The 72,089-nt window shown below is 35.7% G+C and overlaps 2 protein-coding genes across 2 annotated transcripts; both read left to right on the plus strand.

Moving 5' to 3' along the window:
* The first annotated feature begins 5,051 nt into the window (after positions 1–5,051).
* LOC133792905 (protein ALTERED PHOSPHATE STARVATION RESPONSE 1) lies at positions 5,052–10,765 on the plus strand. The gene is made up of 4 exons (XM_062230760.1): positions 5,052–6,676; positions 6,949–7,151; positions 8,019–8,242; positions 9,145–10,765. Exons 1-4 carry the CDS (start codon positions 5,419–5,421, stop codon positions 9,881–9,883), a joined length of 2,424 nt encoding a protein of 807 aa, XP_062086744.1. The 5' UTR covers positions 5,052–5,418; the 3' UTR covers positions 9,884–10,765.
* A 1,628-nt stretch (positions 10,766–12,393) lies between these two features.
* On the plus strand, positions 12,394–16,499 carry LOC133792921 (serine/threonine-protein kinase BSK1-like). Its single transcript, XM_062230761.1, has 9 exons — positions 12,394–13,054; positions 13,200–13,335; positions 13,757–13,890; positions 13,983–14,088; positions 14,494–14,579; positions 14,802–14,990; positions 15,562–15,726; positions 15,806–15,919; positions 16,019–16,499. The coding sequence occupies exons 1-9, from the start codon at positions 12,746–12,748 to the stop codon at positions 16,271–16,273; spliced, it is 1,494 nt and encodes a 497-aa protein (XP_062086745.1). The 5' UTR covers positions 12,394–12,745; the 3' UTR covers positions 16,274–16,499.
* The last annotated feature ends 55,590 nt before the right edge of the window (positions 16,500–72,089 follow it).

Below are 72,089 nucleotides of genomic sequence, written 5' to 3' on the forward strand. Positions count from 1 at the left end.
TACTCATTTTTTTTTTCTAATACGCGTGCAAGAACAATTTTAAACTCTAATTTTCTGTATTGTAAAATATTTAGATTTGTTTTAAAAACTGATAAAATACCTCCTATAACTATAATATATATTATCATATAAAAATATTTAGGGTATAAATTCTTAGGGAACTTTCTTATACGGGCTTCACTTTAAGCCCTATTGGTAGGGCTCTTAGTATTTACAACTCGTGAACAGTTTTTGGTACGATTTTTTTATGACGGTGTATATTGTAGCTATTTAGAGCATCCTGCAAATTTTCAGAAAATTCCAAATAGTTTACAGTACCGAAAACTAGGTTCAATCATGACTAATTTTTTTTATGCGCGTGGAAAACAACATGTTTGAACCTAGTTTTTGGTACTGTAAACTATTCGAAATTTTCTGAAAATTTGCAGCATGTTCTAAATAGCTACAATATACACGGTCATAAAAAAAAGTCGCGCTGAAAACTATTCACGGGTCAAAAAATACTGAGAGCCCTACCAATAGAACTTAAAATGAAGCCCCTATAAAAAAATTGTACATAAATTCTTTACATACCAAAAAAAAAAAAAATGTCCCTGCAGTTAAAGAGTTAGAGGCTAAACTCACACCTGATATATAATTTCTTTGTATTTTTATATAGGTTTTAGATCATTTTACCAAGTCTATAGTCTATAATAGAACCAGTAAAAGTAGTCAATGCCTGATTGCGACTTTTGAAATGTTAACACATCACAATCCCATAACTCTTCTTACCAAATTAATATAGGATATATTTTATCTAAAAGTATATGCTTAGAAAAATCTCTTCTTATTATTCATTAATTAACTAATATAATATAAAAAAATTTGATTTGGCAAAAATGCCATGTGATTCCCAATATATATGTTAAAATACTTTTGTCTCGACTTTTTGGGGTGGTGGTGGTGAGTCTATGGAACTGTCTTCTTTTGACTAGAGAATCATAATGGTCTCATATCATCTAGCACCCAAGTTGTTGACCTATTTGGTATAAAATCCTATCACTTCTTTTTTACCTCTGGTAGTCCATTAGGTACAACTGAAAGCTGTAACATTGGTCACTTTTTCTTAGACTCACTGTAAATTCACATATTTTAGATTTGCAAAAATAAGATTTTTATTTTGGTATTCAAATGATATACCAGCTAGATGTGTTATAAGAGTTGTAAGAATTATAGTTTTATTACTTAGTATAATATAAGGAAGAATAAATAATATTTTTTTCTCTTGAACTTTGACATTATCAGATTGAGTCATCTAAAATATATGATATGTTAAATTTTTTCCTAAACTATTAATACTAACTTGTGCCTCATATTTCAATTTGCATATAATAATTAATATTTTTACTCCAAAACTTTGACAATTACTAAATTATGCCCCTTTTAATTATAAAAATTTAAAAATTTATTTTTTTATTAGTTCTTAAAAAAATTATTAAAAAATTCAATAAAAGACTAAAATTATTTAAAATTCCTTTTAAATACATTTAAGTTTAAAAATATTTAAAAAAAAACTAAATTGTTACAATTAAAAAAAATATATTCCCTTCTTCTTTATTTGTTTTATTAATTTTTCTAATTACTTTTTACTCTTTCATTTTTGCCCCTAAAATCATTTAAAAAATTAAATATATATAAAATATTATAAATTTAAATGTACTAATTTAAAAAATATATATAAAACTTAATTAATTAAAAATATTGGGAAAAAAATGAAAGAATATAAAGTAATTGGAAAAATATATTAAGAAAGAATAAAAAAAGAAGGGAATATGTATTTTTTTCATTTGTAACAATTTAGATTTAAAAAAAATATATATTTCAAACTTAAATGTATTTAAATGAATTTGAAATAATTTTAGTCTTTCATTGATATTTTTTTTAAAAATTAATAGAAAAATAGATTTTAAAATTTTATAATTAAATGAGGCATAATTTGGTAGTTGTCAAAGTTCAGGAGCAAAAATGCTAATTATTCAATTCAAATCATAATAGGGGGCATGATCTAATAGTATCAATAGTTCAGGGAAAATTTTAACTGACCATATATTTTAAGGAGCATAATCTAGTAGTTTCAAAAATTTAAGAGCAAAAATATTATTTATTCTATAAAGAATTATGTCAATTTTGTAGAAAAAAATAAAACAATTAGTTGATTAAAATGTGTTTGAACAAAAAAAAAAAAGCGACATCATAAAAAAATTGACATTCTTAATTATATATATGATAAGGGTAATATTTTAAATATTTTAGTTACTTTTATATTTTTTTCATAATTTAAAATCCTTCTTAGGAATTTTAACTCTTTTGATATGGTCCCCTATTCTTTTAACTTTTTCTACTTTTCTTACATAGGCTGCCTTATGCTAAGATGCTAGTATCCTTTAAATTTAATATATCTTTTATATTTACAGTTGGAAAATGTAATGCCATGACTTGATATCATATATTATAATTCTTCTAGATATATTACTTTCCATATGAGGAAGAAGTGCTTGCATGAGTAAATGGACAAATTTCAGATGGTCTGTGTAAAATTCTTTATTGGCATATTTGACAATATTGATAAAATTAATTAAATGAGTATTTTCGAGATGGGCAGTTTACTGTTTTGTAATATTGAGTGGTAAATTTCGAAAATGAGTACTTTCCTGTTTTGTTGAAATGTGTTTTTCTATAATTAGATTATTATATATATGTTAATAAAATAAATATATAATTTTCTATAAAAGAATATATTTTCTTGAAATGGAAATTATTGGTATTTATTTTATTTTTTGATCTGATTTATTTGTCCAGAAATCGTGTACAGCTTGCAGTAATAATGTATATATTGTTTCTTTATTTATTTAAGGAAACTGGGTTTAACAGGTTCAATGAATCTGTTTGAACGGATTGCCAGTCTGTTTGAACAGATTCTGACTTTCCTGTTTTGGAAGATTTTCCTTTTATTGGCTGATTGATTTCTGATTTGTTTTCCACGACCTAAATGGATTCTAAAAAGTATATAATCATCCTTAGGTCGTTGGTTTTGATTATCTCTCTTGGTGTATTATTTTCCAAATATTTTCAAGTTTTAGAGAGACTTTTTATTATGTGAAGAACTTGAATCCAGCAAGTTCTTAGTGGTTTATTACAGTGTACTTCTGTATTGTTTTTCTTTGTGTTAATTGTGCAGGTTGAACACACTTGGACATTGGTCATCAAGCTTCGGGAGAAGTCTTGTTCGTGAGTCACTTTTCGGGAGGAAAAGTGCAAGTGTTATGATTTGAAGGGAGTTCAAGATCTTAGCACTTCAGAAATTTGATTAGGAGTTTAGATTACAACAGTTGCGACAAATTCAAGAGGGAGTCTTTATTTGTACAAGTCAATTTGGTTTTGTAATCGTTTAGATATTTTTCTAATAAATTTCATTCTTTGGGCGTTGCCTCGTGGACTAGTAGCAATCTGCAAAGATTGCTGATACCACGTAAAAATTCGTGTGTTCTTTATTTTATGTTCGTTTTTATTTTCTGGTCACAAATTGTTTAAACATATCTGGTTTCTGTTCAAACAGTCTTTGTATTTGTTTAAACATTTCTGTAACAGTTCAACAATTAATTATTTAATTTGAATAATTAAGTTGTTAATCATAAAAAACAGAATTTCAGTTTGTTTGTTATGAAGAATAATAAATGGAAATATTAAAACAAAAGCAAAAACAAAAAATATGATGAGAAGGATGTCTAACAAGAATTGGTCATTATATATTTCGCCAAACCGTTTCATCATGTGAAAAGAATGGCCTTTAGAATATGTTATTTTAAGACACATAGTCGTTTTAAATTAATTCACATGAATTAAGTTGGTTGAATTCTCATTTCTAACCCACCAATGTATTTTTTTAGTAAGTGTCATTGGTATTAATTTTTAAAATGTATGTACATGTATCCAACAACATCATTTATCATCTTATAAAATGAAATTATTTATGGGAGTTACGGATTTGAAAGTATATCATATTATCATGAAATTTTGTTATTGTTATTGTTATTATTTTTGTCAGATAAATTTTGTTATCTTATTATTATTTACACAAAACACATTCAACTATTAAAAACTTTTAAAACTTCATGAACGTTTTCTATTTTAAATTTTTTTAAATTGCTTCAAATTTTTAATTGGTAAATAGTGTTAAGCAAATATAACTGAAATATAATTTCGACTATAAAATGCAAAAATTTGAAAGAAAAAAACATAAATGACAAAAACTTGATAGAGAAACTTCAAATACATTGGACATTTGAAAACTAGAATACCAAGTTGAGACTTTATAGCTTAACACACGCTCTTTCATAAAATAAATTAAAAAAATGAAAAATTTGTGAAAAATGAAATTACATTTTTGGGCATATAATATCTGTGATAAGTCGGTCCACAACAAAATTTCCAAGAACAAGAGGCAATAGAACTAAAAACTTTCCACAGAAGAAGTTAGAACCAACCGAGAAAATAAGAGGAAGAAAATGTCTGTGAAATTAATACAAGGGTATAATTGGAAATTCATAATAAACTAAACTATTTAACAGGAAAGTTATATGGCGGCAACAGGGTCAACTTTCCGTCAAACCATATAAACACCTCTCTCTCTCAAATTCAATTTAGCCATCCCCATGAAGTAACCCTATGATAAACCTAATATAATAATGCAAATAAAATGACCAGAATATTAGGTCCCACCAATATATTGATTTATATATATTTTTTTACTAACTAACCAAATCGTCCAAATCAGTCCTCCTCCATCTCTCAACTCTCATTTCTCTACCTTCGTTTGTTAACCATTTTATTTTAAAAAATAATAAATAGGAAATCAATACAAGAGATTTTCTCAAAAAGTACATAAAATAAATAAGCCGTTTTTTTATTAAAAATAATTTAAAAAATAAACATACACCGACGTGTACAGAAAAATACAATACTCTCTCTCTCTCTCTCTCTCTCTCTCTCTCTCTCTCACACTACCCTCTGGTACTGTTCACTTTCTCTCTCTTGTTTCCCTCTCTTGTTTCTCTCTCCTATAGTTTCTGCTTCTACTGCTACTACAATACAAGCCGACGACAAAGCTCCGCGCTGGCAAAGATTCCCTCTTCACCCTCCCACACACTCTCTCTCTCTTTCTTTCTCTTTTTCTCTTTATCTTCTTTTGTTCTAACCCTAAAATTTTTCCCGAGAAGCAAACGCTGCCCCACTACCTCCATCGCTATCTCAATCATGGCCGTGGTTTACTTGATCTACCCATCATAACTCACCGTCCTCTCTCTTTTCAACCGCTTCATAATAATAATAATAATAATAAATAATATTTATTCTTGTTAGCTTAAAGAAAAATAAACTAAAATGGGCTGCGCCAGCTCCAAGGTCGACGATCTCCCGGCGGTGGCGCTCTGCCGAGAGCGTTGTGCCTACCTTGACGAAGCTATTCAACAGCGCTTTGCCTTCGCTGAGTCTCACGTGGCTTACATTCTCTCTCTTAAAGGTATTGGTAACTCATTGCAAACTTTTGTTCAGCAGGAATTGGCTAATTCTTCTGGGTCTCCTCCTTCTCCCAAGCTTAATCTCCCTCCTCATCGAAAAGGCGATCCTGATGTTAGTAGTACTATCAAAGCTTCGAAATCGCCCCACCATCACGACAATTCCGATGCTCATCTACAATTCCATTCCGATTCCGACTCTGATGATTCTGGTTCGCTTCACCATTCGGATCATTCATCGCCCTTGCACAGTCCCGGGGGTCATTATGATTATATGGAAACGGATCAAGGAGGATTGGGCTCGTATGGAGGAGGGTTTTTGAATATGAATTATATGAAGAATAAAGCTACGCCTTCTGTGGTCTACGAGCAGAGACCCGGCAGTCCCGAGACCGTACATCACATGGGTGACGCTTCTTCTTCTTATTACCCTTATCCTATGAGCAATAATCAGACTCAATATCCGTATTATGGGTATGCCAATTCTGGTAGTGGGATGGGTGGGTATTATGGTAGTTCTTCGCCTGCTCCTTATGGGGCTATGTCGGCTGGAGCTCCCCAGGCTGTTGCGTCTTCGTCTAAGCCACCGCCTCCTCCGCCTTCACCACCAAGGGCTTCGCCTTGGGATTTCTTGAACCCGTTTCAGGGTGAGGACAAGTACTATTGGCAGCACACCCCGAGCCGAGACTCAAGGGAGGTGAGGGAAGAGGAGGGAATTCCTGACTTGGAAGATGAGGATTATCAGCACGAGGTTGTGAAGGAAGTTCACGGTGATCAGAGGTATGCTGCAGCTGATGGTGGTAAGCATGCCAAGGCGGCCGCCGCGGCAGTTGATGACAAGGTTAATGAACCAGAGGTCTCACATTATCAGACTAGGCCGCGCGATTCGATGGAGAATGAAGGGATGGAATATGAGGTTCACGTCGTGGAAAAGAAAGTTGTTGATGAAGAGGAGAGGTCGAAGGACCGCGGCGGCGGGGCTGCATTCAAGGGTCGAGGTGGTTACCGGGATGTTTTTGAAGCGGTCAGGGAAATTGAGACCCAGTTTCAACGAGCGTCAGAGTCTGGGAATGAAATTGCTCAGATGCTCGAGGTGGGAAAGCTTCCGTATAACCGTAAACATGGTATGTAAATTCATTTTTATTATTATAGTTATATATATTTTTTTAAATACAATTCAGTCTATTCCGGTTTTGCTAGCTTGATCTTGGGATGAAGTCCGTGCCTTTCTACTTTTGGGGCTTAATTATGTAACATTACAATGGTTCATGGGGTCCTATGACTACGGCAAACCAAGGCACTCTGCATTTTTCGAAAAACAAAATAGAAGTATTAACTTTGGGGAATTGGAATTGCATTTAGCTGCTGTTTAACTTTCAACTATATTTTCAAGCAGCTTCCAAGATGTTACATGTGGTTACTCCATCTCTGTCGGTAGTGTCCTCACAGCCGTCTACATCTGCGCCCTCTTCCTCTTCCTCTGCGGCTGCTCCTGCCCAGTTGGACTTTGAAGAAGAGTTGCGGACAACGTCAAAAAATCTTTCTTCTACGTTACACAAACTGTATCTTTGGGAGAAGAAACTCTATAATGAAGTTAAGGTATGCTGTTTCTTGTTCAGAGTAAAACTATATTGACGTTATTTTATCATTTGCCATTGAACCCTAGTATCTTACTTATATACAATTAGACTACGCTCATTTTGTTCTCGGACAAGAACTTTTGTCATCGTGCTTTCATTCATATCATTCTTTAAGGCCTCGTTCTAGATTGAATGTGATATCATTGGATCTGATTAATAAATTTTTAGGGAAAAAAAATAAAGAAGAATGATAGGAGTAATGATAGGAGTTATCATTTGCAGCCAGAAAATAATACATTTTGAGGGGGAAAAAAGATAGATACAGAATTGTATTTTTTTTTTGTCTAATTATATATACGTAGGAATTTTTCAGAAAAAAAAATTATATATACAGAGGAAGAGATTTATTTGGGTAGAATAGCATTATCCAAATTTCTCATGTTAGGTGGGTCAATTAAGGTGCTTGGATTTTTCTTTTCAATTGGTTCTCTAATTACATGACTAAAACACATTATTCAGACTATTCAATGCAGTCAGTTTATAACGTTACTTATTTCCAAACATGACCTTAATTAATAATTTATGAGTGTCTTGTGGTGATAACAGAGGGAACTTTTCAAAAGTCTGACTAGTGTTTATGATACTAGGAAAGGTTCTTGGTTTATGTTTGTGAGTTTTCATCAAGTCATAAACTAGCTGTCAAATGGGTTGTCCATGATCCTAGGTTCTGACTTAAGCAATTTCTATGTGACATGTTGGATCAGGTCTTTAAACTACTTTCCTCTTTCTAGGTTATTATCTGGGTTGTAAGCTTTTGATGCATTTGCATGTCACGTACTTTTATTGTTGATGTGGAGCTAAATGGTACATGTGAATATATGTGCAGGCTGAGGAAAAGATGCGGGTAATCCATGACAGGAAGTGCCGTAAGCTGAAGCGATTAGATGAAAAGGGTGCCGAGGCACACAAAGTTGAGGCAACTAGAACTTTTATAAAGGGTCTCTCCACAAAGATTAGAATTGCAATTCAAGTTGTTGATAAGATTTCTGTGACAATTAACAAGATCAGAGATGAAGAATTATGGCCACAATTAAACAAATTAATACAAGGGTATGTGAAATTACTAGTTCTCTAATTGATCTTTGCGGGGTCTTAGTCTGTTTGTGGTAAATGTTTTTTCAAACTATGACATAACATTTGCTCCTAATCTGATGCATCTAGATAATGTTTCTCTAGAAATTTCAGATTGGATTTTGTGGTTATAAGAGTTCTTTTGCACATACATTTATAGTTACTCTTACTGCAGGAATGTAATATGTATTTCTTGTGAGCGTTTGAAATTCTATAGGTTCTGTTGGAGATATCTGACTTTGGGCAGATTGAAATCTTTTTATTGAGAGCCTTTTGTAATGTGTGGTTGCCCTCAATCCTCAGCATAAAGTAGAACACTTCTTTGTAGCTTTTAGGAACTTTTTAGAGTATGAAATAGCATTGATGACAAATTAAAATGAGCAGAACGGAATTTTTTTTCCCTCTTAACTCTTATCTGCCTTATCTTTAACTGTGATTGTCCATTATATGGGACTTCCATTACTAATTATCATAAAATTTGTAATGTATTGGCATAACTCTTAGAATATGAAGATCCCAATCTTGATGAAAGAAACTGTAAACGTACTTTTGGGAGGTTTATCAAACTGCTATCAAGAAACTCCTAGAATATCATGGTTTGATCATTTTCTCGTTCTGGGCTAGAGACAATAGCATTTTTTTTTTGTCAAAACATTTTCCTTCCGAAAGATGTCTTGTCCTCTTCATAATGCCTATATGTTAAATTGACACTTAGCTTTCTGAAATCAATCCTCTAATTTTTCTCATACATCCTGATTATTGCTACGTCAGAATTTTGTGAATTGTAGAAGATGCAAAATTATTGCTTTTTTGGAATGTCCTGCTAGATTTAGTGCTTATGCTTTTGATTCTTATGGGTAGTTGATTTGGCATGTCTTCAGGTTAACCAGGATGTGGAAATGTATGCTTGAATGTCACAGCATACAATGTGAAGCCATTAGAGAAGCTAGAGCTCTGGGTTCTATTGGATCTGGTAAAAAGCTTGGTGATGCTCATCTTGAAGCAACTTTGCAGTTTGGGCGTGAGCTTATTAACTGGACTTTCAGATTCTCTACTTGGATAAGTGCCCAGAAGGGTTATGTGAGGGCCCTAAATAATTGGCTCGTCAAATGTCTTTTGTACGAGCCTGAAGAAACACCTGATGGAATAGTTCCTTTCTCACCTGGTAGGATGGGTGCGCCTCCTGTTTTTGTAATCTGTCATCAATGGTCACAAGCTATGGATAACATATCTGAAAAGGAAGTGGTTGATTCTATGCGTGTATTTGCCTCAAGTGTGCTTCAGATTTGGGAACAAGATAAGCATGAACTGCGTCAACGGATGATGGCAAACAAGGATCTAGAGAGAAAAGTTAGGAACATGGATAAAGAGGATCAGAGGATGCAGAAGGAGATTCAGGCATTTGACAAGAAAATGGTGATGGTCACAGGGGAAAATAACAATCTATCTGTAAGTGGACACATTGTATATCAAAGTGACACTAGTAATGCTAGTCTTCAGGCTAGCCTGCAACGTATCTTTGAGGCCATGGAAAAGTTCACTGCTAACTCAATGAAAGCTTATGAGGAGCTTCTGCAGCGCAGTGAAGAAGAAACCCATTCAAGAGAGCAAGAGTCATAGGGCCGTGTTGTGAAATGTGATGTGTTCTGAGATGGAGTTTTGCATCGATTTAAGTTATTGGAAACTCAACTTTGACAGATTAAATTGAGTTGAATGGGTTCATCCCTTGTCAGGAGTCTTGTACTCTGTTTAAGTGTTTGACTGCAATTGCTGGTTCATGTTGGCTATGAGAACCAAGATAATAAGTCGAAGCCCGAATGATATGTATACATGACTCAGCATCAGTCTGGAGTCATCTGGTAGATATATCATATTTGGAAGCACCGTCATTCAGTTTAATATAAAAACTGCAACTTTGTACTGCCAGGGTGAAAAGGAAGAGGCAGACTAAAAGTCCAAGCTATTTGGAATACTGCTGTTGAATTTGCTATGAAAGTGCATTCCGGAATCAGGTGCTGATTTTGGTTCGAGTTGCTCGAGCAATAAGGCAAACACGAGATTGTTTCCTGAACTTTCCCAAGGGGTGAAAGTGAAATAAATGCCATCTTCTAAAATCAGGGCTCTGAAGTCCTGAAATTAATCTTAATGCAATTTGACAGTGTTATGGGCATTGTACTGAAAGAATCCAGGAGTTGCCTTCCGAATGAAGAGGCATGAACAAGTGGGGCAACTGCATGATTTCAGTATGCGAAAATCCTTTCAATTTTGCCTGATGATGACATTCAGTGTAGGTATATTTGATGGCTGCCTTGAGTGTGATGCAAGTCCCTTAATGCCCCATTAATTATAAAATCTTGTACCATATATAGATCCCTTTTCCTAGCTTAGCTTATTTTATTTAATATTAAATTAAATTATTGTACAGAAGACTTTGTTTTTTGGACATTTTAGCCGAGTGAGAACACTTTTAATAATAAAGCGGGGTTTGAAATTAACCAAGTATATCGCTTGCTTTTTTTGTTTTGTTAAAGATGATAGTGTCGTTATCCATGTTAAACTTTCTCGTCAATGATTGAAGGTTGAACCTGGAAAGTTTCTTTTGAATTAGAGCTCTTAGGATGTATTCAAATAAATTTGTGATTCTATTCAACAAACGACATCATACAAATATGTGGCTCAATGCACAAGAAAACCGGGCATATATCTCATGATATGTTTACCAAAAATCACAATTTCTTCGCTGTATTATGATGTTTACTTAAAATTCGGGAAATTAAAAGTCAATTATAAAAGATTACCAAATTTTATTAAATTTGCTTGCAAGATAAAGAATATATATTTTTTTGATAAACCAAAGAAAAAATCACATTTTTTTTAATAATGTATTGAGGTACCTCAGTGCACTGACTTTTATGATTCTTTTTTTTATAATTTTCAAAAAGAGAAGAATGATCAAGCCAAAAATTAGTGCGAGTAGAACAGCACTTTCCAATTTCAGAATTTTAACGAAAATCATAACCCCAAATGATTCTCATTCCCGATTAGTAAACATCCCATTGCCATAAATCTAATATTGCCATTGCGATTATCAACTGAATCACACTTGATTGGGTTAAATAATTGTTGAGGTCAGTTCACACTGATCTCTGTATGGCTAATGTATTTACTAGTAGTTGAATACATAATCATATGGTTCTGTATTTCTAGTTTTATGCTTATTTTATTTATTCTTATTTTTATTAATGATGTAGAATAAATAAAAACTATAAAATTGATCTTTTTGCAATATTTTATTGAGCATGGTTGGCATCATTAGGATGGTGCCAACCATGAATGAGTGACTGTGAACATATAAAAGTGGCACATCATGATTTATATCCACATAGCAACCCTCGTTAATTTGGTATAAGAATATATGCTTTCCAATCAGATTTACACTATAAATTACTCCTTGCTGATTACCAAATCAGACAACCCAACAAGTTCGGCTATCAAATAATGCTAATTCATTTAAAATAGAAAAAAAATTAAAAAAAATGAAACCTCACAGACACAGTACACAAGTACATATAAATCATTGTCTTTTTTCTTACAGCAATTAAAACTATTCTGCCCAAGAGATAGTATGTGTAGTTCCATCAATTCAACACAAATGAATGAACACAGCTGCCAGATTCTATGTTTGTCCCAACACCACCTTAATGATAATATTAATAATGAATAAACAAACCAATAAAAATAAAAAAAGGTGAGAAAAATATAATAATTAAAAAAAAAGAAACAAAAAGGCAAAGATGTGTTCCATATTTTGCTCAATTGGGTTCTTCAAAATTGGACCACTAAACAGTTTAGGACTCAAGTCTTTAAGAAAAATTAAATTTATTATTTTGCATGCAAATTTAGTCCCCGGTTTTTTCACTTATTAAACCTTTCGATCAAGTGGTTTTTCTATATAATATATAGAAATAAGTGATAACGATTAAGTCATTTAACTTCAATCACCACCACCAATCCAGAATTTTTAACAAGAGAATTAGACAACGTCAAGATACAAAAAAAAATAATAATAACAAAAAAAAAGACAAAGGAAGGAGAAATGATCTGATCATACAATCCTAAAACAAAACCCCTTTCACATTTCAAAGATGCCGCCTTGGAAAATAAATTAAGGTTTGTTAGGAGAGAAGAAGTAAAAAAGTTTTAACGAGAAAAACTGTAGACAGTGAGGGAGTTATGTGTAGTGTAATCCTAAATTTATTACCGCAACAACGAACTTTAACATGGAACAAGAAGAGAATAGAATACTACTGGATCTGGGGGAAGAGATTTTAAGTTTATCTTTCTCTCTCTACTTTCCATTTTTTTTAACTCACTGACTCACTCACCCACCCACTCAACTCATTCATGGTTTCTCTGAGTTGGCTTGGCTAGCGGCACTAATAAGCAGCTCCAAACAGTGAAGCAAGCAACCAGACACCAGTGATGGGTTGTTGTCAATCATTATTCTTCAGCCAATCTCAGCCAGAGAAGAGCCCGACCCAACATCTACAACAGCAGCACCCTCCTCCCTCAGTTGGGCCCGAGCCCCTAACTGGGGTCGCCCCGCCTTTTACTGAGTTCTCCTTCTCCGACCTCAAAGCCGCTACCAACAACTTCAGCTCCGAATTCATCGTCTCCGAGAGCGGCGAGAAAGCCCCCAACGTTGTCTACAAGGGTCGCCTTCAGAACAGGTCATGGATCGCTGTAAAGAAGTTTACGAAGATCGCTTGGCCTGATCCCAAGCAGTTTGCGGTACCCTTTTGCGTGAAGTTTGCTGTCTTTTTGGGATTGGGACTTGGGTGTGGTGGTAGTTGTTGTAGCTGAGCTATTTGATTTGGTGATTTGTTTGCGTTTTTGATGTGGGTTTTTGGAATCTTTTCTGGGTTTTGATTCTTAGGAGGAAGCTAGTAGCGTTGGGAACCTTCGGCATCGGAGACTAGCTAACTTGATTGGGTATTGCTGTGATGGTGATGAAAGGCTTCTTGTTGCTGAATACATGCCTAATGATACTCTTGCTAAGCATCTTTTTCACTGTAAGTCTCTTTATTTTTTCATTTTCATTTTTTGGTTTGATTTAATTCGAACTACGACTGAAATTTAATTAGGTTTTCTATCAATAACTCCTATAAAGCTAAAAGCTTACACATTTGTTTCATGTTTCTTTCACTCTCTCTTTATCGTGCTTTGCATTGAGGGTAATGATTTGATGGTGTTTTCAATTGTTTTAATGTGAATGTGGTAATGGTGTCTCCTTAGTTCTACAAAATTGTGTTCTCTTAATAATTTGTTGCTTTGTTCATAACTTTTTTGTGTGTCCCGCGTATTCCTACATGGTACGTTTTTGTGCGTGTGTCCCCTATCTGTACTTATGATGTTTTCGTTTCACATTTGTGAAGAAGCCATCGGATGTTGTTTATCTCAAATTCTTTACGGGGCTCTGTTTGTTCTTGACAGGGGAAAATCAAACAATTGAGTGGGCCATGCGTTTAAGAGTGGCCCTTTATATTGCTGAAGCCTTGGATTATTGTAATTCTGGGGGTCATCCGTTATACCATGATTTGAATGCATATAGGGTTCTCTTTGATGAGGTGTTGTTTCTAGAGTTGAATTATTATTCCAAAGTTTATTTTGCATCTATTATCATCTGATTTCGTTATTTAATGTTTAACTAAATTTGCAGGATGGTGATCCACGCCTTTCATGTTTCGGCTTGATGAAAAATAGTAGAGATGGCAAAAGTTACAGCACTAATCTTGCCTATACACCTCCTGAGTATTTGAAAAATGGTAATAACTCTAGTCTGATTAACACATTTTGATTTTGTTACTTTTTTTTGTTGGCTTCTTGTTTCCACATCTAGAACATCTTCTAATATATTTTCACTTATATAAGGGAAGGGATTAATCTGACCTACTAAAGTGCCTAGTATGTAAACCACATGCAAGATACAATCTCCTAGTCACGCACTCATAATATGTCAGACTGTTCGTGGACAAACTAATTGATCTACTGGATGCTTGTTTACTGTTTTGAATTATCTCTAGCCTGATCTTTGAAATGTTGTGATTGTACTGCTATCTAACTCAAATATGTGTGCGAGACAGTGTTTCACTATTTTCATTGTATTTCATGATTGTAATTACAATTTCTATATCTTAGTTGTTGCCATAAATGTTAATTTGGTGTTCTAGGAAGGGTCACTCCGGAAAGTAATATCTACAGTTTTGGCACTGTCATTTTGGATCTTCTAAGTGGCAAGCATATTCCTCCAAGTCATGTAAGTGGTTTTTCCGGTTATATGTGGTATTCATATTTGTATTAGCTGTCTTTGTTAATTTGTAATGCCATAGCACTTGCGGAGAGAGTAGAGTTAAAGTTGTTAATTAATGTGTCATTTGAAGGGTTCTACTTATTAATCTATTTAATTTTACTAATATACTGATTTTCCACACTTGTTTATTTTGCTCTTCTATTAATTTAATTATGTTCATGTTTTTAGGCTCTTGATATGATAAGAGAGAAGAATATCAATCTTTTGACTGATTCACATTTGGAAGGCAAGTTTTCCACAGAGGAGGCGACAGTGGTTGTTAATCTTGCCTCAAAGTGTTTGCAATATGAACCCAGGGACCGACCAAATACAAAGGACCTCGTTGCAACACTTGCTCCATTGCATTCTAAAACTGATGTAAGAGATTTTTTTCTTATTCCAATATTAGAAATGCCAATTATTAGTTTAAGTCTAGAGTTATGTTCTGTTTTCAGTCATTGTCTATGTATACCTCATATCTGGAATAAGTTCATTCTGTTTTCTTCTCGTGAGTGCAGGAAGTTTATCACAGAATGTTCTAGTACTAAAGTTCATAATTAAGCACCATCGGTTTTTTTGTACTAGTTATCATCTTATCATAATTAGAATATAGTCATTCTATATTCACTAAGTGAGTATGCGAAGTATTGATAGGATGTTCTAGTATTAGTGCATGAAGTATGGTCAATCTTTCTGTAGGAGTTACCATAATCCTTTTTTCTAGAAAAAAAAAGATCGTGATTTTTCAATCAACTGTTTACATTTACATTTGGTGGAAACATGAATTTTCCAAGTCTTTTTATAGTCAACACTGAAAATTGTGTGCTCTCCTCCGTTATGGTGAGTGGTGGCCCCTGAAATTATGTTTCTTGACGTACACCGTGCTTCTTATCATGAAAGGTTCATTGTTTCCCCTTCTCGTTCAAATATAATATTCTTGGGGTTGCAGGTTCCGTCTTATGTAATGCTTGGAATTCCAAAGCATGATGAAGCTCCATCAACGCCACAACGGCCACTTTCACCGATGGGCGAGGCCTGTTCCCGACTGGACCTGACAGCAATTCATCAAATCTTAATTACAACACACTACAGGGATGATGAAGGGACAAATGAGGTAAGCAGTAAAAGATGTCTGGCATCTGCTGTGGTGCAATCAGTATTGGAATATTCATGTCAATTTCTTTTGTATTTAGTTATCGTTCCAAGAGTGGACTCAGCAGATGAGAGACATGCTGGAGGCAAGGAAGCGGGGGGACTTTGCCTTCCGGGACAAAGATTTCAAAACTGCCATTGACTGTTATTCCCAGGTACCTTAATAAAGAAGTTTATTATGCTTGTGTTGGAAAGAGCCAGCCTTGAACTAGTAGAAATTGGGTCATGATGTGGTCTTTGTGGTGTTATTGCAGTTCATAAATGTAGGAACAATGGTGTCTCCTACTGTTTTTGCTAGACGGAGTCTGTGCTATCTGCTATGCGATCAGCCGGACCCTGCTCTTCGAGATGCAATGCAAGCCCAATGTGTTTTTCCGGATTGGCCAACAGCTTTCTACATGCAGTCAGTAGCTCTGGCCAAGTTGGACATGCACAAGGATGCGGCTGACATGTTGAATGAAGCAACCACGTTAGAAGAAAAGAAGCAACGAGGAACCAGGGGATCCTGAGAATGACTAGCAAACCTGTTCGCTCAACACTAGCACAATGTTGTTGACTTGAGGCTGACCTAAATTTGTATAAAGTCTGAGCTGCAAAGTATAATTGATTGTTTTCTCAATTGAAATGTTTATATATCTTATTTATAGAAAAGTATCTTGTTTATCACCATCATCTTTTGACTTTTTGTTTACTTCTCCTTCTAGTCTTCACCATAAAGTTTGCCATTTTCATACATACCTTTTCTTCTATATTATTGTTTTGCATTGGAGCAATATAGCTCTTATTATTGGACTTGAGTAAGTAAATGTACATTTTATATAATATACGAAATGACTCAAGTTTAGCAATATAATTATGTATAGTTTTTTTTCCAAATTTGTGGAATTTTTTGATGTTGTTTACATAAATATATATATATATATATATACTAGGTATAAGAAACGTCCGTTTTAAAGTTGAAAATATTATTTATAATTTTAATAAAAATTTATTTATTTTTTTAATATATATAATAGAATGAATTATAGTTTTATAGTATATATAAATATTTATATCAATAATTTATAGGCATAGATATATATATATTTACGTAACTACATGACATAAATATATACATAAAATGCAACAATATTTAAAAAGAAATTAATAATAAAAATAAAATAAGAATAGAAAAAGTCACAGTGTGGACAGTTGTATATAAGTTATTCTTATTTTATCAAGTGATAGTTTGTTTTTTATCAAGTGATTGGAGCTCTTTTTCTTCATCAATTCACCAAAGGACATTGTGAGATACATTATAAACTAAATGTTATTTTTGACTTTTTCAAACTTGGTAATGGGCTACCTGCTGATATAGCAGTCACTTTTTAATTTAATTAAATAATTAAAAAAATCATTATTTAAGATTCATTCCAAGATTCCATATCTCCATTCATTTTCTATTCCTTGTTCATTCCATGTTCTTTCCAGATTAATTCCTTATGCATTAATGACTCATATCTTCCCAACTACAATTAGTTGGCTAATTAATGATGCATATTTTGAAATTTATATATATTATATATATAGTTTATACAAAATTTACTCATCTTAAAAAACTTGTTTATTCAAGAAGCTCCAATTTTTTAAAGTGTTTTCAAGTAAGGTTTCTAAGTTTATGTCATTTTCGAAAATCACTAGTAGATTTTCTATTTTTTAAAAAAAAATTCCAACTTATTTTTTTTTTTGTTATGTAGGATTTGAAATTCACATAGATGAGTAAATCTTATTTCTCTTGAAAAACTTGTTAGTAAAAACCCACAATAATTTTTTTTTGAAAGTGTTTGATGAAAAAATTCTAGATTTTTCATAGTGTTCCTTGTAAGATTTTCAATTATTTTTGTGCGTTCTTTATTTTTACAAACAAATTATCATCTATTTCTCAAATTTCATATTTCGAAATTCACTAGTAGAGCTTTTTTTTTAAAAAAAAAATTCCAACTTAGTTTTATTTGTCATGTAGGATTTGAAATTAAAAAAAAAAGACTAAATCTTATTTCTCTTGAAAAACTTGTTTAGTAAAATCTCCCAAGAACAATTTTTTTGATGAAAAAGCTCTAGATTTTTCATAGTGTTTCTTGCAAGATTTTCAATTATTTTTGTGCTTTCTTTATTTTTACAAACAAATTATCATCTATTTCTCCCATTTCATATTTCGAAATTCACTACTAGAGTTTTTTTTTTTATAAAAAAATTCCAACTTAGTTTTATTTGTCATGTAGGATTTGAAATTAAAAAAAATGACTAAATCTTATTTCTCTTGAAAAACTTATTTAGTAAAATCTCACTAGAATAATTTTTAAAAAAAATGTTTGATGAAAAAGCTCTAGATTTTTCATAGTGTTTCTTACAAGATTTTCATTCATTTTTGTGCATTCTTTATTTTTACAAACAAATTATCATCTATTTCTCCAATTTCATATTTCGAAATTCACTAATAGAGCTTTTTTTTTCCCAAAAAACTTCCAAATTATTTTTATTTATTGTGTAGGATTTGAAATTAAAAAAAAATGAGAATCTTATTTCTTTTGAAAAACTCGTTTAGTAAAAACCCACAAGAATATTTTTTTTTGCTTGTTTGATGAAATACCTCAAGATATTTTAAAGTATTTCATTCAAGATTCTCAATTATTTTTTTTCTTTATTTTTACAAAAAAAATTATCATTTTTTTCTCCCATTGTTAAATTCAAAATTATTCAAACCTCTTAGATATCAACTATTAGGGTTATAAATTTACATTAAAGGTTATAGAGTTTTAAAAATTTCCAATTTTTAAAATTTTTCTTTAAAACATTATTATTACAAATTATTTTGTAGTTCATTTTTCTTCAATAAACTAAATGTGATGAATTTTAATGTTTTGAAAATTTCATCAAGTAAATTTTTCACACATATTATTATTTTTCAACTTACAGAGTGATAATCTTCATTTTTTTTTTGTATAGAAATTCGTGATGGAATCTGAAATGGAATGGAGGACAGTAATTAAACACGAGTTGAAAGAGTTAAGAGATGAACTACACTCTATTAAACTGGATTTACAAGACAAGGATAAAATTCCATGTAGATATGAGAAGAAAAAAAAACTGACATGTGAATCCATTAGCGAAAAAGCCTCACCATCACTATTTAAAAAAACATGTTATTAGCCAAGATGATGTTGTGTTCTTTGAACATTTTAAACTCAGTAATACTTTAAGATCGAAAGATAGGGAAGTGTTAGAATACATTTTCTCAAACTTTGATCAATTGTAAGTTTTTCTATCTTAATGTATATATTTTGTCATTTTTTCAATATATTTTAATGTCTATTATTGTATCTATCATAGGGAAATTATAGTTGAAAGTGAGTTTAGTTTTCTACGATGGTCCGACTTCCGTTATCTTGGACCTAAAATGGAGTTGGGGACTGAGGTAATTCATTTGTATATATTAATAATTTTAGCTTGACCGTTATAATTTTTTATAGTAAATGCAGATTGTTACTATGGTTTCTTCATTCTTGGTCGAGGATGAAAGGTTGAAGAAGGGTAAAGAGTGTAAGAATTGATATCTTCCTGCTCAAAATATGGTGAGTTTTTTGTTGTTGTTATTTTTTGTCAAAACATATTTCATGTTTGTTGAGTTTTTTTTTTTTTTTTAAATTATGACAATAGAAATACTTACTACTCGACTCCTACTCCAATTTACCACTACATCAAATTTGGAGGAAAATGCATTACTACGAAAGATTTATGGGCTCCCTCGAACATTTCAATGAAGTATAATTCTAATGGTTTATGTTGAATATATTTTTAAACATATATTTATTATGTAATTTCTAACAACAATTATACTTGTAGATTTATATTCTTATGTTGCTTGTAAGACACTTTATTCTTGCACGGGTGATACTGAAAGAAAAAAAAACTAGAAGTTTGGGACTCACTTGCTGATGAAAATAATCTTATATTACAGTCATCTAAGATTATTGATATTGTAAGTTTTTATTGGTTGAATATATTATTTTTTTATAAATTTTAAATTTATAAATTATGATGTTAGAGTGCAAATGCAGTTACGCAATTTAGATTTGTTCTTGGAGAATCAGATTAAAAGGAAACTTGGTAGTTTCAACTTTGCTAGTTTTGGTATAGTTCGTGATAGAAATGTCCATAGACAACCAAATTTGTATGATTGTGGAGTCTTTGTCATATTATTTATGATTTATAGTTGTAAGCTTGACTCGTGGTATTTTGTGGTAAGTAGATTTCATACTAAGTTGTTTTTTATTTTTTATTTTGTTCTTATCATACTATACTTGAGTAATTTTTTTTCACTATTGTAGTTCAGCTCTAATGAAGAAATGTGTCACATAGCTTCGTGGATTGCATGCTAAAATTTCAACAAGAATAGAGCAAAATTATTGAAAGATGTTTGAGAGTTCATTTCAAGTAGAAAAATATAGTACTAGGGACAATGATCTTTGCCCTAATTTTGTTATTCTCAATCAAGTTGTGTAAAAGAAAGAAATTTGTATTATTATTTATCAATTTTGAGAAATTAGAAGGTGATCAATATTTGGGAGAATTTGAATAGTTTACTTCTGAATTAATTATTTATTAACAAGATTAAAACACACACTTTAAATTTTATCATTTTCACAATCAGTGTTAATGTTTATTGGAAGTTTAAAATGGTAGTTGTAGACATTAATATCATATTTATTAAATAAAAATAATTTTGTATATGCTAATTTTAAATTTAATGATTAATATAATAACCAAACAGAATTTTGAGTATGATGTTAGAGAATTGGAATGGATTTATGGAGACATGCATTTAATGAAATTAGTTGGAATGATCTTAATTGTACACGTTTTTTTTATGAGAAATGATTAATAACTCAACCAATCATAAATAGAGCATGATGTTAGAGTTTGGAATGAATTTATGAATACATACATTTAATGAAATTAGTTGGAATTTTCAAAATTAATTGCTCACATTTTTTAAGAGAAATTTTAATAAAATATATATTTTTTTACACAAACTAACTCAACCAAATTTTTTATCTATCAAAAAAATTAAATATATTTCGAAATTATGTTTTAAATTTAAATTAAAAATTATGAATTAAAACTCAATGTATAGTAACTAAATTAATTAATAACAACTTAACCATTTAGAATTTAATGGTATAATTATGCATAATCAACATAACCAATAACAAAATTATTGTGTTATTTTAGGGAATTGAAATTTGTTCATTTTATGTTTTGAGAAGTGTCACTAATCAGAAATTTGAGCATGGTTTTTAGGGATATGTAATAACTACTAATTGCTATATTTTCTATAATTATTACCCATCTTATTTATTAATTTAACCAAAACAATTCAGGTATTGGTTTAAAATGGAATTTCATTTTTAAAAAAAAAAAATTGGATATTTTAAATGTCATAATTTTGAAAGTATGTGGTTTTTAACACTATTTATAAATAATTTTATCTTATATACACTGATATAATTTGTAGGCAAATGTAAACATTGTTTTTAGATAGAGTTTGAAATCATTTTATATTTTTAAGAATGTGTCCATTTACTCAATATTATGATGACTTAGGAGAGAAAGAAGTTAAAGAGATTGTGTTGCTTGCTACACATTTGATTGATCATCTTGGAGTGAGTTTTGAATTCGACAATCACGAAGCATTATTTGAGAAAATGAAGAAACTATTCGAAGAGGAACAAACAAAAGTTGATGAGCATTTGAAAAATATGGATGTGCTCTTGAGAATGATGGAAAAGTTGAAGAGAGTGTAAGGAAAGTATTTGTTTGCCTATCTACTGTTGTACTTTGTAGAATTTTATTTTTATGTTTGATTGAACTAATGAAATTTTACTTTTTATTATATAATGGTTTAATTTACAACATTCATATGATCCTTATAAACATAAAATATAAATCACTTTCATATAATTCTTAGTACAAAAAAAAAAAAAAACATGAGATACCTTAAATAAATAGATAAAAATAACACTTATGGTGCATCACAAATTGCACCAATAAGATTATTAATAGCATCTTCCAAATCCAAAAGCTTGATGCGAGTTTCAAATTTTAATCATTTATCGAGACAATCATGCATATCTTTAGTTCTTCTACACAAGTCTTTTGCTTTCATGAGAATGTTGTAGAAACCCTTCGAGTTTGGAAAGGTTTTGGTAGAAGAAGAGATGTTATCTACCTAGCCATCATTATTTCGTTCAAGCTCCTTATAATATTCATTTGAATCCGTACATATTGTTGGTGAACCGTTGATATTTTTAATTAACAGGACAACATCTATTTCCCCGTTAGTGTCGCTTGATTCAACATCAAAAAAGCCTTCCGAAAACTCCATATCGAGTAATGCTTGAGGCCATTTTCCTAGTACATGAAAATGTTGTTCTTCCTTAACTTGATTGATTGTATTGCTACTTTTGCCTTCAATAACAATGTCTTTGTCTGGTTCATGCGAGATAATGTCTTCATATTCAACCTCATTCTTTGCATCATTGACTTCATAGTTGGATTCGCTTTTTGTTTCATGATTACCATTATCTTCATCAACCCTTCTATGCCCCATAGTAATCTCTATTTTGGAAATTATACTATTTTTTGTGTTATATTTAAAATTTGATGAGAAAAAATAAAAAGCATTTATGAAAGGTGGTTAGGAATATGAATAACTGTTTTTAAAAAGTTATACATAATTATTAAAAAGACACTTGTTCAACTTCCAACCATTGTATTTTTTCGAAATAGGAAGAATGAGAAGTGAACATGTATATTTTTAATAATTATGTATAATTTTTATTAATTAATTTTAAAAAACACTATGGTAAATTGAACAATTGCTTTTGTTTAATGGGAAGTTGAACAAGTGTCTTTTTAAAAAGGGAATATACTCATTTGGTACCCTATGTTTTTGCAAAGTATCATTTTGGTACCCTCTGTTTTCAATAATGCTCATATGGTACCCTGTATTTTAAAATCGTACATATTTGGTACCCTAAACTCAGATTTGATAGATAAAATTTTGTCAATTTAATCAAACTGCTGTCAATTATGTAAGTTACAAATTTAAATTTAATTACATAATTACATATAACTGATGACAGTTTGATCATATTGACAAAAATTTATCTATCAAATCTGAGTTTAGGGTACCAAATATGTACGATTTTAAAATACAGGGTACCATATGAGCATTATTGAAAACAGAGGGTACCAAAATGATACTTTGCAAAAACACAGGGTACCAAATGAGTAATTCCCTTTTAAAAATTATGTATAATTTTTATCAAATAATTTCGAAAAAGTACATTAGTAAATTGGAAGCTGAATATGTGTCTTTTTATTAATTATGTATAGTTTTTATTAAAATTTTTTGAAAAAATACAATGGTAAATTAAACTGTTTATTTAATGGGAAATTGAACAGGTGTCTTTTCAATAATTATGTATAGATTTTTAAATTAATTTCAAAATAATAAAAATTAAATTTGAACAAGTGTGTTTGTTCAATGGAAAGTTGAAAAAGTGTCTTTTTTTTAAAGGACAAGTGTCTTTTTAATAATTATATATATATTTAAAAAAAAATTAAATAAAAAATCAAAATATAAAATAATACTAAATTAATAGGGCGAAAATTAATGTAAATTTGTTTAAAATTTATTATGAAATTCGAAATTAATAATTTTTAATTGAAAAGTTGTCTTTTGAATAATTCATAGAGTGTAATAAATGTATATAAATATTGAATTAATTTTGATTCTATGTCTAGGTTCTTTGAACATAATAAATGTTGTTTAATTATATTTTGAAAATATATAACTATTAATTTTTTTTAATTGGTATTGTGAAGATGAATAGGTGTCTTGAAAAATTAAACATGTGATGTAACAAATGTATAGAAATTTGTGGGAATAAATTCATTTTTTGAAACAATTTTTTTAATTTATATTAAAAAAATTTGAAAAAAATAATAAGGAATCTCAATAGGTGTTACTCATATTAATTTGATAAGATGCCATCTTTATTAACTACAATATTGAAGGACAAGTTTTAAAATTATTTAAAGATAATCTATTACATGTATTAGTATTACATGAAAAACAAGGTTGAGAAAGAGAAGGAAAAATGAAAGACATGAACAAAAAGGAAGTGAATCAGAAAATGGAAGACCTGAAGAAAAATGAGAAAATGAAGCAAAAGAATGAGGGGTGTACTACAAATGATGTATCTCACATGTCGGAGGAACCAAAGTGTTTGGAAACCATTGTTAAAAAAAAAAAGGATGTCGAACAACTTATAATAGAATTCGAAAATAGGAGGTTGTACAGTATCATGGAAGAGATTAAGATATGCCTCAATAGATCACTTAAAGAAAGAATTACAATGAGAAAGACAATGATGGATCAAGCATTTAGAGAATGGAGTGGAAAAAGCCCTAAAGTACGTGAAATTCGACACATTCAGACTGAATTATTCTGAAAGTTCATTGATGCTTCTGAGCAGGAGTACTTGTATTGTACGACTCAAATGTATGACGTTGAACGTGAAATTGTATATCATGAAATGTTGTTGGAAGCTTTCAAGAACATGTAGGGATTGCCTATTTTGTCTACAAAAATTAGAGTGTTTGCTCATCTATATTGAATTAAGAATTTTATTCTTGTTAATGGAAATTTGAATTTTTTTATTTTTATAATTATTATTGTTAGCAATTTACATATCCATTTTTTTTTGTAGCAATATATTTAAAAAAAATGAACAAAGCCATTTATCCTATGATGTATTTCGAAAATGACTAATTTTTTACTAAGATATATTTTGAAAATAATATATTTAAAAAAAATCATTAATTTAAATTTAAAGTAAATATTTTTTAAATATTATTAATTATTCTGGAGTAGTTGACTCATCGTCTTGTTCATCACTCATTATTATTCCCGATGTCTTCTCTTACTTATTAATTATTTGTGTAGAAAAATAATGTTGAATACAAATTTTTTATATATATGTGTGACTAGGCAACCTTAGATCATCACTAAGATTGTCCATTTAGATACCAAAAAAATAGAAAGAAAATGGACAGCAAGATGATAGAGGAAATAATTCTTACTAGATCACTTTCGAAATGCAAAGAAAAATTCTTAAGTGGAGAGTTGTACAGTTTCGTGGAACAAATTAAGTTGTGTCTCGTGAGATCATTTGACGAAAGAAGTACAGTGAGAATCACATTCATCGATCAAACATTTAGAGAATGGAGTGGAGAAAGCACTAAAGTATGTAAGATTAGAGAAATTCAGAATGAATTAGCACAAAGGTTCATCGATGCTTCTGAGAAGGACTTGTATTGGAGGCGTCAAATGTATGATGTTGAATGTGAAATAGTATATCATGAAACTGTGTTGAACTCTTTCATAAATATGTAGGAATATTCATACTTTGTTTTAAAATATTATAATGATTTCTCAGTTTTGAATTGAAAGTGAATTTTTATGGTTATTTTTTATAATTAAAATTTTGTAAGTTCATTTTAAAATAATAAAATTCGATATCATTTTACTATATAAAATAAAAAAATTTAATACCAAAAACACATTTAATTGTCAAATTAATATTTACTTTTTTATATTTTAATTATTATGCATGATTTAAGTATAGTGGTGATATTATTTAATAATAATTTTTCTTTTCAAAAAACCAAAAAATCATGTTATTTATTATTATTTCTGTTGACTGTGTTTTTAACCAACGACGTGAGAACATAAAAAACGATGAACCTTCAAGAGAAGTTAGACGACACAGGCAGTTTTATCAAGAAAAGTAAATAACACAAGAGATTTTATAGTGGTTCAGCCCCGATCAGTCGGTAATAACCTAATCCACTTAGAGATTTTATTATTTTATCCATACTCAAGATCAGATGAACCAGTGTCAACTGAGTTTCTTCAGTGTAAATAGGAATACAAAAAGGGTTTCTCTCTCAAGAAAAGCGCACTTTCTCTCTCTAGAACTCAGACCCAATCTCAAATTGCCAAAAAATCCTTTTTTGATCCCATTAACCCTCTATTTATAGGCTTGGGATCCTAAACTGATATCCCTCTAGAACCGGGATATTCTTTTATTTATATTATATTTAAATTACACAAAATATTCAAAATACAACAGATTCCTCAATTTGAGTGAGGAATGAGAGATTCCCGCAGTGCCCAGACCGATTCTTGCTGAAGCCGTTTCTAGGTATTTGACGTAGTCTGGTCCATTTATTTGATGAATATCATCTTCTGGTCGGACATATGCGCGCTGGACACCTGCATACGGACCATACTCCAAACTCTCCTCGGACCAAGATCTGAACACATGCATTGGGGCTCCTCGGACTAGGGTCCGAGCCACTCTTTCCTTGGCCCTCCTCGGACTAAGGTCCGAGCCAACCACCTGGCTTCTCCTCGGACTAGGGTCCGAGCCAACCATTTGGCCTCTCCTCGGACCAAGGTCCGAGCCACACCTTGGCTCTCCTCGGACCAAGGTCCGAGCCACACTTGCATGAGGCTTCTCCTCGGATCATGGTCCGACCCAATGACTTGTGGCCTCTCCTCGGACTTGGGTCCGAGCCAATGACTTAGCTTCTCCTCGGACTAGAGTCCGAGCCAACTATTTGAGGCATCTCCTCGGACTAAGGTCCGAGCCAACTATTTGAGGCATCTCCTCGGACTAAGGTCCGAGCCAACTATATGGGGCATCTCCTCGGACTAAGGTCCGAGCCAACCATATGGGGCATCTCCTCGGACTAGGGTCTGAGCCAAGCACTTGGGATGCCATCCTTGGACCAGGGTCCGAGCCAAGCACTTGGGCTCCTCGAACTAGGGTCCAAGCCAAGCACTTGGGATGCCATCCTTGGACCAGGGTCCGAGCCAAGCACTTGGGCTCCTCGAACTAGGGTCCGAGCCAAATACTCCTCAGCCCAAGTATTCCCCTCGGGTGCATTTGGCTTGGTTATGACATCTCTCAAGCAGTCCAAACTCTTCACTGATGCATTGGGCTACTCTACTGCTAAGCCAGATCACCCAACTAATCCATGCCACATGTCAATTTTATTGCCACATCATCATTTTCAAATTTTGGGATAACAATTTCAATACATATTGATGATAAAATCAAATCTTTCTACTCCCCGTATTTATCCCACTTTCCAAAAAAAAAAAAATATATAAATGTATATTTTAAAAATAAAGTTTAAAATAATAATAATTATAATTAAATGCGAAATCTAGGTTTTTTTGTTACAATAACTGAAATCTAGTTTGAATATTTGTTTTAATGGTACACTATGTACATGCATGAATGTTAAGAGTTGGAAAAAAAATTAAATATATAATAATTATTAATGTAGCCGAAATTATTAGTCTCCCCAACAAGATTAATGGCTCAATATTTTTTTTTCTAATTATATAATATTTAAATCAATGAAGTTGAAGAGTCGCAATTGTTAACAAATTAATATTATTTTTTAATTATTTAAGAACACACTTTATATTTTATACACTTCTTCTTCAAACACAACCTACTTCTACTCTCATTTCACATATTTCTGTCTTTCAACATTCCTCATGGATAACATGATTCAAGATCTCATCTCTTTTGCTGAAGACATGATAAAAAAATTAGAGTTCATTTTTTCAGTACCAGAGATCTTGCCTTCATCAAAATTTACTGAGTTCGAAGATGGAACAAATTTTCCCTACAAGTTTGCCACAATATCTCGAAAAATGAGGAGGGGATTGAACAAGATGTATATTGAAAATTTGAAGGAAGAAATTGAACAGTGGAACAAAGAACTTGTCAAAATGAAGAAGACTCATGAAAGCATCAAGAAGAAGATTATGGATGATGAAGAAGGAGAATCTTCAAATAAAAAGATAAAGGGAAATGAAGAGTAGATTTTAAGTTAGATAATATTAATTATTTGTATTTTGTTTTTTGTTACACTGAGATTTCGAGCCTTGAGAATTGTGATCTCGAAAGCTGGATTCGTCAGGTGTGAACTCGCAATAGCTAGAATACGTGTTCGCACCCTAAGCGCTGAACCTACAAAGCAGGTGGTAACCTCGAAGATGGGCAGCCTCGAAGTCCTTATAAGCTCGAAAGACAGACATCGGAGTACGTCCATTCTCGGGTGGCCTCGGATCAAAATTCCGAGCCTGACATGAGTATGAGCTCGAAACAATGTGGTCTTGGAGAAAGTAATATAACTCGTAAGTTACTCAAGGATCTAGACTGGCATGATGCTGATTGCTGACTTCGAACAGCTTAGTGAGTCACTTGAAGAGACGCGGTCTACATTTATTGTTGTAACTTCCCTACAATAAAGAGATATTTATTAGTCAGTTATACACTCCCTGGTCTTCAGGGGACATTTCCTTGTATATAGGGGTTATAGGCTTTAAAGCCATTAAATTTATTAATATGCAGGATAACTTCCCTGAGCGTGTGGGATAGTATCCTGAGACTTCCTCTATAAATAGAGAAGTCATGTACCTTTGAAAATGACCAAAATTTTGTGATCTTGAGAGAAACTTTCCCTGAAGAATTTCCAGAAATTTCCTAAGTTCTAATAACAAAGACTCGTGGACTAGGCAGAGTTAACTGCTGAACCACGTAAAAAATCCTCATTGTTTTATTGTATTTTTCTGGCCATAATTATTTACTGTTTACGTGCTCTACAATTCAAGTTGACGAAAAACGGCGTCAACATTTTTATTTTCTGCTTAATTTTTAATATGAACAAATATTTTAAGTTTCTCAGAAAAAAGTTTAAAATTTATTGTTTTTCTTATCATTATTTAACATCTTACAAAATTATATTTAATATTGTGAAATTCGAAAAAAATAATGAAATTAAAAAAAATGATTATTGCCATTTAATAATAATTTTTTTATTTTACCCAATAAATAATTAAGGAATATGATTTAATATTCAATTAATATATGACCATTAAAAAGATACCTAATTGGTTTCCAAAAATAGTCTTTTTTTCATACACCATTTCAAAAAAATAGGAACAATTTTTGAAAAATACAGTTGGTCGAATAATACCCTATATTTTAGAAAATGAGAATAACCACCTCAAATTTAATAGATGCAATTATTCGTATCATAAATGGACATTAAATGAAAAGTTGAAACATGCATGTATTTGAAAAGTTGCAATTACTCATTAAATATATTATTTTCATAAACAAATAATTAAAAAATCTTTTTCATAACCCTACACAACATCTTATTAGGCTATATATATATTCTAAAGTAGATTAAGTAGTTTTCATAAAAAATATATAGCTCTTCATTTGTTTCTCTAGAAAATTCCTATATCTCTTCTAAACGATTTTTCATTATTATGGAAGACTTTATAACTTTCCAAGTACCTATTCTTTAATGATTGAACTGTTGGAACGCCAATTATTCATCATCAAAATATTTTCCGAAGAAGAGACTTCTCAAAGTGAAAGCAAATCGGAGTCTGAAAAGAAGAAATTTTTTGACTTCTCTTATGGTTGAAAATTTGGAGTATGAAATTGAACTTTGGAGAGAAGAACTTCAAAAGGTGAGGATGGATGACGAAGACATCTTCGATCAATTATTGGGTGACAACAAAGAACTATTCAAAAGGAATATGAAAGTTCTCTTGGAGGATGAAAAAATCGATACCAGTGGAATTGATTTGAACTCCGAAAAGGATCAATAGATTATCATTTTTATTATTTTATTTAAATTATGATCAAGTTTCTTCTTTCTTTTATTTTGTAAGTTTATGACTTTGTTATGACATTTTTCTTCAGTCCTAGTGATTGATTCTATGTTAATCTCTCTAATATTATTAAGAATTTCAAGTTTTTTTATTTTATTTTGTCAAAATTTTTATTATTTTTCATGTATATTTTATTAAAAATAAATTATATGCATCATTCATAAGAATTTGTTATATTTTCCTATTTATTTAAAAAAAAAAACAAATTATTAAAAAATTGACCAAAATTTGTAACTAATAATAATAGCAAGTGTGAAATTTTGAATTCCTTTATGGAAAACAAATTAATGAAAGTAAACCCTATTAATTTGACAAGCAAAAGTTTCTCAAAATAAAAAAATACAATAAATATATTTGGAAAAAATATATAAATAATTACCTTTATTATTTTGGCCGAAATTTTTGAAAAATTATATCATCGAATATTAATAAATCCAAGATTCTAGAAAATTGGTTATATTGTTTCACTTTGAAATGGTGCATTTAATATTTAATAAGTGTGTGTTTTTGCATAATAATAGTAATAAATGATGGGTAGTTGAACAATTGCCTTTACAATAAAGTCATAATAATTTTATTCTAATTTAAAATTTAAACTTTGTATTTGAACTTATAAATTTCGAAATTAAAATAGCATTAATTAATATAATCTGTGGGGTGGTTGAAAAGTTGATACTTATAAATTTCGAAATTATAATAGCATTTAATATAATTTTGAAAATTTGAAAATATGTATAAATCAAATAATATTTCGAAATTTTCATTATAGTTTTCAAAATTAAGGTTTAGAGAACCACAATTGTGCAATATTAATATTTTTTATTTAATGCTAGGATATAGATAGTTGGTTAGAGTGTTTGAATATGAAGATGTGCATTTAATATCATTAGTGGGGTGGTTGAAAATTTGAAAGTATTATATTATATTATATTTAAACATGATAATGATAATATGATTTAGATAATAACAATTAAAAATTAATAAAAAAAATAGAGAACATCATAAATTAATATGGGAATTGAACAATTTACATCCATAATAATTATCTTTGATGTAAAAAATTATAAATTTCAAAATATTATTGGATTTTTTTTTGTATTAAAATAGGGTATTTCGAAAATATGTATAGGTTCTATGAGCCTTTGCCTTTTAATGTGAACATGTCATTTAATAAGTGTACATAAAGTTGTGTTGATAGAATAAATGTGGATTAATTCATTTATAAAAATGTATAACTACTATATTTATTTTTATTTTTTTATTGGGAAGATGAATAAGTGTCTTTCTAATTAAACATCCAATGCTTTGTTCTATGAATATTGAAATTCAAATGTTCCCACATTTTTTAAATTATATTTAAAAATTGTAAATAAAATTCAGATTATTAGTATATAATAGGATTTAATACAGGCTGAAATTTGTGTAATAAATATAAAAATAATTTTTTTAAAACTATCTCAAATCGACATATTGGACAAAATTTACTAGTTTGTAGCCATTGAACAATACATTTTTCATGATATGTGTGTGTAAGGTAACTTTGTAGCTTCCAAACCAACATGATCATTCTCAAAGCAAATAGAACATACAATTTGATCTTCTTCAATCAAAACCTTCTCAAATCTTTTAATGGGTTACTCGCTTTCCGCCATGAAATTAATAGTCATATTATCCATATAATCTTCACTATCAACGTCAGCATCAATGTCAGGATCATGTTGTGGAGGAAGATCATAAACAAAAACATGAACATCCACTTTTACACAGAAATTAAAATCCTCTTCGTTCCACATCTTTCTAGCGTAATCAATAATTTTATTAGAAAGAAAAAATATAGAAGGATGGAGATGAGCCTCACCTAGTATCTCGTCAATGATAACTTTGGCATGATTATTTTCATTGGTCATCAATGTTTGTCGTGAAAGAAATACAATATTATTGAAACAAACAGAGTCTTCCATGCCGTTATCGACCATCCAATTTGTAAAATTTGGTTCCCTACAAGTTAGTGGATGTCGCGAAAATTTTGCGAAAAGGTGAATAATAAAGAAATAATCAGAACCTTCACCTAGTCTCATGGTGTTATTAATATCACCTGTTACTATTTGGTAGTATGGATCACCCATAATTTCAGGAGGAGCCATACTCCGGAACTAGAATGGTTACTTTTGCATTATAATTATAAGCAAAAGATGAGATATGTAGAGAATATAAGAGGGGGAGATCTATAAAATATATAGAAACAACTTGTGTGTTCAAATAAAATAGAGAGAATAAAAGACATCAATGAAGTTGTTGTGTTTTTAAAAAAATAAATATTATAGGTACAATTAGTAACAGTGGTTGAAATATGTTACATGATAAAAACATAGGGAAGATAAATAGTGGTCACTTGGTGACATGGATAAACTACCAATCTTAATTTTCATTAACATGATTATTTAATTTTTTTTATTTTTTAGATTTAAAAAAAGGTAATAAAAAAATTTTAAATTTATTTTTTCTATTAATAAATTTAAATTAATATTATATTTTGGTTGTTTTATTAAATTCTCAAAATTTATTTGGTTTTTAAGAAAATTAATTAAATTTTTAAATATCTTCCAATCATAAAATTAGAAAGTTTTATCGTATCAAATTTGTACTTAATTTCAATTTTTTAAAATTCATTTAATTAAAAAATTGTGGTAATTGTATTAAATTGCATAAATTATTATTGTTAATTTTTTCTGCTTTTTAAAATAAAAGGCCAAACGTACGTGTACATGCATAAATAAATTAGTTTTTGTTGAGGGTAATTAATCTATGGTTAGTTTCAATTTTTAGGGAATCTTGGATTGAAATTTTGAGATTCCTATAATATCACAGAGTCTTGGATAGTTGTACAATATGTTTTTAGTTGATACAATAGAGACTTTAGAAGGGAATCCTATCCCGAGCTAATATTACTAGATAACATTGCACTAAGCATACCTAATTATGACATAATGAACCGTTCCAACGTACCCTAGTCAACCAATACTACAGATAGAGTCTCAAATAATTGTCCTAGAGAGTAAGACATTGTAGTGAATTTAGAAGGGGGTCCAATCCTGAAAAAATATTTCTAGATAACATTGCACTAAGAAGACCTAATTATGAACTAGAAAACTGTTCCAACCTACCCTAGTCACCGTGCTAACAAATACTACCTCTAGAGTGTCAATTAGTTATCCTATAGAGAGTTGTGACTTTAGAAGGTGATCCAATCCCGATCTTATATTACTAAAGATCTTAATTATTAAATAACATTGCATCAAGCATAACCAATCATGACATAAGGAAAAGTTCTCACGCCCCTATTCACCTAGAACATAAATAGTATCGCAGAGTCTTGGATTGTTGTACATTAGGTTTTCAGTTGATACAATAGAGACTTTAGGAGGGGATCCGGTCCCGAGCTAATATTTCTAGATAACATTGCACTAAGCATATCTAATTATGACATAGTGAACCGTTCCAACGTACCCTAGTCAACCAATACTACAGATAAAGTCTCAAATAATTGTCCTAGAGAGTAAGACATTGTAGTGAATTTAGAAGGGGGTCCGATCCTGAAAAAATATTTCTAGATAACATTGCACTAAGAAGACCTAATTATGAACTAGAAAACCGTTCCAACCTACCCTAGTCATCGTGCTAACAAATACTACCACTAGAGTCTCAAATAGTTATCCTATAAAGTAATATAGAGTTGTGACTTTAGAAGGTGATCCAATCCCGATCTTATATTATTAAATATCTTAATTATTAAATAACATTTGCATCAAGCATAACTGATCATGACATAAGGAAAATTTTTCACGTCCCTATTCACCTAGAACAGAAATAGTATCGCGGAGTCTAGGATAGTTGTACAATAGGTTTTCAATTGATACAATAGAGAATTTAGAAGGGGATCCGATCTCGAGATAATATTACTAGATAACATGTCACTAAGCATATCTAATTATGAATGAACCGTTCCAACATACACTAGTCAAACAATACTACCGCAACAGTCTCAGATAGATGCCCTAGAGAGTAAGGCATAATAGTAAATTTAGAAGGGGATTCGATCCTGAAAAAATATTACTAGATAACATTGCGCTAAGGAGACCTAATTATGACCTAGAAAACCGTTCCAACCTACCCTAGTCACCGTGCTAACAAATACTACCGCTAGAGTCTCAAATAGTTATCCCATAGAGTAATACAGAGTTGTGACTTTAGAAGGTGATCCAATATCGATCTTATATTACTAATGATCTTAATTACTAAATAACATTGCACCAAGAAGACCTAATTATGACCTAGAGAACCGTTCCAACCTACCCTAGTCACCATGATAACCAATGCTACTGCTAGAGTCTCAAATAGTTATCCTATAGAGTAATACAGATTTGTGACTTTAGAAGGTGATCCGATATCAATCTTATATTACTAATGATCTTAATTACTAAGTAACATTGCACCAAGCATACCTAATCATGACATAAGGAAAAGTTCTCATGTCCCTATTCACCTAGAACATATATAGTATCGCAGAGTCTCCGATAGTTGTACAATAGGTTTTCTGTTGATACAATGGAGACTTTAGAAGGGGATCTGGTCCCAAGATAATATTACTAGATAACATTGCTCTAAGCATACCTAATTATGACATAATGAACTGTTCCAACATACCCTAGTCAACAAATACTACCGCTAAAGTCTCAGATAGTTGTCCTAGAGAGTAAGACTTAGTAGTGAATTTAGAAGGGGGTTCGATCCCAAAAAAATATTACTAGATAACATTGCACTAAGCATACCTAATTATGACATAATGAACTGTTCCAACATACCCTAGTCAATAAATACTACCGCTAGAGTCTCAGATAGTTGTCCTAGAAAGTAAGACATAGTACTGAATTTAAAAGGGGGTTCGATCCCGAAAAAATATTACTAGATAACATTGCACTAAGATATAGTAGTGAGTTTAGAAGGGGATCTGATCCCGAAAAATTATTAATAGATAACATTTCACTAAGCAGACCTAATTATGACATAATGAACCGTTCCAACGTACCCTAGTAAACCAATACTACCGCGAGAGTCTCATATAGTTGTCATGCTGAGTAAGATAGAATAGGTAATGTAGTAAGGGATTCGATCCCGGGAAAATATTACTAGATAACATTGCACTAAGATATAGTAGTGAATTTATAAGGGGATCCGATCCTGAAAAATTAATACTAGATAACATTGCACTAAGCCGACCTAATTTATGACATAATGAACCGTTCCAACGTACCCTAGTATACTAATACTATCGCTAGAGTCTTAGATAGTTGTCATGTTGAGTAAGATAGAGTAGTGAATTTAGAGTGGGATTCGATCCCAAAAAAATATTACTAGATAACATTGCACTAAGATATAGTAGTGAATTTAGAAGGGGATCCGATCCCGAAAAATTAGTACTAGATAACATTGCACTAAGCAGACCTAATTATGACATAATGAATTGTTCCAACGTACCCTAGTAAACGAGTATTACTGCTAGTGTCTCAGATAGTTGTCATGCTGAGAAAGATAGAGTAGTGAATTTAGAAGGGGATCCGATCCCAAAAAAATATTACTACATAACATTGCACTAAGCAGACTTATTTATTACACGATGAGCTGTTATAACGTTAACTAGTCATTGAGATAACCTATACTATATGTAATAATATACAGTGCATTATATTTTTTTTCAACTTGTGTTTACATTTTTTCTATTTTTGTTCTTTTTCATATTTTAAATAATACATATAAATAATATATTTTTTAAAAATATTTAAATAAAATAAAATTAAAACAAAAAATATATAAAAAAATTTGTTAAAATAAGAGGATTTTTTCTTAAAAAAAAAGACATTATTTTTAAAAAAAATAATGATAAAAATAATATAAAATAATTTTTTTGAAATTAAAGAAATTAAAGAATGTCAACTAAATATATTGAGAAAAAGTGTTAGAAATGAATATAAAATTAATTTTTTGTTTAATTAATGGGGTCTCTTTATATATTATTGGAGTGCAAATATAATGTTCCTAATATACAAATATATATTTTTTATTTTGAAACAACAAACAAATTTTAATTTTAAAAGTTTTAATTAAGGGTTTTTTTATTTTAATTTCGTTTTTTATTATCAAAATAATTCTCATTATTAATAAAATCAAATCAATATTGTAATTTGGTTGCTTTATTAAATTCTCGAATTTTTTTTAGTTTATGATAAGAATTAATTAAAATTTTAAATATCTACCAATAATAAAATTATACAGTTTTACCTTATCAAATTTGTATTTAATTTAATTTTTTTAAATTCATTAAATCAAAAAATTATGGTAGTTGTATTAAATGACTTAAATTATTATTGTTATTTTCTATTTATTTTTAAAATGCATTTAATTAGTCAAATTTGTAATTAAAATTATAGTGGCTGAAATTAATGGGTGATTTTTATTAAAAATATAATATTAAATTATAAGAATGGGTAGTTGATGAAATTAATGGATACATAATTTAAAAAGACAATATTAAATTAAATGTGACTACATGAATACTGATTACATTTGGGAAGTAACAACATATTAATTATTTATTCATTAAATTGAGAAAGTGCAGTACTTGTATTAAATGACATAGTTTAATATTGTTATTTATTTTTTCAGTTTTTGAATTTTTTTTTCGTTTTTTATTAATTGCATTTAATTTGTGAAATTGGTTATTAAAAAATAGGTGGACGAAATTAATGGGTATTTTTTTTTATATAAAATAGAAATAATATTTAATTAATATGAATGCATGATTAATGATTACATTGGGAAGTTACCACCTATTAATTATTTATTCTTTCAATAATATTTTATTGTTTATTTTAAAAGAATCCAAAATATTTTATTGAGAATGTGAAAGGTTGAATTATTTCTTCATAACACACACTATAAATATATTACCATATAACTTAAACCGATTGTGCTATTTTAAAAAAAAAAAAAAATCAAGTTTTACACACATTCAACTACCATGTCTATCATCAACATATCATATTCAACCTATTCAAAGAATGAAGATAACTCATCACCCTTTCATTCCAAAGATGATGAAGTAAATTCTCCATTGAAGAAGATCAAGGTTGAGAAGTTTGACAATGATGTAAGTCTTAATTGAAGAATATCAAGACTGAGAAGTTTAGCGGTGATGAGAAAGATGTAAATCCACTTGATGCTCAACTAGAGTACAATCCAAATGAAATATATTTCGATATTATGTTCCAAAAATTTAATGAAAATTTCAGTCGTATACTTGAATTGAAGAACAACATAGATGAATTTGTTCTAGAAATGACAAGATGCGCCTTTGCGATGCAAACTCTGCATGGATCAATGACCAACTGTTTTGATGCTGTTGACGTCGTTTTTCGTCAACTTAAATAGGAGAGCAATTAAACAAGAAAATATTGGAGGAAATGAACAAAGAAGAACACAAGAAGATTTTTACGTGGTTCAGCAGTTAAATCTGCCTAGTCCACGAGTCTATGTTATTAGAACTTGGGAGTTTTCTGGAAACTTTTAGAGAATAGTTGCCCAGAGTTTTCTCTCTAGAAATCAGAAATCCGCCCTTTACAAATGGATCCTCCTTCTCTATTTATAGAGGAGGTTACAGAATATATTCCCACATATTTCGAGAAGATATTATGGAAATCAATTAATATAATGCTATTTAATGCGTTATTTCCTACATACATGGAAATGTCCCACAAAATGTGGGATCAGATAACAAATTAAATAATATCCCTTGAACAATGGGATTGTACAACAATAAATATGTTCACATATAACTGATTAACTCAGGTACGAGATTCATCAAATCTCCGAGATTAGCAGTCGATTACGAGCTCGTCGCCTAACATTGCATATGCTCGGAACAAGTAACTATTGATGAAGTCATCTCATTCGAGCTTACAGTTCCCGAGCTCAAACCATCTCGCCTGAAGGCAAGAGATGTATCAGGGAAAAATATACATAAGTGTCAAACCATGGCCATTGCGATCTCAGAGAATATTCGAGGCTACACATCCTTGAGCTTTTCGAGGTCGTTACTTACAACAAAGCAGTCCGACTGAAGGATCATATGACGACCGTGTATATTTCGAGCTCACACTTGATGAGCCCAGATTTCGGGGTCATAACTCCTCATGCTCAAAATCTGGGTGTACCATTTTGCCCCCTCAAAAGTATCAGTTCGAATCCCATGAGAAGGAAACTTTTGAACTGCCCCTCTTGGAAATTGTACCATTAATTGCATTCGAGTATGGACACGCATCAGCCAGGGATTGACTAGTCAGAGTACTTGAGTGTCTTTTGCACCATGCGCTCGTCTGCCAACTTTATGTCACCATCACTTCCATTGTTCTTGATCGTCGGATCAGATATGGAATCTGGCTAACGGCTCAGATTAACCCTACATTTGACATCCTTTGGGGCCTATAAATATGCCCGTCGTCTTCCTCATTTCATTTTCACGTCTTTGAGTTTTCAGAGAAAAGAGAGGAAAAAATCAGAACCGAAGTTTGTTCTGTTCTTGCATGTTCTCCAAACCAAGAAAACAAAACAACGTAGGCCTGTTCGACTCTGTGAGATCGTTCTTGCAACCACTCCTTCGGTCATCAATTTCTCTATATCCACCAGCTTCATTATGTAAGTATCTGTTCTTGACCCCATATGTTCGTATATATATTCTGTTTTTCCATGCACGTTTATATTGTTGTTGCACTGTAGGCACATTTACTAGTTTAGTACTAGAATGTTTTAGCCAATATCATGTAGTTCTAAGATATGATATTATGGGTTTCAAACCCAGATTTTGTATAAAAGATGCAAATATGGCTCTTTTACTGTGTTATTTAAATTTCAGATTACAAATCGTGTAGACCAAGAAATGGGGTATGGAATTAGGGTTTTTAAATTGCATGTTTCCCAAAAACATCACCTTTTTGAGTAACCGCCAACTTTTTCCCTGAAAATCCGGGATTCTAAAAAATAAATCCACTTTTCCTCCTTTATGTCAATTACACGCTTGGGGCTCGATTCTTTTAATAGCTCAGATTTCTAATCTCGTTCTTTTGATTGAGCTTATTCCATGGTTTCGAGTATTTGAGCTCGGACCATCTTGATTTTTACCCTTAATTTCTTGTGTGCCTAGCCCTCACCCTTTTTCTTTCTTGCTAGATGTCGTAGAATTTGGAAAAACAGTGGGGATCAATACTCGCGATTCCTTATTCACCGACAACTCCGAGCCCAGAGTCGCCCTTTACTCGGAATCAACGGTTGATTTGTGAGCACGAAGTGAGGTGTGAGCAGGAGAACACTCGAGCTCACTTTCGACGCCAAATCGACGAGGTCAAAGAGAGAAAGAGGAAAAAACTTCGAGTCGCGATCTACCCAGACCCAGACCTCAAGCCCAGACCAATTCCTCTCGACCCCAAGCTTAAATTAACAGTCGCTTACAAACCGGGCAAACTCCAATTCTCTCTGATGGAAGAATAACCAAATCATCCATCCACCTCACAGCCGACCGCCATTCCTACCTCGAGGGGAGAGTTTTTCGAGGCCAAGCACTATTGGAGATCGGTTTCCTCATTGGGACAAATAACCAACATCCTAGCTTGCCACAACCTAGGATTGTCAGGCCCGCTAAGGTGTCGAGCTCCGACTTCCAAAGAGCGCAGCTGCTATGCCCCGGGAGATGGCAATCATGACAACAAGCTGAAGCTCGCAGCTTGGAGCCATGAGCATATGAAGGCAAGGGCCTTGTTTCCCTTGAAGTCCTTTTTTAAGGACTTTCTGGATTTTGTTGGGCTCGCGCCCTTCCAAATCCAGACCAACTCATACAGGGTCTTGTCAGCCCTGATGTCGCTTTACCACGAACTGAAGTGGGAAGGACCTTCACCAAGAGAGATTCTATATCTCTTTTGCTTGAAAAGCAACCCCTCCGGAGCTTGGGGAGGAGATGGATTCTACTACCTCTCGAGCTATCCCAGGGAGAAGAAGATTTTCGAGGACATGCCCAACCATCCTCCTAACTTCAAACTGGTGTTCTTTTGGACGGATGGCCTGGCTCCCTCCAAATATTACTCGTTCAGGCGAATTCGTAAGTCTACGATCTTTTTTTCTTTTCGTACTCGACTTTTGTTTAGGCTCGAACCACTCATAATATCTTCAATTCTCCATCCAAATATCACTGTCCTACTCCCACGGACGAGATGAAGGAGCACAAGGGAATTTTGCTCCAGCTTCCATATGGTAGGCGCTCCCTGTCTTATCTTCTTCACGAAGTTAAGCTCCGAGCCTGTGGCCTCCTGAAGAAGGACCAATCAACAAACAATAGGGCCTACAAGAAGTATACCAAGTGGGAGTTTGTGCCTCTCCCAACTGGCAATCTTCCTCTGAGGCGAAGCTCAAAGGCACGATCCCCAACTCGTCGTCACAGGAGTCCATGCTTGGGGAACGATGCCAATGATGAGGCCTCGAGCTCGAGTGATATAGGTAAGGTCATTCTTAGCTTGGCTTCATGGTCTCCTTCTCTCCTTAAGCATAAATCCGACACCCTGATCTTATGTGAAGATGATAGGGACAACTTTGATGTATGGTCCTGGGTAGATGATAGGGTCCAAAGGTTTGGTAGTTGGCTAGGGAAGTATGACACAATGTATAGTCTGAATGAGGTTTGGGATGGAATAGCTGTCCAATACGGGACAAACGACTATAGGGAACTTTCGAGGTTGACTTCCACGTATAGGGAAGGGACTCCCCAAGCCTCATCCGAAGATAGGGGAATTACGTGGTCGCTGAGCACAAGCTCAGGGGAGAGTTCCAGTTAGGTTCCATGTCACTTGTCTTTAATTCCTTTAACTATCAGTTCTATGCTAATTTTAGCGTTTTTAAGCTCGTTTTCTAATGTGATTTGATTGTGCAAGTTCAATGGATTTTGACCTTGAGATCGTGCTTGCCAGTGGTGACGGGGCCAAGCAGAGCAAGCGCCTGAAAGCCTCGCAAAAATCTGGTTGGCCTACCAAGGTCCCTAAAAGGACCGAGAAGACTCCTCCCTCAGCTCCTATTGTTTCGAGAATAGTGGTGACCTCCACTTCCAAGGCCAAGATTCCCGCGACGGATGTTCCTCCTTTGCCTCCTGCTATCCAGATTCTGCCAACGCTCGGATCAGTTCCGAAGAAACCAGCGACCTCTAAGGGGCGCATGTTGTCGATTTCTACTCATGTTGATGAGTATGTTGTCGACAACGCTGCCGAGACTCACGGAGACACTCTTGGCTCGGATGTCCTGTCTCGGGTAGGCCGAAGCATCTGTGGTCTTGAGGCTCCTCAGTGACAGTTCTTGGTCAATGCTCGGGACTCCAACGTCCTCTATGACAAGAGTGTCGAGCTCACTTCTGCGGTAACCTTTCTTACTTCACTATTTGTTGGAATTTTGCTTAGAGCATGCTCTAACTTGATTCATTTGTGTGCTAGGCTCTTACCGTAGTTGCTCAGCTGAATTACAAGCTGAACAACGAGGTCCATGCGAGCATGTCCTATGCTCAAGAGTCAAAGAATCTCCAGCTCAAGCTCAAGCTCGCTGACAAGCTTAAGGCCGCAAGGTCAAAGCTGGAGGCTGAGATCGAGAAGGTGAAGGCCGAGCTTAAAGAGAAGAGCTCCAGGGTTGAGGAGCTTGAGAATCTGAATGCCAAGCTCAAGGAGGAGAAAAAGGCCACCTTCAAGATAATAAAGGGCGAAAAGGCTCGTCTTCTTGAAGAGTTCAAGCAGAGGAAGGATTGGGCGCTTGACTTGGCCATGTACAATATTTGGGCCAGCAACGTCGATCTCGACACCAGCTTTTTAGGCTCTTTTGAGGACGAGTTTCTAGCCAAATGGCAAGCTCGCCTGGAGGTAGAGGAGGCTGCTCAGGAGGATGCTGAGAAGGCTAAGGACGATGCTGAGAAGGCTAAAGAGGGCGCTCCTACCTCCTAAATCTCGATCCTGGGCTGCGTCCCTCTGAGACTTTTGTAATAGCTTATAGCTTTTTGTTTTTCATGCCTTTGGGGAAAAAACAATTTATAGCTCATAAAAGAGCTATTTACTTATGATATGTGTAATACCGTGTTTGACTTCACTTCAATATTTTTTCTTTACATCTCTCAAATTGAAATATTTTAAGCAATTTATATTAAAAGTTTGCCTTTATGTCTGTTTATTCATACAAACACATGCTGGATTTAAGCTCGAGTTTCCATGCATTTTCGCATAGTTTGTTCGTTATATCGTGTCCTATCTCATTATTTGTCAAGGTCGGAACTTACTTTTACCATGCTGTAACGACCCAAAATTACTAATAAGGCTTAAGGGCCTTGATTAGTGTGCCGGGAGGGCACAATTGGAAGTTATGTGAATTACGGGTAAAATGCATGATTATGTGAAAAGCATGCTTATATGATTATTTGGATAAATGTGATACATGACTATGTGTATTAGTATGCATGTAGGCCCTGATTAGGGTATAAGGGTATATTTGTAATTTTGGCCCGTTGAGGGCATAAATGTAAATATTTGTGATAAAATGTTGAGATCACATTATTATGTGGATATATTTGTAGCTTGTGACTCGAGGCGATCCTAGCGAGCGGTTTAGTGGGAAAGTCATGGCGGGGATTTATAACCGGCTTGTGGGAGTCCGGGGGGTATTTCTCAGAATTTGAGAAGTATATTGGAGAGTATTTGATATTGAGGAATATAATTGGTGATTAGTTAGGTGTCAGGATGTAAGTGGTAAATATTAAAGACACTCGAGGAATTAGCGGGAATTGGGAACAAATGACCAAAATGCCCTTAGAATGTTTTAAGGTTTAGATTTTAATGGGAGGGTAGTAGGGTCATTTGGTCCAAAGGAGATAAGTTATTTTCAGCCTTATCAGACTTAGTGGAATGTTTAGAAACAAGGAGAAGCTAAAGGAAAAGAAAAGAAGGAGGAAAGAAAGAAGGAAAAACAGGGCACTCTTTCTCTCTGTCGGTTTGGCCATTTTTTCACCATCTCTTGAGGATTTCTGGAGCTGGAATCTCAGAGAGGGTCTAAGAAAAGACTTGAGTTTATGATCCTTGAGGTGGATAGAGGTTCAGCTGTTGGTTATACTCAATTCAGGTAAAATTTTCAGAGTTTAGTCTGAACCTTCTAACTTTGAGGAAATTGATTTTGATTTTGAACTTTGAATGAAAATTAAAGGAATTTGAGCTTTGGGAATTGAAGAGCTTAAGACTAGAGGGGCATGGTGATAACCTAAGGTTGAATTTCTCCATTGAAGGTAACCATTTCTGGCTTTGAAGTTCTGAGTTTCTGGGTTTCTGGTTGAATTCTTGAGTTCAATGTTTATTTTCTTAGTTTGATGATGCATGTGGTGAAGTCTTGTGTTATTTGGTTGTGTGGGGGTGAGATATAGGTGATGGTAGACTCAATTTGGTGTGTAGTTGAGGTTTGGAAGGGTTCCAAGGGGTTTTGGTTCGAGGAAAATTGAAGGAAGGAAAACAGGGTGTTGCTGGTCTGTGACTAGCGCTGTAGCACTAGCCTTTGGGCGCTACAGCGCTAGGCTTGGGTTTCTTGGTGGTTATGGCTATGCTTGTAGAACTATAGCACCCTCTTTGAAGCGCTGTAGCGCTACCCTATCTCCAGAAGTGGGTATTTGGGTTATTTCCTAGGGTTTTCATCCGGGGGCTCGGGGTTTGATTCCACCACCCTGTTTGGTGGAATTAGGGCTTCCCGAGGGCCCGGGATCGGTCCCGAGGTTAGGGCTTGGTATTGAAGTTTAGTGATGGGTTTAATTTGTGGCTGTGACTAGGTGTATGCCAGGGTTCGGACGGGATCATGCTTGAGAGTTGACTTCATTGAACAAGCTAGCAGAATCAAAGGTAAGAATCTGCACCCGATTATGTGTTAATGATGGGACTAAGAGCTCCCTATATCTGTATAATGTCATAGATGGTATTATGCCATGGGACATGTGATGAAAGACCTAAGAGTGCCGAAATCAATATTTGCGCACAGGGCGCGGCTCGACCACTGGTAGCTGAGGACAGTTTAATATTCACTAAGCTCGGTTTAAGCAGGCCGGAGTCAGTGGGGTAAATGGGGGATGCGACCTAAGGGTGTCTACCTTGATTAATATGGGATTTGATTATTAATGTTAATTGATGAACTTGGTATGCTGAATGCCTGATTATATAACTGTTGTGGATTGTTGAGCATGTGGCTATGCTTATGAGTTGTTTGATTGTTGATTGTAAATTGACTGCTTACTGGTTATGCTCTGTTATCTGGTTTCTTCCTGGGCCTCGGCTCACAGGTGCTACGTGGTGCAGGTAAAGGCAAGGGCAAGGTGGACCAGTCTTGAGTTGGAGAGCTTTGGGATTGAATGTACATAGTCAGCTGTTTGGCTGCCATGGCCGAGGAGTGATACAAGACGAGAAAAGCCTAAATGTCTGTTTTGCCTTTAGAGTGGCCAGTTGCTGTACTTTTGTTCTGAATTTTTGTAAACTGTCTTTTAAATGTTATTACTTTTGGGATCCCGTATACTAAAATGTTTAAATATATAAAAAGTGATTTTTGTGACTAACATCTTTTAACCTTAGCTCAATTATAGTTTCAGTAACACATTTTAACTCAATGACTTGATTAGCAAGTCTTGTACCTTTATAAATACACAGTGTAACAGTCTTGGCTATCTAGGGCGTTACACATGCACTCGAAAGTACTTATATGGCGTGTAAGATAGGTAGTTTAGTTATATCCTTCTTTTCTAGTTACTTTCTCTCGTCCTCAGGTAGCTCCCCGAAGTTATGAGGTCGAAACTATCTTTTTGCAAGATATTCTAGCCTCGATCTCGACTTAATTTGTAGTGGGTTTATTTATATCCCATCTTTCTGTCGATTAGTTTTAGCTGGTTTGTTCCAAAATTTTTTAGTTCGTGACTGGTTTGTAATCCATACAATTTATTTTTAATAATCTGGTTATGTCCAAATTATCTAAGCTCGCGCATTTGGTTATATCCAAACACTTTATTTTTAATAATCTGGTTATGTTCAAATTATCTAAGCTCGTGCATTTGGTTATATCCAAACACTTTATTTTTAATAATCTGGTTAACGGTCCAGACATTTCCTTGTTTTCGTATATGCTATTTTTGAGTTATTTATTTTTTATTTTTAATAATCTGGTTAACGGTCTAGACGCTAGGTCGAATAATTGACTCGATTTGATAAGGTCCTTTCCAATTAGGCCCGAGCACGCCATCGGCTGGGTCCCTTGTAGCTAGGAACACACGCCTTAACACCAAGTCTCCCAATCCAAATTTCCTGTCCCGAACCTTTTTATTGAAATATTGGCTAGCTCGCTGTTGATATGCTGCATTTTTCAATTGAGCTTCATCCCGTCTTTCTTCAATCAGGTCCAGACTTACTTCGAGCTGGGATTGGTTCGAGGATTGATCATAAGCATGGCTTTGAATTGTGGGTATTTCGACCTCGATTGGTAACATGGCCTCACATCCATATGCCAGAGAAAAATGGGTATGTCTTGTTGAAGTTCGAGCCGTAGTTCGATATGCCCACAAAATTTGGGGTAACTCCTCGGGCCATTTTCCCTTAGCTTCTTCCAATTTATTTTTCATAGAACTCTTGAGAGTCTTATTCACAGCTTCGACTTGGCCATTTGCTTAGGGGTGGTCTACAGAGGAGAAGTTCTTTATTATCCCATTTTTATCACAAAAATTTGTAAACAATTCACTATCGAATTGAGAACCGTTATCTGATACTATTTTTCTTGGCATCCCATATCGGCAGATGATGTTTCTTACCACAAACTCCAAGACTTTCTTCAAGGTAATCGTTGCCAGAGGTTCGGCCTCGGTACACTTTGTAAACTAATCGACCGCGACCACTGCATACTTAACTCCACCCTTGCCAGTTGGCAATGAGCCTATGAGATCAATTCCCCACACCTTGAATGGCCATGGAGAAGTCATCATAGTTAGCTCAGATGGTGGAGCTCGTGGGATTCTAGTGAACTGCTGACATTTATCGCATTTCTTGACATACTCGAATGCATCTGCTTTGATAGTGGGCCAGAAGTATCCTTGTCTTATAATTTTCTTAGATAGGCTATGCCCCCCAGTGTGGTCTCCACAAAATCCTTCATGAATCTCTTCTAGGATTTTCTTGGCCTCGGGTGGAGTCACACATCGGAGTAATGGCATAGAGTATCCTCTCCGGTATAACCTTCCTTCCACGACAGTGTATCTGGGAATCTAATACATCAACTTCTGAGCCTTGTTCCGTTCTGCTGGGAGAATACTGGTTTCAAGGTAATCAACTAGTGGGGTCATCTAGGTTGGTTCGGAGACTATCATGCATACATCTTTCTGTTCGGGCTTGCTAATACTAGGTGCTGAGAGGTACTCAATTGGGATCACATTCAACGCATCGACCTCGGTGGATGTGGCGAGCCTGGCTAGGGCATCTGCATTTGAATTTTGTTATCAGGGAACTTGCTCTATTGTATAGAACTCGAAATTTTCGAGTGCTGTTTTCGCTTTTTCTAAATATGCAGCCATCTTTGTTCTGCGAGCCTGGTATTCCCCTAAGATTTGGTTGACCACCAATTGCGAGTCACTGTAGCAAGGTATTGCCTTAGCCTTGAGTTCCTTGGCTATTCGAAGTCCAGCCAATAGAGCTTCATATTTAACCTCGTTATTAGATGCTTCGAAGCCAAATCTTATGGCGGAGTGAAATCGTCTTCCAGTTGGAGTGATCAATATGATTCCTGCCTTCGATCCACTTTCGTTGGAAGACCCATCGACATAAAGTTTCCACAACTCGCGGGCTGGGGTTATAACTTCATCGTCAGATACTCCCGTACATTCCACAATGAAGTCTGCCAGGGCCTGCCCTTTTATGGTCGTTCTGGGATGATAAGTGATCTCGAATTTTTCAAGCTCAACAGCCCATTTTAATAATCGACCCGAGGCTTCTGGCTTTGACAAGACTTGACGTAGTGGTTGGTCAGTTAGCACATGGATGGGGTGTGCTTGGAAGTAAGGTCGGAGCTTTCGAGATGAGTGGATTAGGCTAGGAGAAAATTTCTCCATTAACAGGTATCTTGATTCTGCCCCCAGTAACCTTTTGCTGACATAGTACACTGGTTTTTGTACCTTTTGATCTTCTCGAACGAGCACGGTGCTGATGGCGTGCTCGGTTGTAGCGAGATATAGGTACAGGATTTCCCTTGTGATAGGATTCAAAATGATGGGAGGTTCTGCGAGGTGCTTCTTTAGCTCCTGAAATGCAAGCTCACATTCATCTATCCACTCAAAATTTTTGCCCCCTCTCAAAAGGTTGAAAAATAGAAGACAACAGTCTGTAGATTTCGAGATGAACCTACTTAATGCCGCCATTCGTCCAGTTAAGCTCTGGACATATTTATGTTTCTGAGGTGAGGGCATGTCAATTAGGGCCTGGATCTTGTCAGGATTAACCTCTATTCCTCGCGCATTTACTATGAAGCCCTGAAACTTTCGCGACGACACTCCAAAAGAGCATTTTTGTGGGTTGAGCTTCGTGTTGTATTTTCGTAACACGACGAAGCATTCTTCGAGGTCGTCCACATGGTTATTGTTATGTTTAGATTTGACAAACATATCATCAACATATACTTCCATGTTGTTACCTATCTGCTTAGAGAACATCTTGTTTACAAGCCTTTGGTACGTGGCTCCAACATTTTTAAGCCAAAAAGGCATGACATTGTAATAGTACATCCCTATATTTGTCACAAAACTCGTATGCTCTTGGTCTGGGGCATGCATTAAAATTTGGTTATATCCAGAATAAGCATCCAGGAATGACATAAGCCCGTGCCCAGCTGTGGCATCTACGAGCTGATCAATCCGAGGTAGGGGAAAGCATTCCTTAGGGCATGCCTTGTTGAGATCGGAATAGTCGATGCAAGTCCGCCATGTTCCATTAGGTTTCGGAACCAAGACCGGGTTTGTGACCCAATCAGGGTAGAAGGCGTCTCATATAAACCGGTTCGCCTTTAATCTATCGAATTCTTCCTTCAAGGCTTTCTTCCTATCATCGTCCAGGAGCCTTCGCTTTTGTTGCTTCGAGAGGAAGCTTTTGTCAATGTTAAGTGCATGGCTTATTACATTAGGACTTATTCCTACCATGTCCGAATGCGACCATGCGAAAACATCCTGGTTATTCTTTAAGAAGCCAATTAATTGCTATTTTGTTTCTTCTAAAAGGTTTTTCCCCACCTTCACAGTTTTTGGGGGATCAACTTCTTCGAGCTTGACTTCTTTGAGCTCCTCTAGAGGCTTGAGGTTGGCCCTTTCTTCTATTCTTGGATCGATCCCTTCATCTATTTTGAAGACTGTCCCATCCTTATTCTGAATTACAACAAGTGTTTATGCACTTGTCTACTTCTTCCCTCTAACGCAAATGCTGTAGCATTCCCTTCCTGCGAGTTGGTCCCCTTTCAGAGTCCTGATGCCACTAGAAGTTGGGAACTTGATGGCCAGATGCCTAACGGATGAAACTGCCCCCAGTCCTACTAGGGCGGGTCTCTTGAGCAGTACGTTAAAGGCTGATGGGAGATCCACCACTATAAACTCCATCATCTTGGTTACCAAGACTGGGTAGTCTCCCAAGGTTACAGGGAGTTCGATGGATCCCACGCAGGCAATCCCTTCTCCTGAAAAGCCGTACAACGTAGTTGCACAACTTTTAGGTCGCGAAGCGCGAGTCCCATCTTTTCTAAAGTGGCTTTGTAAAGGATATTTACTGAGCTCCCGTTATCAATCAGGACTCGGTGTACCCTCTTGTTCACGAGCTGAAGGGTGATGACCAGCGGGTCATTATGGGGGAACTATACATGGGACGCATCATCTTCAGTAAAAGTTATGGGTTGAGATTCAACCCTTTGTTGTTTTGGAGCTCTGGGTTTGGGTTCATAGGGAGACCCATCACCAATTGTAATCTCATTCATGTATCTTTTCTGGGCATTCCTGTCCGATCCTGCAGTATGGGGTCCCCCCGAGATGGTTATGACATCTTCTCCATCAATTGGAGGGGGTCGTTCATCTTTCCGTGCTCGGGAGTTGCTGTTCTGGGCAGGTGGTGCAGCTGTTTCCCTCTGGCTGGTGGAGGCCTGATTGAGGTTCTGATTTCTTATGTACTGCCTGAAATATCTTCTCGAGATCAGGCCTTCGATCTCATCTTTTAATTGCCTTCATTCATCGGTTGTGTGTCCGATATCTCTGTGGAATCTACAGTACTTATTGGAGTCTCTTTTTGCCTTTTGGTTTCTCATGGGGCCAGGTCGTCTGAAAGGGACCTAGTTTTCATTAGCCAGGTAGATATTCTCCCGAGACTCATTGAGCTCGGTATACACCTTGTATACAGAGAAGTATCTTTCCCTTTTCTTCTTCTTTCCCCCATCCGCCTCAGGATTATTCCCTTCATTTTTCTTTCCCTTAGAAGGGTTGTCCTCAGGGGGTTTTGATGTTGTAGGATCTGCCGAGGTCGAGGTAGAGTTTGTGTTTGTTGTTGTAGTTATGGGCTGAGAGGTCATATTCAATGCTGACCTCGCCTCTTCTACCTTAACAAACCTCTGAGCTCGTCGATTGAACTCGGTTAAGGACCTTACATGCTTCCTTTGCAAATCTTCCCAGAGAGGACTTCCAGGCATTACTCTAGCTCAGACAACCGTTAAATGGCCACTATCATCGACGTCACGAGCTCGAGTGACTTCCAAATTAAACCTTGTGAGGTAACTCTTAAGTGTTTCATTTGGCTGCTGTCGGACATTGGTCAAGGCAGATGCCTCGGGCCTAATGCCGACCATAGCTTTGAATCTCTTCTTGAAATCTCTTGATAATTGATCTCAAGAAGCAATCGAATGTCTCTTATATTTTTCAAACCAATTCTTCGTTGGTCCCAAGAGAGAGGCTGGGAACAACATGCACCTGAGCTCGTAGCCCACATTACTGGCTCGCATGATTGTGTTGAATGTACTTAAATGACTGTATGGATCCAAATTTCCATGAAATGGCAGGACATGAGGAATTCTGAATCCTTGAGGAAACAAGGTGCTAGAGATGTGCGGGGCAAAGGGCTCGAGTTCTTCATCGAATTCTTCGTCCCTTTCCTGGCTTCGTTCGTTTTGTAAGAGCCTAAATGCTCTTTCCAATTGCTCAATCCTTTCTTGGACTGGATCTACAGGGGGTCTGACTTGAAGCAGCGGGAACTGGTTATCGTCGATTACAACTCCAGTTCTACGCCCCGGCGCAGGGTGCTTACGCCCATTGAGATGATCTTTCAGATCTGGATTGGATTGGATTGATTATCACACCCCCGATTATGGTTTAGATGCTCCCGTAAATCTGGGTGATCACCTCGATTTCCAATGTTTCCATGTTCCTGGTTGTATATACTTACAGACCTGGTGTCACCCGAGCCTTCGCTGACATGGCTCGTAGCATGGTTATTTCGAGATGGGTTTCTTGTTGGTTGCCTTGTCTCAATAGTGTGAGATTGAAACATTTGTCTTCTCGCGGGATGTGATCCCCTATGATCCCGAGCAGTTTCCCCATTCCCACGCCTTCGCCCGGCTCGCCTTTCCTTATCACCATGGGTCGGCTGTGCATTCCTCCGAATTGGTGAGGGGTGCCTTATTGGTAATGGTGTGTGTCTTATTGGCGATGGTGGCTACCATCCATTACGGGGCCTAGAAGGCCCTGAGTTTGCTCGATCAGGTTCTGCAACATTCTGCGCGGTACCAGGATTTTGAGTCTAAGCCTCCGAGGGGGCTCAGTTATTCCCTACTCCGGCTGGTACCTCCTCAGTTGGGTTGGCAGGACCTCCAGCCCGGTTACTTCTCCGGGGTCTTGGTGGAGCAGGTTGCTCTGCTGGTGACGGAGGTTGCTCCGCTCTGTGGGTAGCCGCATTTTTGCGCGGCCATCCCCGAGGTCTACACGGTGGAACGTGAACGTCCCGCGGAGGCGGAGCCTGGGCGTCTGGCGGAGGTGGGGCCTGAGCCGCCTGCGCTTCAGCTGCTAGTCTGGCTAGCTCTTCATTGCGTTTCTTAGCTTCTGCCAACTGTTTTCGCAGTTGATGATTTTCGAGTTCCACAATTGGGACATATCATTTAGGATTGTAGTACATGTCCTCTTCGTCCCTGGGGGCAGGTGGCCCCCGAGAGTCAGATGAACCACTCCTCTCATTGGGGTCAGAATTCACCATAGGCTGCTTTCCAGGGCGCCGAGGGTACTCAGCTTCATCTAAAATTTCCTTCTCAAGAATATTGGGATCATTTGCTGCCATTGCCAATCCGAGAGGCTTTCTGACTAAACAGGATCACGCACGTACTGTTTAATGGCTCTTAATGAAAGCACCAAACTGTTGACGCCGTTTTTCGTCAACTTAAATAGGAGAGCAATTAAACAAGAAAATATTGGAGGAAATGAACAAAGAAGAACACAAGAGGATTTTTATGTGGTTCAGCAGTTAAATCTGCCTAGTCCACGAGTCTATGTTATTAGAACTTGGGAGTTTTCTGGAAACTTTTCGGAGAATAGTTGCCTAGAGTTTTCTCTCCAGAAATCAGAAATCCGCCCTTTACAAATGGAGCCTCCTTCTCTATTTATAGAGGAGGTTACAAAATTCATTCCCACATATTTCGGGAAGATATTTTGGAAATCAATTAATATAATGCTATTTAATGCATTATTTCCTTTATACATGGAAACTTCCCACAAAATGTGGGATCGGATAACAAATTAAATAATATCCCTTGAACGATGGGGTTGTACAATAATAAATATGTTAACATATAACTGATTAACTCAGGTACGAGATTCATCAAATCTCTGAGATTAGAAGCCGATTACGAGCTCGTCACCTAACATTGTATATGCTCGGAACAAGTAACTATTGATGAAGTCATCTCATTCGAGCTTACACTTCCCGAGCTCAAACCATCTCGTCTGAAGGGAAAAATATACATAAGCGTCAAACCATGGCCATTGTGATCCCAGAGAATATTTGAGGCTACACATCCTTGAGCTTTTCGAGGTCGTTACTTACAACAAAGCAGTCCGACTGAAGGATCATATGACGACCGTGTATATTTTGAGCTCACTCTTGACGAGCCCAGATTTCGGGGTCATAACTCCTCATGCTCGAAATCTGGGTGTAATAGATGCAGAGAGGAAAAAGAACGAGGTTTGGGTATTTGAAGGAGAAGGAGAAGAAGATGACAAAGAAGAATGACAATCTCTAAAATGCTTCAAGTGTTTTTTTTTGTTTTGTTTTAAATTTAATGTTTCTATGTGTTTCTTTGAGTCTTACTATAATATTTTTATTCTATTATGTTTTAATTATTTTTATGGACATTTTCTTATTAGGATTTGTTATGAAAAGAAACTTTTATTTCTTTTTGGATCTTCAAATAAAATCTTATTATTATTTATTTATTAATAATGTTAATAATTTTTTTGGAGTGAAATTGTCCAATATTTAAAAAAAAAAAATTAATGCTGGAATTGTATATTAATTTTCGGTTTTCAATTTAAAATTATAGTTTAATTTTAATTAATAATTAACAATTGACCATTAAGCAATCTCTAAATTAATGGGCTTTATAAATTACCTAGCCAATTATATTAAATGAATATATTTCCTTATTGGGAAATATAAGAATAATAAATAAAAATCTAATTTCACAACAACAATAATTTGATTTTCCCAAGAGAATACAAATAGATGCTTCTTTTCAAAAATCTAAATATTTTTTTAATGCTAGCCGGAATTAATTATTTTTTTAATAACACATGCCAAAATTAATGCTTTAAAAAAAGTTTCAATTAATTCCCTATTTTCAAGGTAAATAATATTAATAATTATTGGTTATGATGTAATCTTATTAATAAATGCTCATTTATTGATAATAGAAAATTTGAATAGTTGTATTGTTTTGTGGTTTGGGAAAAAAAATAAAGAGTTGTATTGATTCATTTTACCTATGATCAAAGTAGTTTGGCACAAATCAAAGTTGTTTTTTTTTTATTTAAAAATTAATTTTTTTTTATTTTATAATGTAATATGGAAAATTTTATTTCTTATTTTTGTTTTGATGTTCATTTATTGTTAGAAAAACCTATAGTCATCTATTATTTTAGGGTACATAAAAAATCATTAATTAGTTGTGATTTCCAATATAAGATTTAAATAATAAAATCTCAAATTCGAAATAATAATTTCGAAATTAAAATTTAATAAGTTAAAGAAATTAAAAAAATATTGCAAAAAAATATATTTGAATTAGTACATTGGAAATTACATAAAATTGCACCAAATAATGTTTAAAATGCAACATTGGATTTTAAACATACTTATTTCGATCAACAATATCAAAATACAAAAGTAAACCGAATTACTACTCCACATCTCCCTAATTATTAATTACATTACTACTAACAATGATATCCCGATTTTGGTCTTCAGATATTTGAGATGCTTCACATAGTTGTTGTACAAAACAATAAATCAATAAAAAAATTTAGATAAACATATACCAACCAGATAATGTTTCATATTGTAAAATTATGAAATTAATTAAGATATACCAACTAGACGACGACAAAGTTGATGTATAATATTATTTGAACCATTTAACCTATCTCTAGATTCAAGGATCTTTGTAACGAAAATATTTTGCAAACCAACAACCATTGTGAGCAAAGCATTTACTTTTCCCACCCCAACCTGTAAAAAATAAATTAATATAAAATTTAAAAAATAATTAAATTAATAATACATACACATTTTGCATGATCTGGATTTTGAAGGTTCCCTTTGTTTACATTTGATGGTATATTAATGGTCATTGCATCACCATCCTCATCAGGTATGACAAAACTCCATGATGGGATAGGAACATCACGGTCTACCTCATCTACACATACATGGTTTACATATTCAAGTGTTAAAATGAGATCTCAATCATAGACACATATATAGATATGAAGATATTACCTTACAAAAAGAACAATAAGACTCACTATGAAGACAATGTCGAGTTCTATTTTCGAACATTGAAGATGATAACTCCAAACTTTTCATAGGAGATCTATACCGACGAGCGGGATCTAAAAGCAATTTGGACCTAATTCGATTAGGAGACAATGAGTTCTCATAAAAAAATTGTCTCTTCTTTCCAACCCTTCCTCCTAAATCCTTAGATCTACTTCTTTTGTTCTTCATCCCCTTCCCCTATACTCCCATGCGTTTTCTCTCCTCCCCTCTATTTTTTTCCCACACGATTTTTTTTCTTCTTCTTTCTCTCCTACACATGCTCACGAAATCATGGGTGTAATTCTGATTTTTTATGTTATTTTTTTTTACATTGAATGAAGAAGAAGAAGAAGAAGAAGAAGAAGAAGAAGAAGAATAGAGAGTTTAAGAAATGACTGTGCATTTATTATGAAACCCTAATTTTTAAAATTTGAAATTAATTCAAAACTTGAAAAAAAAGCTTACCTCTTATTGGTTGGAATCACCATTCCTAATGACAAAATAAAAGAAATTTCGAAATTAATGCCAAAAAAAAAAGAATCTATGAAAAAAAAAACTTTACTTGTTGGTAACTTGATGTACCAAGTCACCTACATGCCATGTCAACATATTTGCACATTTATCTAGGTACCCATGTGTGGGTAATACCCATTGAGAACTTTTTCATATATATATATATACTAGGTAGAAGCAACGTGCAATGCACATTTGCTTAGTTTTAAAGTTGTAAACATTGTCTATAATTTTAATAAAAACTGATTCACTATGTTTTTTTTAAAATATATATAATAGAATGAATTATAATTCTATAATATATATAATTATTTATATCAATAATCTCTACATATATGGCATCTAAGCACAATGCTGACATAAATATATATTTGCATGACTACATGACATATATATAAAATACAATAATATTTAAAAAGAAATTGATAATAGAAATAAAATAAGAATAGAAAAGATCACAGTGTACGTAGACAGTAATATACATGAATAAACTATTTTTAGTTTATAATGTATCTCACAATGTACTTTGGTGAATTTGATGAAGAAAAAGAGCTCCAATCACTTGATAAAAATAAACTATCACATATATTTATAAGATAAAAAAAATGATGTATGCCTTTATTATTGTTAAATAAATATGATTTAATTATTTATATTATCATAAAATATCTTAAAAATATATATATTTTTTCAATTATGTTGACGCCGTTTTTCGTCAAACAGTGAAAGAAGAGCACGAAAACAATAACTGAAAATGACCAATTGAAATAAAACAGTGTAAACACACGATTTTTACGTGGTTCAGCAGTTAAATCTGCCTAGTCCACGAGTCTTTGTTATTAAACTCAAGATTATCTCTAGGAATTCTTCAAGAATGAATTCTCCAGAGTTTTCTCTCAAGAATCAGAATTTCGGTGGCTTACAATGGTGCATGGCTTCTCTATTTATAGAGAAGGCTAGAGAATACTATCCCACATATTTTGGGTAGTTACTCTTTTTGTATAAATAAAATAAATGGCTTTAAATGCCTATAATCAGATATAAAAGGAAACGTCCCCTGAAGACCAGGAGACGTATAACTGACCAAATAATATCCCACGATTCTAGGGGATTTACAATAATAAATGAGGATTACATCTCATATTTATAACACTTATAGATATTCAAGGCAGTTATCGCGTATCTCTAAGGCTTTAGCCTCCCAGGTTTCTCGTCATCTATCGAGCTAGAAACATCTCCCGAGGCCACATGGCTTTCGAGATCGTACGTGCGTCGAGCTCGGGACTCCTGATCCGAAGTCGTCCCTGAAGATGAGTGTGTTCCCGGAGCTATCTTTCGAGATCATGAATACTTCGAGGTCACCATACTCGAGGTCGTCTATATCCTACAAGCTCGACATACAATCCTGGAGCATGTTTCCAACCTTATGAGTCCACTGTTTTGCGAATCCAACTTTCAAGGTCATAATTAACATAGCTCGAAATCTGGGTGTAACAAATTAATTAATTAATTAATTTATTTTTGTTTAAGTTTATATTTGTTATAGTTTTTGAATTTGTCAGTGATAACAAAATATTATATATTATATGTTTAATATAATATTAAGTTTAAGTTATAAAATATATGGTTTTATTATTTTTAAATAATTATCATTGTAAAATATCTCAAAAATATCATATTTTAATTTGTTTAATTAATTATTTATTTAAGTTTATGCATGTTTACAATCTACCGTTAAATGTAAGAATATTCTTAAAACCAAGAATTTCCATTATCTACACACTTATTATATAGAAGATATATATATATATATAAATATGAAAAAAAATTCTTGTCCAATATATTAAAAAGAAAATTCCATATTTTTATACCCAAAAATATCCGGAAAAGATATAATCAATTATTTATTTTCCCAATTATCAATTACAATTTTAAAATCTGAAATTGATAGAGTAAGGCTATGTTTGGGACAATTTAAAAAAAAGCTAAAAGTTGTTTTCTGAAAAAGCTATGCAATAATGATATTTGCTAAATAGTCAGAAAACAACTTATTGAAGAATTTATGCAAAAGCTACACGTAGAAGCTAAAACTCGCAAAACTCAACTTTTATTTTTTTATAAAAATATCTTTTTGAAAAAACTTTGCAATAAACTTATTTATTATATATTACTCAAAATTAAAATATTTAAGTAAATTAATATTATAATAAAATAAACAATATTTAATTTTTTAAGTATTTTATTTTCAAAAAATATTTTTATAATTAATATTTATTAGATATTATTTTATTTTAGTAAATTTTAATTAACAAACCACTTTAATATAAAGTTTATTATACACTATAACATCATTTTTGTATCTCATAGTATTTTTAAATTATAATTTATAAAAAAATATATCAATTTCATGATTTAGGAACAAAAATAAAAAAGAAAATAATTAAAGACATAAAAAGTGAGAGTTTTGAGATAACTTAAATTTTACATATTTGATTATATCATGAACAAAATTATAATACTATCATCATTATAATTCAAATCTTAGATACATTGACTAATTATAATATATATACACAATAATATATATTATATAATATAGTATTTTTGTTTATAATCACTTTATTAGTCTCTTATAAAAATATATTTAATTTAAACATGTAGTTTTGTTTAAATAAAATAAATATGATATCCTAATACAACTTTTTCAACTGACAACACTGTAAGATCTACCCCACAACATAGCTGCAACTGTTTTTCCTCACAGTACAACTATACCAAACTGGCCCTAATTAGGTACTACTTTTCTTAGCTGAATATTTAATGATAATTGATTATTAATATTTTGAAAATGATGCAAGAGTACCCGGTTACTAGTGTTCTGAGTTTCAGAGTGCATAGTAACCACTTGTTGACGCCGTTTTTCGTCAACAGTGAAAGAAGAGCACGTAAACAATAAACAGTAATGGCCAATAAAAATACGATAATACAAAACACGATTTTTTACGTGGTTCAGCAGTTAAATCTGTCTAGTCCACGAGTCTTTGTTGTTAAACTCAAGATGATCTCTGAAAATTCTCCAAGGATGAATTCTTCAGAGTTTTCTCTCAAGATCACAAAAATTCGGTCCTTTACAATGGTGCATGACCTCTCTATTTATAGAGAAGGTTTTAGAATACTATCCCACATATTTTGGGTAGTTACTCTTTTTATGCAAATAAATTAAATGGCCTTAAATGCCTGTAATCCGATATAAAAGGAAACGTCCCCTGAAGACCAGGGGGCGTATAACTGATCAAATAATATCCCATGATTGTAGGGGATTTACAGTAATAAATGTAGACTGCGTCTCTTATAGATGACTCATTAGGATATTCAAGGTTATTATCCTATATCACCAAGGCCCTATTCTCCCAGGTCTCCTATCGACTTTCGAGCTAATAACATCTCCCGAGGCTTCATAACTTCGAGATCGTACGCGCGTCAGGCTCGGAGCCCATGATCCGAGGTCATCCCTGAGAACAGATGCACCTCAGGGCCTACCTTTCGAGCTCATGGGGATTTCGAGGCCACCATCTTCGAAGTTGTCTCAGCTTTGCAGGCTCGATGTTTAGACTTTGAACATATTCCAGACTTTACAAGTTCATTCACTATGCATCCAGCTTTCGTGGTCACACTTCTCATGGCTCGAAATCTGGGTATAACATCTTGCCCCCTCAAAAGTATTTGTTCGAATCCTAAGAGAAGGAAACTTTTGAACTACTTTCTTTGGGAATCGTACCGTCACATACTTGAGAATGGACACGTGTCAGTTGTGTATTGCCCATTCAGGGCACTCGAGTACCTTGGAAATCTGCCCACGATCATTCGTCTGCCACCTTTTCGGTACCATCATGTCATCGATCCCTGACCGTTGGATTTTATGAGGATTCTGGCCAATGGCTCAGATTAATCCTTTTTATCACTTTTCTCCCTCTATATATACAAGGTCTTCTTCTTCCTCTTATTTTACACGCATCAGAAACAAAAGAGAAGGGACGAAACCAGAGGCCATCCCAGAGAACTTCTTGCTTGTGCATGTTCTCTCAGCTGAAAAAACAAAGGACCTCCAGTTTGTTCGAGACCGTGAGCTCATATCTGCAGCCTCTCCTTCAATCAACGATTTCTTTGCAATCGCCATTATTGTGTAAGTGTCCAATTTTTATTTTCCCTTATGCCAGTTTCTGTCCATATTGTTCTTGTTATTTCTGTGAATGTACTAGTTTATTTTCTTAGTACGATACGTTAGGGAATTTTTGACCGATAGGCTTTCACGTTTAAGTCTCCATACTGGGTTTACATCACTGGTTCCATACCCAGTTTTGGTGTTTGAGCAAGATCTCTTTTTTCTGGGTTTTAAAATTTTAAAAGACATTTCTTGTACACCAAGATATCGGGTATAAAACCTTGGCCTTGAAGAATGCACGATACCCAAGATTACCTTTTCTGGTTATCCGCCACTCTTTTTCCCCTGATTTTCGGGATTTAAAAAAAAAATTGTCCACTCTCCTCCTTTTTCTCGTGGAGTACACATTTTGACTCTTTAATAAGGGTCTTAATTTCGAACTCACTTCGTTCTTAAGCTCCGAGCTTGTCCTGTCAAGCTCGTAACCTTTGAACTCTTGCATGCATGGTCCTCACCATTTTTTCTTTCTCGCTAGATGTCACAGAATCTGGAAAGACGGTGGGGGTCGTTGCTGGCAATCCCTTACTCGCCAAAAACCCCGAGTCCGGAGTCGCTGTTTGCTCGGAATCAACGTCGAATTCGTGAGTACGACCTCGCGCGTGAGTAGGAGGATGTTCAAGCTCATTATCGCCGCCAAATTGACGAGGTCATAGAGAAAAAAATGAGGACCCTTCGAGAGGCTATTTACCCAGAATCCAATTCAGGGCCCAGGCCGATCCCACTCGACCCTAAATTGACAGTGACTGTTGCGTACAGCCCGGGAGAGCTCCAATTTTCACTTATGGGAGAGCCCTCTACCTTGCAACCGAGGAGAGAAATCTTCGAGGCTGAGCACTATTGGAGCTCGGTCACCTCGAAAAGTCAGATAACTGACATTCTGGCCCTCCATGGCCTCAAGTTGTCAAGCTCCTTGAGGTGTTGAGCTCCGGCCGCTAGCGAACGAAGCTGCTACGCCCCTGGGAACCCTGACAACAGGCTGAGGTACGCGGCATGGAGTCAGGAACACATGAAGGCAGGGGCGCTATTGCCTTTGAAGTCTTTTTTCAAGGACTTCACGGATTTTGTTGGGTTGGCTCCGTTCCAGCTCAACACCAATTCTTACAGGGTTCTGTCTGCCCTGAGGTCGCTATTCCACGAGCTGAAGTGGAAGGGGCCTTCGCCGCAGGAGATTTTATATCTCTTTTGTCTGAAAAGAAATCCCTCCCGAGCTCGGGGAGGAGACAGCTTTTACTACCTTTCGAGCTATCCCAAAGAAAAAAAGGTGTTTAAGGATCTCCCTAATCATCCACTTGATTTTAAGAAAGCCTTCTTCTGGACAGATGGCTTGTCTCCGTCTCGATGCTACTCATTCAGGCGGATTCGTAAGTATTCCAACCTTCTTTAATCTCTGTGCTCGGGATTTTAATTTTAAGATCCGTACTTAGTTGAAATGTGTCTTGCTTTCCAGCCAATTTTCAGCGTCCTACTCCCGACGAGGCAATGAAGGGGCATAGAGAGACCCTGCTCCAACTCCCTTATGACAGGAGGTCTCTCTTGTACCTTTTGCATGAGGATAAGCTCCGAGATTGCGGGCTTTTGGGAGATGGCTAGTCCACCTTTGACTGGTCCAATAAAAAGTATGATCATTGGGAGCAGGTGCCTTTGCCCACAGGCATCCTCCCTCCGAGGAGAGAGGTGAGGCCCCCACCTCCAGTTCGCAGAAGGAGTCCGCCATCGGGGAATGAGGCTAATGATGAAGCCTCGAGCTCAGACTCGGATGAAGAAGGTAAAGTCATCCTTAGCTCGAGAATATGGTCCCCCACCTTATTAAAATACAAACCCGATAGGTTAATCTTGTGCCCAGACGATAGGGACCACTTCTATATTTGGACTTGGGTAGAAGACCGAGTTCATAGGTTTGATAGTTGGCTCGGGAAGTATGACTCCATGTATAGTCTGAACGAAGTGTGGGACGGGATAGCCGTCCAATATGGGACAAACGACTATAGGGACCTTTCGAGGTTGACGTCCACCTATAGGGAGGGTACTCCCCCCGCCTCTTCTGAAGATGGGGGAATTTCATGGTCCCCGAGCTCTAGTTCGGGGAAGAGTTCCAGTTAGGTCTTTCTTTACTTGGTTTTTTCTTTTTTATTTTCCAAGCTTATTATCATTATGTCTAACTTTGATTGGAACTATGCAGGTGCCATGGATCCCGACCTTGACGCAGTGCTCTTTAGTGATGAGGGAGCTGGAGCTCAGAAGAGTAAACGCCCGAGAGCCTCGCGGAGGTCCGACCGACCATCCAAGGTCCCCAGACGCTCCGAGAAGACCCCAACGGCTCAGGCTACTACGAGCATAACCGAGGAGCCGATTGTCTAGGTTGATGCGTCTGGTTCAACCGCGCCCGTCTTGCTTCCTCCAACCGACACTCAAATAACAGTCGGCCGGCCCCTGAAGAAACCTTCTGTCTCCAAGGTTCAACTGCCGACGGCCCGACCTCATGTTGAGGAGTTCGTGCTTGACGGCGCTGCTGGGACCCAAGGGGATGTGCTTAGCTCGGACGTCCTCTCTTGAGTGGGTCAAAGTTTTTCAGGCTTCGGCGCCGACCATTGGGACCTTGTGCACAAGGCCTCAGACTGTAATACTCTTTATGATAAGAGTATTAAACTTACTGCCGCGGTAACCTTCGCAACTCTCCTTTAATTGTTTGTGTCTCCGCTCGCAATCTAATCCATTCTTTGTATTTCAGGCCCTTGTCGTTTCAGCACAGCTTAATTATAAGCTGACCAACGAGGTGCACACGAGTATGTCTCTGGCCCAAGAGTCGAGGGATCTCCAGCTTAAGATGGCTGATGAACTCAAGGACTCGAAGACCGAATTTGAGAATGTGAAGAGCCGTCTCGCGGAGCTGGAGAAGACGAAAGCCAAGCTTGAACAGGCGAAGACTCATCTTGCCGAGCTGGAGAAGGCTAACGCTAAACTCGAAGAGGAGAAAGCTGCTACTTTCGACATCATGGAAAGCGAGAAGGCCTGCCTTCTGAACGAGTTCAAAGAGCAGAAGGAGAAGGCGGTTGACTAAGCCATGTACAAAATTTGGGTTGACAATGCCGACCTCGATACCAGCTTCCTGGATCCTCTCGAGGCCAAGTATGTAGAGCGGTGGAGTGCCCGTCTTGAGGCGAGTGAAGCCGCTCGAGAGGCTGCTCAGAAGGATAGTCATGCTATTCGTCCTGGGGGATCTAGTGCCGTTGACGCTGGAAAAGCCAAGGGAACTGCTCCTTCCTGATTCTTACCTTAGGGCTGCGTCCCTCTATCATCCGGGCCTAAAACTCTCTATTGTTTGTAACTATTTTAATTTACGCTCGTAGGGCTGATACAATTTTTTTTTTATAAACTTACATATGCTTTACATTTCTTGGCTCGAAATATTTTGCATATTTTATATGAATGAATTTTTTATGTTTATTTCTTCATACAAACATAGTTGGGATGTAGGCTCGAAACTCGATGCATCCACGCATTGTTTGTTCGAATTATCCGCTTCCAACCTCGTTATTCATCAAGGTCGGATATTACTTTAACCATGAACTCGAAAGTACTTGTATGGTATGTAATGTGAATGGTTTAGTTATATCTTATTGCTTAGTTACTTTTCCTCATCCTCGGTTATTTCCCCGAGGTTATGAGTTCGAAACTATTTTTCTTTAAGATATTCCAGCCTCAATCTTGACTTATTTCGAAGTAGGTTTAAATTCCAACTCGTCGATTAGTTTTAGCTGGTTTGTTCCAAACCTATTAAGTTTGCACATCTAGTTAAATCCAAACATTATTATCTTTTGATAATTTGGTTGTCCAAACTATCTAAGCTCGCGTATCTGGTTACATCCAAATACTTTTATGTTTTTGATAGTTCGGTTATGTCCAAACTATCTAAGCTCGCGTATCTGGTTATATCTAAATACTTTTATGTTTTTGATAATTCGGTTATGTCCAAACTATCTAAGCTCGCGTATCTGGTTATATCCAAATACTTTTATGTTTTTGATAATTCGGTTATGTCCAAACTATCTAAGCTCGCGTATCTGGTTATATCCAAATACTTTTATGTTTTTGATAATTCGGTTATGTCCAAACTATCTAAGCTCGCGTATCTGGTTATATCCAAATACTTTTATGTTTTTGATAATTCGGTTATGTCCAAACTATCTAAGCTCGCGTATCTGGTTATATCCAAATACTTTTATGTTTTTGATAATTCGGTTATGTCTAAACTATCTAAGCTCGCGTATTTGGTTATATCCAAATACTTTTATGTTTTTTATTTTTTAAGCTGATGGTATATATACCAATGATGCCCCCTTAATATCCTATGAGTGTGACCATAGGTTATTAAATTAAGAGAGATTGCAAAAATAAAAAGAGATAACATATTGAACAAAATAGATCTTTATTTGATGGAATTCAAAAGAAAACAAACCTAATACAGATAGAAAATCATGGTTACAGGCAACACTTTTTCTATACTATTGGTAGTAAGGTCTTAGGTGTTCTCCATTCCATGCTCGTGGTACCAGGCTCCCATCCAATATTGCTAGCTTGTAAACACCGGGCTGGATGACTGACTCTATCTGGTACGGTCCTTCCCAATTCGGCCCGAGCACTCTAGCTGCCGGATCTCGCGTTGCCAAAAATACGCGTCTCAACACTAGATCTCCCATTCCGAACTTTCGATCTTGAACCCTCTTGTTGAAATACCTGGAGCTCGTTGCTGGTAGGCAGCGTTTCTCAGCTGAGCCTCTTCTCTCTTTTCTTCAATCAAGTCTAAGGTTTCCTTGAGCTGAGTGTGGTTTGAATTTTGATCATAAATCTGAGTTCGGATCGTTGGGATTTCGACCTCGATGGGCAACATTGCCTCGCAGCCGTATGCTAGAGAGAACGGGGTATGCCCTGTTGATGTTCGAGCTGTGGTCCTATATCCCCATAGGACTTGGGGCAATTCTTCGGGCCATCATCCCTTTGCCTCCTCCAACTTTTTCTTCAGAGAACTCTTGAGAGTTTTGTTCACAGCCTCGACCTGGCCATTCGCTTGAGGATGAGCTACTGATGAAAAACTCTTTATTATGCCGTTCTTTTCACAAAAGTTGGTGAACAAGTCGCAATTGAACTGGGTTCCGTTGTCGGATACAATCTTCCTCGGCACCCCATATCGGCACACGATGTTTTTTACCACGAAATCAAGGATCTTTTTTGAAGTTATTGTTGCCAATGGTTCAGCCTCCGTCCACTTCGTGAAGTAATCCACGGCGACTACAACATATTTTACTCCGCCTTTGCCAGTTAGGAGTGAGCCTATGAGGTCGATGCCCCATATCGCGAAAGGCCATGGGGAAGTCAACATGGTCAGCTCGGATGGTGGAGCTCGGGGAATCGTGGCGAATCTCTGGCATTTGTCGCATTTCTTCACGTACTCGAAAGAATCCGTTTTAATAGTTGGCCAGAAATATCCTTGACGTATGATCTTCTTGGATAGGCTATGCCCCCCGGTGTGATCTCCGCAGAACCCTTCATGAATTTCTTCAATGATCTTCTTAGCTTCGGGTGGGGTTACGCACCGAAGTAACAGCATGGAATATCCCCTTATGTATAACTTTCTGTCCAAAATGGTGTAACGGGGAAGTTGATACATCAACTTTCGAGCCTGGTTCCGATCTCTTGGAAGGACTCCGTTCTCGAGATATTCAACTATTGGGGTCATCTAGGTAGGCTCTGTTTTGATCATACACACATCTTCCTCCCCCGGCTCGTTAATGCTAGGTGCCGAGAGGTGTTCTACGGGGACAACATTTAGTTCATCATTCTCAGCGGAGGTAGCAAGCCAAGCTAAAGCATCTGCATTTGAGTTATGCTCTCGGGGAACCTGTTCAATTGCATAAAATTCGAAACACTCTAATGCAGATTTTGCCTTCTCTAAATAAGCTGCCATCCTCGTGCCACGAGCTTGGTATTCTCCCAAGATTTGATTAACCACGAGCTGGGAGTCGCTGTAGCAATGTATAGCTCTAGCTTTGAGCTCTTTTGCTATACGAAGTCCTGCGAGTAAAGCCTCATATTCGGCCTCATTATTCGACGCTTTGAAGCCAAATCTTAAGGCAGAATGAAATCTGCTCCCTGCGGGGGTAACCAAAATGATTCCTGCCCCCGCTCCATTTTCATTTGATGAGCCGTCGACGTAAAGTTTCCACAGCTCGTGGGCCGGGGTTATCACCTCGTGGTCGGCTATGCCAGTACATTCCACTATATAGTCAGCCAAAGCCTGAGCCCTAATTGTCGTCCTCGGATGGTAGGTGATCTCGAACTGCTTGAGCTCAACCGCCCATTTAAGAAGTCGACCTGAAGCCTCCGGTTTGGACAAGACTTGTCGAAGTGGTTGATCAGTCAACACATGGATGGGATGCGCCTGGAAGTAGGGGCGAAGTTTACGAGATGAATGTATTAAGCTGAGTGCCAACTTTTCCATCAAGGGGTATCTCGATTCTGCCCCCAGTAACCTTTTACTGATGTAATAAACAAGTCTTTGCACCTTTTCTTCTTCTCGAACGAGTTCTGCGCTTATCGTGTGTTCGGTGGTGGAAAGGCATATGTACAGTACTTCACCCGTAATAGGTTTTGACAGGATGGGTGGTTCCGCAAGGTGCTTTTTGAGCTCCTGAAAGGCCAGCTCGCACTCCTCCGTCCATTCAAATTTCTTACCTCCCCTCAATAGGTTGAAAAATGGAAGACCACGGTCCGTAGATTTCGAGATGAATCTGCTTAGGGCTGCCATCCTACCAGTCAAACTTTTGACATCCTTGTGCCTTCGAGGTGAGGGCATGTCAATCAGGGCCTTGATCTTGTCGGGGTTGGCTTCTATTCCACGAGCGTTCATGATAAAGCCCAAGAATTTTCCTGATGATACCCCGAAAGTGCACTTCTGAGGATTCAGTTTCATGTTATACTTTCGGAGCACGCCAAAGAACTCTTCGAGGTCATCAACATGGTTATTGTTAAGTTGAGACTTGACAAGCATGTCGTCAACATATACTTCCATGTTGTTCCCTATCTGTTCTGAAAACATCATGTTCACGAGCCGTTGGTATGTGGCTCTAGCATTTTTGAGCCCGAATGGCATGACATTGTAACAGTATAGCCCCTTATCCGTTATGAAGCTCGTATGTTCTTGGTCGGGGGCATGCATGGGAATCTGGTTGTATCCAGAATAGGCATCCATGAAGGACATCAGGCCATGCCCCGCCGTGGCATCCACGAGCTGGTCAATCCTTGGTAACGGAAAACAGTCTTTCGGGCAAGCTTTGTTGAGATCTGAAGAGTCAATACAGGTTCGCCACGTCCCATTGGGTTTTGGGACCAACACCGGATTGGCTACCCAGTCAGGGTAAAAGGCATCCCTAATGAATTGGTTTGCCTTTAACCTGTCAACCTCCTCCTTTAGAGCCTTCTTTCTGTCATCATCCAGTTGCCTTCATTTTTGTTGCTTCGGAGGGAAGCTTTTGTCTATATTCAGTGCGTGGCTTGCTATATTTGGACTTATTCCCACCATGTCCGAGTGCGACCATGCGAAGACATCCTGGTTTTTCTTCAAAAAGCAAATTAATTGCTATTTTGTCTCATCTTGGAGGTGTTTTCCAACCTTTACCTTTTTCGAGGGATCGGCTTCCTCGAGTTGAATTTCTTCGAGCTCCTCTAAGGGTTCGAGGTCAACTTTCTCCTCAATCCTTGGATCAATCTCTTCGTCAATTTCTAAGATTGTCCCATCTTTATTTTGAACAATGACGAGTGCTTGTGCGCTCGTCTGTTTCTTTCCTCTCAAGGGAATACTGTAGCATTCCCTCCCTGCTAATTGATATCCCTTTAATGTTTCGACCCCGCTAGGGGTCGGGAACTTAAGGGCCAGATGCCTTACTGATGAGACTGCCCCCAGCCCGACCAGGGCGGGTCTCCCGAGCAGCACATTGTAGGCTGATGGCAGGTCTACTACCACGAACTCCATCATCTTGGTTGCTGAGACTGGGTAGTCTCCCAAGGTCACGGGGAACTCGATGGATCCCATCCAGGCGGTCCCTTCTCCTGAAAAGCCGTATAAAGTAGTTGCACACGCTTTTAGGTCGCGAAGGGAGAGTCCCATCTTCTCGAGGGTTGCTTTATAGAGAATGTTGACTGAGCTCCCATTGTCTACGAGAACTCGGTGGACCCTTTTATTGGCCAGCTGGAGAGTGATGACCAACGGATCATGGTGAGGAAACTGGACATGGGACGCGTCTTCCTCAGTGAAGGTTATTGGTTGTGTTTCAATCCTCTGGTTTTTTGAAGCCCTAGGTTCGGGTTCGTAGGGGGACCCATCCCCAGTTTTCAGCTCGTTAACGTATCTCTTTTGGGCATTCCTGCCCATTCCTGCGGGATGAGGCCCTCCCGAGATGGTTATTACATCCTCTCCATCTATCGGCGGGGGCCTATCTTCTTCCCGAGCTCGAGAATTATTGTTTTGTGCGGGTGGAGGCGTAGCTATTTTCAGGCTCGCAGCCGCCTGACTAGTACTCTGGTTTTTGACATATTGCCTGAAGAAACCTCTCGAGATCAGTCCTTCGATCTCGTCCTTCAGTTGTCGACATTCATCGGTTGTATGCCCGGTGTCTCTGTGAAATCGGCAATACTTACTGGAGTCCCTCTTGGACTTTTGATTTCTCATCGGGTCCGGACGCCTAAAGGGGATCTGGTTTTCATTAGCCAGGTATATGTTCTCCTGAGACTCGTTGAGCTCGGTGTATACTCTATACACGGAGAAATATCTCTCCCCTTTCTTTTTCTTTCCTCCCTCGGCCTCGGGGTTACTCCCTTCATTTCTTTTTCCTCTTGGAGGGGTTTTCCGCCACAGGCCTTGCAGCTGTCGGGTCCGCCGAGGTTGAGGCAGAGTTAACGTTTATTGTTGTAGTTTCGGGCTGGGAAGTCACATTAAGTGTTGACCTCGCTTCCTCTACATTGACAAACCTCTGCGCTTGTTTGTTAAACTCGGTTATGGACCTCACCAGTTTTCTTTGCATGTCGTCCCAGAGGGAACTCCCTGGCATTACGCCGGCTTGGACAGCCATTAGGTGTCCACTGTCATCTACGTTTCGAGCTCGGGCGACTTCCAGATTAAACCTTGTTAGGTAACTTTTTAACGTTTCGCCCGGTTGTTGTCGAACGTTAGTTAGCGTTGATGCCTCTGGTCTGACCCCCATCATGGCTCTGAACTGCTTCTTAAAGTCTTTAGACAGCTGCTCCCAAGAAGTTATTGAGTGTCTCTTATATTTTTCGAACCAGCTTTTGGCTGGTCCCGTCAATGATGCTGGAAACAACATGCACCTGAGCTCGTAACCCACGTTACTGGCTCTCATTATGGTGTTGAACGTACTCAGATGACTATATGGGTCGGTCTTTCCTTCGAATGTTGGGACGTGAGGGATCTGAAACCCTTGAGGAAATGGAGTGTTGGAAATATGGGGAGCAAACGGTTCGAGCTCCTCGTCAGAGTCTTCATATCGATCATTCTCTTGCTCATTTTTCAAAAGCCTAAAGGCCTTTTCAAGCTGATCGATTCTTTCTTGGACTGGGTCCACAAGAGGTACTGTCTGGAATCGGTTGTCATCGATCATAATTCCAGGCTCGCGCCTCCGCAAGGGATCTCTACGCCTATTCAAGCGATCCCTTAGGTCCGGATTTATCGGGTCAACATTACCCCGACTTTGATTCAGGTGTTCTCGCAGGTCGGGGCGATTTTTGCGGCTTCCAGTATTCTTACGACCTCAGTCATGCTTGCTGACCGACCTGGTATCTCCAGAGTCGTCACTGGTAAAACTCGTCGCATAGTTATTTCGAGATGGATTCTTTCCATGCCGCCTCGTCTCCGCCGTGCGAGACCGAGATGTTTGACTTTTTTTTTTCTGATGGGGCGCCTCTCCGCTCCTGGAAAGCTTCCCCGTTTCCTTGTCTCCCTCCCGCACGCCTTTCGCCCTGATCTCGAACTGGTTGAGCATTCCTGCGAGGGGGCGAAGGATATCTTATAGGTGACGGAGGGAACCGTATGGGTGACGGTGGCTGCCATCCATTTCGCAGCCTAGACGGTCCGGAGTTTGCCCGAGATGGGTTGGTTGCATTTGGTGCGCTCCCTGGGATTTGAGTCCGAGCCTCTGCAGGGGCTCGGTTATTCTCAGTTCCTGCAGGTACTTCCACAGGTGGATTAACCGGGGCCCTAGCCCGAGTACTTCTTTGAGGCCTAGGGGGAGCGGACGGCTCTGCTGGTGCCGGAGGTTGAGCCGGCCTTCTTGTGGCAGCATCTTTCCGTGGGCGCCCACGGGGCCTACGGGGAGGAACGTGTACGTCCCTTGGAGGTGGGACTTGATTCTCACCCGGAGGCGGGGGCTGAGCCACCTGCACCTGTGCGGCTATCCTTGCCAACTCCTCATTCCGTTTGTTGTCCTCTGCCAACTGCTGTTTCAGTTTCCGGTTCTCAAGTTCCACAATGGGAACATACCGCTCAGGATTGTAATACATATCCTCATCCCTTGGTGGAGCAGGTGGTCCCCGGGAATCGGAAGATCCACTTCTTTCTTCGACATCTGGGTTTTCCATTGGTTGTTTCCCAGGACGTCTTGGGTAATTTTCTTCAGGAGCGTTCTGATTATTAGTGGCCATGACTTACTCAGGGACTGAATGCTTAAGGCTCTCAATGAAAGCACCAAACTGTTGACGCCATTTTTCGTCAACAGTGAAAGAAGAGCACGTAAACAATAAATAGTAATGGCCAATAAAAATATGATAATACAAAATGCGATTTTTTACGTGGTTCAGCAGTTAAATCTGCCTAGTCCACGAGTCTTTGTTATTAAACTCAAGATGATCTCTGAAAATTCTCCAAGGATGAATTCTTCAGAGTTTTCTCTCAAGATCACAAAAATTCGGTCCTTTACAATGGTGCATGACCTCTCTATTTATAGAGAAGGTTTTAGAATACTATCCCACATATTTTGGGTAGTTACTCTTTTTATGCAAATAAATTAAATGGCCTTAAATGCCTGTAATCTGATATAAAAGGAAACGTCCCCTGAAGACCAGGGGGCGTATAACTGATCAAATAATATCCCATGATTGTAGGGGATTTACAGTAATAAATGCAGACTGCGTCTCTTATAGATGACTCATTAGGATATTCAAGGTTATTATCCTATATCACCAAGGCCCTATTCTCCCAGGTCTCCTATCGACTTTCGAGCTAATAACATCTCCCGAGGCTTCATAACTTCGAGATCGTACGCGCGTCAGGCTCGGAGCCCATGATCCGAGGTCATCCCTGAGAACAGATGCACCTCGGGGCCTACCTTTTGAGCTCATGGGGATTTCGAGGCCACCATCTTCGAAGTTGTCTCAGCTTTGCAGGCTTGATGTTTAGACTTCGAACATATTCCAGACTTTACAAGTTCATTCACTATGCATCCAGCTTTCGAGGTCACACTTCTCATGGCTCGAAATCTGGGTATAACACCACTTACTTAATATTTTGAAAAAGATGTTAGAATAACCATATACCAGTTTTAAAGTGTATGGTAATCAGTTATTACTATTTGCAGTAATAAAACAACAATTATTTACTAAACTAGAAAGCATAGAAATTAAATTAAAAATCAATTTTAAAATGTGATAGTAACTAGTGACTATATCAAGAAAAAAAACCAGATCTAAAAATCAAAAACAAAAACTCCATTAGAGAATAAGAAGGAGAAGTTTTGATCTCTCCACTGACGAAGAATCCAAGTCTCTCCCTCCATTGACAAAAAATCCAAATTGAAATCTCTCCATTAATGAAGAATAAGAATATGACAGGAGGAGATAGAAAAAACAAAACCATTTTAATGTACATTAATACATTTACCCATTTTATATAAATTAATTAAGGATTTATACCTTCTGGACCTTATGTTTTGTCCCATTTCCTATTTGGACCCTGTGTTTTAACAAATAACTTTTTAGATCTGTGTTTTTTAAAATGATTTAAATATACCCCTAAACCCATTTTTAATAAACAAAAAATTAAATATAGCATAGTTGTTAGGCATAATGGTTGTTGTTATATTATTTTAGATTAAATAGTGTGACAAATGTGATTTGTCATACTTTGTGACAAAATAATGAGAGTTACAAAATTTGACATATGCGTGTTTGTCAAAGTGTAACATATTTTGGAATTACAAAATCAGCTACAAACTTGTAACATCCAAATATCACCCAATGATGTGTAGATTGAGAGTTACACATATTTTATTGAATTTCATAAAGCCATAATGTGATATGGCTATTGAAGATATATTTTTAACTCCCATTAGTTGTATGAGGGTTACAAAATCATGTGGGAAATGTATTGAGATGGTTTGGAAAAAGGTGCAAAATTGGGAGGCTGTAACAACCTTCAGGCTGCGATCACAAGCATCCCAGGCCGCGACCTGGGAATAAAAGCTAATGACCGTGGCCTGGAATGTCCCAGGTCGCGGTCTGGGGTGCTGGCAGCCAAATCCCTTTTTTCCTTTTTTCCAATTGAATGGTTTTAACATCCTAAGTAAGTCCCAAATCTTCATTTTAATTCCATAAACATCCAATTAAACATTGGTAATAATCAAGGGGGTTGGTGGAATTTAAAATTCAAATGGTGTCTCAAAACTCTATAAATAGGAGCCTAATGCTCACTTGCAAGACATATTATTTTCTATCCACAAAGCACTTGGCTGGAAAATACACAAAAATGGTTGATAATTCCAGAGAGCTATTTCCAAACTTGAGAGTTCCTTAGTTCTTAGAGCATATGGGGAAATAAGCTTTTGGACAAAGGTCTTGAATCTTGTTCAAGTTGGTGATCCCCACTACTCTACACTTTGGTTGTGTGAGTGTTGGAGTGTTCTTTTTGTTTTTGCTATATTTTCTATTTACTATTATTCTTATTTCATTCTTCATGTTCTTCTTTGTTCTTTATATTTACATGTACTATTTTGCTTTGAGTTTGTAATCTTCTTCTCATATCTATTTAATTGTTTTTTTAGAAACTAAGTTGTAACATTTATTTTTGTTGACGCCGTTTTTCGTTAACTTAAATCGTAGAGCAATTAAACAACGTAAACTATGGAGCGAATGAATAAAAAAGAAAAGCAAGAGGGTTTTTACGTGGTTCAACAGTTAACTCTACCTAGTCCATCATTCTATGTTATTAAGACTTAGAGATTTATGGAAATTCTTCAGAGATGAATTACCCAGAGCTTTCTCTCAGGTCAAAAGAAATCGATCCCTTACAAGTGGTCATTCCTCCTCTATTTATAGGGGAGGTTACAGAGTTCATTCCCACATATTTTGGGAAGATATTCTGTATATCAATTTAAATAATGAAATTAAATTTAATATTTCATATATACATGGAAACGTCCCATAAGAAT

This window comes from Humulus lupulus, chromosome 1 (genome assembly GCF_963169125.1).
Source record: "Humulus lupulus chromosome 1, drHumLupu1.1, whole genome shotgun sequence".
Classification (NCBI taxonomy): Eukaryota; Viridiplantae; Streptophyta; class Magnoliopsida; order Rosales; family Cannabaceae; genus Humulus; species Humulus lupulus.

What these genes read in the sequence shown, in the direction of transcription:
- LOC133792921 (XM_062230761.1), top strand. Translation starts at nt 12,746, where the DNA reads ATGGGTTGTTGTCAATCATTATTCTTCAGCCAATCTCAGCCAGAGAAG. An exon ending in ATAGGGTTCTCTTTGATGAG is followed by an intron (nt 13,891 to 13,982) that starts GTGTTGTTTCTA and finishes CTAAATTTGCAG; the next exon opens with GATGGTGATCCACGCCTTTC. An exon ending in AGCATATTCCTCCAAGTCAT is followed by an intron (nt 14,580 to 14,801) that starts GTAAGTGGTTTT and finishes TCATGTTTTTAG; the next exon opens with GCTCTTGATATGATAAGAGA.
- LOC133792905 (XM_062230760.1), top strand. Translation starts at nt 5,419, where the DNA reads ATGGGCTGCGCCAGCTCCAAGGTCGACGATCTCCCGGCGGTGGCGCTC. An exon ending in TCCGTATAACCGTAAACATG is followed by an intron (nt 6,677 to 6,948) that starts GTATGTAAATTC and finishes ATTTTCAAGCAG; the next exon opens with CTTCCAAGATGTTACATGTG. An exon ending in AACTCTATAATGAAGTTAAG is followed by an intron (nt 7,152 to 8,018) that starts GTATGCTGTTTC and finishes ATATATGTGCAG; the next exon opens with GCTGAGGAAAAGATGCGGGT.